The following is a 60,948-nucleotide window of genomic DNA, read 5'->3' as shown; positions in this document are numbered from 1 at the left end:
AGGACATGCTAAGTCCTTTCCGAAGCACTAAGATGGCAGCGCAAGGTTTTACAGTTACTTAAACAGAGCAGGTAGCCGAGGCCCAGCGGTCCCGCCCGCGAGAGAGGGAGGTCAGGACCCCGCGCCACTGCCCCAGGCTCCCCGGAGCTCCCCCAGCGACCCCGTGGCGGCCGGCGCGCTCCCGGGCTCGCCAAGATGGCGGTGCCCACGTGACCACGCGGTGACGCAGCACGCTGGCCCGCAGGCCCCGCCCCTCCCCACGCTCCGGCGCACTCCTCGCCCCCCCCCAGCCCCGGCCCCCGGCCTGTGCGGATCATGCCGCCTGCGACGCCCCTCGCGGCCGGAAAACGGTAGCCGCGACGGTTGGCTCTCGAGTTACGCTCTCCTCCCGCGCCCCGCCGACCCCTGGGACCCGCGCCACCTCGCCGCGGTGCGCGGCTGGCAAGTGAGGAGTGAAGTCGGCGCCGCCTGGGACGGGGGAGTGGAGCTTCCCGCCCCGGGCAGCGGCCAGGCGACTCCGCGGGTGAGCGGGGCGCAGCTGGGCGCGGGGCGGCCCGGGCGGGGACGCAATGGCGGCCACGCGCCGGCCGGGGGTCGCGCGCGGCTCGGCGGGCGGTGGGGGAGGGGCGCGGTGGGGGTGGGGCCGGCCGCGCGCTTCCGGTCGCGCGCGTCCGGAGCGCCCGGGCGTTAGGCTCCCCTCGCCGGGGCGCGTTGGGAGTGGAGTCGGGGCCCTCCGCGCTTCTTGGCTCGGCCTGCGCCGCATGGAGGCGGGAAGAAGAGCCGGGCGGCGGCCTCCGGCAGGCTGCAGGCGCCGCGGCCTTGGGCTCTCGCCTCCATGACTGGGAAAACCGAGGCAACCCGCCCAGTGGCGGGGCACGACGCTCCTCTCCTTCCGGGAGTCTCGCCGCTGGCCGCCTAAGTTGTAAAAGAGTCTCGGTAGCCGCCTTTTCTTTTTGAGACGGGATTTGTTGCGAAGAGTTCATGGTGCAGGACTTCCAGACGCGGTCGCCGGGCCCGGTTTATGATAGCGTTTTAATTTTTGCCTGAGACAGGGCTTACCAAACTGGCCTTAAATTTATATATATAGTCCAGGTTAACTTCGAACACGGCTTATGTTAGGATTTTTTGTTTGTTTTTGTTTTTACTTACATGAGTACACTGTAGCTGTCTTCAGACACACCAGAAGAGGGCGTCAGATCTCATTACAGATGGTTATGAGCCACAATGTGGTTGCTGGGAATTGAACTCAAGACCTCTGGAAGAGCAGTCAGTGCTCTTAACCACTGAGCCATCTCTCCAGCCCTTCAACCTCTTTTTCAGGGAAGGAAACTAAGACGCCTTTTCCTCACTCACCAGCTGAGAAGTCTGTACTTGATATTTACTGTTCACTCATGACAGTCTGCTGGGCACTGAGCACACTTTACTCCAAACAGGCACTGCCTTTAGAGAGCTTAAAGCTGGGAGAAACAGGCAGGCTAGTAAACATAGCTGTTAAGTAATACAGAGATAATGTGCCAGGCAAGACAAATGTATTAAAATAGGACCTGATCCAGGCATAGTGGCACATGCCTTTAACCCCAGCTCAGGCGGCAGAGGCTCTAAAGATCAAACCAACCTCCTATCCCTCACTCAGGAATGAACGAAAACCACAGGAGTTGGAACAGTAAGGAATGGCAGTAAGAGGTATCGCTGGGCTAGGAATGGTGGTGGACACAGCCTAGCTTCTGGGTTTTTGCATCCTAATGTGAGATCTGAAGTAAATACAGTTTCTTTAGGTCCCCCTTATCACCACAAAAACAAATCTCTTGATATTTCACGCAGAAAGTCGCTTTCTTTGTAGGATTTATTAAAACACCTTGCCTTGGGCTAGCGATGTAGCCTGCTCTGTAGAGGACCTGGGTGTGTTGGCAGGTTCTGCTTAATTGAGGCAAGCTGGGTGATGTCTGGAGAGTCAAGTTCAAGAAAGGTCACCCTCTGCTATGTATCAGGTTTTGAGGCCAACCTGGGCTATAGAAGACCCTGTCCTAGGAGGGCAGTGCCTTGCCTTGTGTGTGACAGCCATCCATAGCCTTCGGACTTCTCCGTTTCCAGCATCTTGTTGGTGATGCATTTGGACTGCATTTCATTGCCTTCCTGATTCTGCTCAACTGTGCATCATATTATGACAGCTGCTACTTGGAACTTAATTGTTTTTATAGAAAATGTACTCAGTCTATTTTGTTTAAAAGGGTGTCATTTTGAAAAGCAGACTTTAGGGCTGGAGAAATGGCTCAGTGGGTAAGAGTACTGACTGCTCTTCCAAAGGTCCTGAGTTCAAATCCCAGCAACCACATGGTGGCTCACAACCATTCTTGATGACATCTGATGCCCTCTTCTGGTGTATCTGAAGACAGCTACAGTGTACTTATTTATAATAATAATAAAATCTTTAAAAAAAGAAAAGCAGACTTCAGTCAAGCCTGGTGGGACATACCTATCGCCTTTGTCTTAGCACTCAGGAGGCAGAGGCAGCCTGGGCTTTAAAATCCTGTCTTAAAAAAACAAAAAACTCAGCCAGATTTAAAATTTTAGGAATGGGGAGACTGGCTGCTCTTCAGAAGACCTGGGTTCAATTCACAGCATTCTCATGGCAGCTCACAACTGCCTGTAACTAGCTCCTGAGTAACCCTATACCCTACACCCTTACACACACGCAGGCAAAACACCCATGCATATAAAATAAGTTGTTGTTTTTTTTTTTTTAATGTATTTGCAGTTGATAATTCAGTAAAACAGAACAGGTACAGTTTGTTGCTTATAGTGAGAAAAAGGTGTTTGTTTGTTTGATTGAATTTGGGGTGTGTGTGTTTGTTTCTGTGTAGCCCTGGCTGTCCTGGAACTCACTCTGTAGACCAGGCTGTCCTGGAACTCAGAAATCCACCTGCCTCTGCCTTCCAAGTGCTGGGATTAAAGGCGTGTGCCACCACGCCCAGCTAAAAAAGTATTTTATGTATATGGATGTTTTGCCTTCAGATGTGCCTGTGTGTTCCTCTGGAAGCCAGAGAGGCAGTAGATCCTCTGGAGTTGTATATGGTTTTGAGCCACTGTATATGTGCTGGGAAATCAAACCCAAGTCCTCTCAAAGAGCAGCCAGTGTTCTCAACCCACTAAGCCATCTCTCTAGTTTATGATTAAGAATTCTTAACTTGTCCAGCAGGGGTGGCACATGCTTTTAATCACAGCACTACGGAGGCAAGAGGCAGGTGGATCGTTTGAGTTCAAAGCCAGCCTGGTCTACAGAGTGAATTCCAGGAACAGCCAGGGCTATGCAGAGAAACCCTGTTTCCAAAAACAAAACAAATCTCAACTTTTTGCTTCCTGACATGTTTTCAGTGTTGGAGAAAAAGGGCTAATGTCATTAGTCAGTGGGGAGAAAGCCAAAGTCACCTTGTTCTTATTAGAAAGCTTACTATGAAAACAGAAAAAAACCAGCATGTGCTGGTAAGGATGGGAGGGACTGCAGCTAGACTTCTTATGGTCTGCTAGGACAGTAAACCCGGCTGGATGCCATTAAAATCAGTACCTTAGATGCACAACAGAATAACCGATGATTTAGCAGCTCTCTAGGCTACACATACAAAGAAAATGGAAAGCAAGCTCTTTTTTTCTTTGTTTTTTCAAGACAGGGTCTTGAATGTAGGCCAGCCCTAGCTATCCTGGAACTTCTGTAAACCAGGCTACCTACAAACTTGTAAGACAGCAGTTCTCAACCTGAGAGTTGAAAGGCCCTTTCACAGGGGTCCAGAATTAGATAGCCTGCATGGTCAGATATTTACAATTTATAACAGCAAAAGTATTATGAAGTAACAAAAAAAATAGTTTTATGGTTGGGGTCACATGAGGTATGTGTTAAAGGGCTGCAGCATTAGGAAGGTTGAGAACCACACTCACCTAGAGATGTACCTTTGCCACTAGGCCTGGCAAAAGCAGGTCTTTAAGAGATAATTGTTATCCATGTTTATGGCTCAACTATTCACTGCAGCCGGGAGACTGAAGCAACCCAACTATTTGTCAGTAGATGGAGGTAAACAATGGAAGTACATTCCAGGGAGTGTTGTTCAGACTTCAAACCATGGAAACCCTGACAGGAGCTATGGTTGAATTGGGCTCTTGTGCCAAATGAAGTTAGACAGCCACAGAAGGACTCACTCACCTTGTGGGAGTGTCTAGTCACAGGAGTTAGTAGTAGAAACAGGAGTTGCTGGGGCTCCTGGAGGAAAAAGACAGTTACTATTGGACGTAGAAAAGTCTGGAGGTTGGTTGTTCAGCTGTGAATGTAGTCACCACAACAGAACTCTACTTTGAAAAATGGTAAGATAAGCCAGGCATGGTGACTCATTTCTTTAATTCCAGCACCGGGGAGGAAGAAGCTGGTGGACCTCTGTTCAAGGACAGCTGATCTACACAGTGGGTTCAAGAGACCCAAGGACAGATAGATCCTGTCTCCAAACATTCCAAAGTAAGGGGAGCTCTGTAGTAGCAATCATGTTCTGTAGCAACTGGCACCTTTTATTTTGTTATTTGTTGGTTTGTTTTTGTTTTCTTTAGTTTGGTTTTGGAGACAGGGTTTCTCTGTGTAGCCCTGGCTATCCTGGAACTCACTCTGTAGACCAGGCTGACCTGGAACTCAGAAATCCGCCTGCCTCTGCCTCCCAAGTGCTAGGATTAAAGTTGTGCATCACCACTGCCTGGCTACAACTGGCTTTTTCTAACTGGCTTTTTTTCCTTTCAGTTGATTATGGAAGATTCCCACAAGAGTAACACGTCAGAGACTGCATCTCAGCCTGGTTCAACCGTTGCGGGGCCTCACGTTTCTCAGATAGTACATCAGGTAAGCAGGAGCTCGCAGAGCACTGAGCTGGCCGTGGTGTTCACAGATTAGTTTGCAGCTTCGTTGACAGGTGGGCATGTTGAGACTGAAAATGTAAACTTAGGAGTCATGAATATAAATTTTAATAGAAACTAAAATTATGGGGCAACTTCTGACTTCTGCCTAATGCGTAGAAAGCTGAAAAGACTCTTGCTCCTAAAACCAAAAGAAAAAAAAAAAGCCAGGCAGTGGTGGCTCACGCCTTTAATCCCAGCACTCGGGAGGCAGAGGCAGGTGGATTTCTGAGTTCGAGGCCAGCCTGGTCTATAGAGTGAGTTCCAGGACAGCTAGAGCTATACAGAGAAACCCTGTCGGCAAAAAAACAAAACAAAACAAGAATCTTGCTCCTACCTCAAACTAGAATAAGTTCAATACCCTACAGGTCACTGACCTCTGAGACTCACAGAAATTCAGTGTGAGTGTGACTCACCTGTGGATGTCATACCAGGAAGAAAGAACAAGTTAGCTGCATTGCCAGGCTAGCCTCAAACTCACTGTGTAGTGATGGGTGGCCTTAATTAAACTCCTGATCTTTCTACCTTTGAGGCACCTGCTGGGATTGCAGGTGTATGTTATTGTACATAGCTATCAAGTTAAAGTTACTTATTCATCTATCTTTTGGGGTGTGGGTATGCAGATGCCATGACACATACAACTTGGGATAGATAGCACAAATGAACAGTAGATGGCGTTAGGGCTTATCAGACTTGATTAATAAAGTTAATGAAAGAATCGGTGAACATGAAGGTAGGCTAGTGGAAAATGGAAAACAGAAGAGGGAGAAGGACAAAAGCAGAGCCATGCATCGGGGAACTCTGGGGCAGTGTCTGTTTTGAGTAAGTCGTCTTGGTGTAGAGGAGATTCCTGGGGTGTGGGTTCAGAGAGGGATGAGACTGACAGTTGTTGGCTTGCTTGTCTTCTAAGTCCAGGAAGGCTGTGATGTGCCATATGGAAAAAATACATGTGTCAGATAACAGAAATGAGCTATCATGCTATTTACTACTGACAATGCGTTAACTATCTATCAAAGAGGTATCTTGAATCTTAGAACCAGGTAGTGTAGTGTACTGGCCAGTGAATATACTTGGAATTCAGCGAAGTTTCCTAGAAGTAGTGGTTCATTTTATGTGATAGATAATATTATAGCCACTACAGACAAGAATAGTCTGTTATTTATGTGTATGTGTGCATAACTTTGTGTGTAGGGGTGCCCGTGAGGTCCAGAGGACATTGGATCTGTAGTTACAGGTCTTTGGGAGCCACCATATAGGTGCTAGACACAGAACATAATCCCCTGCAAGAAGAGCAAGCAGCTGTATTCATTTAATGTATATGAGTGCATTGTAGCTGTATACAGTGTACTACAGTGAAGGTTGTGAGCCTTCTTCATGTGGTTGCTGGGAGTCGGCCTCACTCCATCCTGCCCAAAGATTTATGTATTATTATACATAAGTACACTGTAGCTGTCTTCAGACACACCAGAAGAGGGCATCAGATCTCATTATGGATGGTTGCTGGAATTTGAACTCAGGACCTTTGGAAGAGCAGTCAGTGCTTTTAACTGCTGAGCCATCTCTCCAGCCCCACAGTGAGCACTTTTAATCTCTGACCCATCTATCTAGCTCTGAGACATTTGGTTTTTGATATTTAAGTTATTTATTTTGTGGTGGGTACACTGCCCCAGCACAGTTGTGGAGATGAGAGTGCAGCTTCTGGGAGTTGGTTCTCTTTCCGTCAAGTGGGTCCTAAGGATTGAACTCAGGCTTGGTGACACGTGGTTTTACCTGGGGGCTACCTCATCCTCAAGAAGTTCTGCTCACAAAAGGAGCTAAGAATGACTTGTCTGCGGTGGTTTGGGCTTATAGAGTTGCTCATCCCCCCCCCCTTCCCTTTTCCTCTCCCCTCCCCTCTGCTCCCCTTTACCAGTGATTGATCCAGGGCCCAGGGTTTTGGGCAGGCACCTGACCACTGAGCTGTAGCTTTAGCCCTGTAAGGTTTTGTTTTCATTTTGACAAAAGCATTGCTGTGTTACAGGGTGGCCTCAAACTGGCGACCATCCTGTCTCAGCCTTCAGATACTGAGATAGCAGCTAAGATTTTATGTATGTGTTTGTGTGTCTATGTGTGTTTATTTGCATTTGTATGTGTGTCTGTGTATGTTTGTGGGTGTGTGTACAGGCCTTGTATCCCTGGAGTTAGAGGTTGTAAGCCCAGCATGATCCTGCCGTGAGTGAGGCATTGTATCTCTTAGCAACCTTCTGTTTGCCCTTAATTGTCATTTGTTGAGCATTTTATCACAGCAACAGCACAAGTACCTAAGACAGGATCGTTTACGCCTTTAATCCCAGCACTCGGGAGGCAGAGGCAGGGGGATTTCTGAGTTCGAGGCCAGTCTGGTCTACAGAGTGAGTTCCAGGACAGCCAGGGCTATACAGAGAAACCCTGTCTCGAAAGAAAAAAAAAAAAAAAAAAAAAAAAAAAAGGATGGGCTGGTGAGATGGCTCAGTGGGTAAGAGCACCCGACTGCTCTTCTGAAGGTCCAGAGTTCAAATCCCAGCAACCACATGGTGGCTCACAACCATCCGCAACGAGATCTGGTGCCCTCTTCTGGAGTGTCTGACGACAGCTACAGTGTACTTACATATAATAATAAATAAATAAATCTTTAAAAAAAAAAAAAAAAAAAAAGGATGTGTGGTACGTATCCACCCAGGTTTACTTCATTTGTCTGCTTTTTTGTATCATCTTCGAAGCAGTTGTTTTAGGGATTTAGTATTAAGTTCAATAATTGAGATAAGTCTTACAGAAGTTACATTTCCATTCATTTTATGGTTTTTCTCCGCGGTTGTATTGTGATGGCTCATCTGGTTATTGATAGATCTACTCCACTTTTTTTTGTTTGTTTGTTTGTTTTTTGTTTTTTGAGACAGGGTTTCTCTGTGTAGCCTTGGCTGTCCTGGAACTCACTTTGTAGACCAGGCTGGCCTCGAACTCAGAAATCCACCTGCCTCTGCCTCCCAAGTACTGAGATTAAAGGCGTGCACCACTACTGCCCAGCCACAGATAGTATTCTTAACCTTTGAGCCATCTGTCTAGCTACACCACCCACCCACCCACCCCGCAACCTTGTAATAACATCTTTTGGAGAGCTTTGTGGTCTTACTCAGAAAACAAACCACAGTAATGTTACACTCACCCACTCTTTAAAGATAAAGAGAAATGTCTTTAAAATCAGTTGAAGCCGTCTATAGCACTAAAAACCATAGACAAAAAATGCTAAGGAAAGCCGGGCGTGGTGGCGCACGCCTTTAATCCCAGCACTCGGGAGGCAGAGGCAGGCGGATTTCTGAATTCGAGGCCAGCCTGGTCTACAAAGTGAGTGCCAGGACAGCCAGGGCTACACAGAGAAACCCTGTCTCGAAAAACCAAAAAAAAAAAAAAAAAATGCTAAGGAATAACAAATGCCTGGTGTGCAGTGATCTGTCAGGTTAAAGTTGTTAGTGAGAGAAAAGGTTAATGAAGTGAAGAAAACATAAAAGTCAGAGAGGGAAATGAAAGGAAGCAGGGTCCTGCAGAAGGGTGAGAGAAAGCTGTGCTAGGTAGAAAAAGTAAGGAGCTGACAGCACAGAGAGGAGGCTGTGGGAGACTGGAGGGCTGGCTCCATCCAGCTGCTCTTGCATGCAGGCAAAACACTTAGACATTTAAAATAAAGTAAAAATAATTTTTTAAACGTTTTTTAAAAATGAAAACTGTATATAAATAGATGACCATAAAAACATTTAAGCACTTAAAAATATTACTTGAGCTGGAGAGATGACTCAGTGGTTAAAAGCATTTGCTGCTCTTGCAGGGATCCAGATTTGGTTCTCAGCACTGATGCCTCCTTCTGACTTCTGGGGTAACAGTATGTACAAAGTGTACATACATAATCCAGCCAAACATACACAAAAACAAAATAATTGGAATTCAGAGTTTTTTTTAAGCTGGGCATGGTGGTTGAACACCTTCAATCCTGGCACTTGGGAGGCAGAGGCAGGTGGATCTCTGTAAGTTCAAGGCCAGCCTGTACTACAAAGCAGGTTCCTGGCCAGCCAAGCTAAGAAGTGAGACCCTGTCTCAAAATAAACAAACAGTACTAGACATAATAAATAGAGGAAAACCTGGAGTGGGGCGAGTAGACCGGTCCTCAGAGCAGCCCTCTGGGCACTCTGGCTCTACAGTGTGCTGGTAGGGACATGGACTGAAGTTAGCATCCTCTTGTCTTTTGTAGCTGTGTGCTGAGCTATCTTCACTCTATCAGGACTCTCCCCTGGTTACACTTAGTTTGGTGGCCTGTGTGCAAGGCAGGTTTTTCTATGCCTAAGACACTCCAGTTCCCACCTCTCTCTCTGGTGGCTGATTCTAAGTCAGTGCTGTTTCCGTTGGGGAGTGGAAGAAGCAACAGCATTGAAATTGCTTAGTCTTATAAGTTCAGATCCCAGTGCACATTAAACATGCAGCTAGGGCTGGAGAGATGGCTCAGTGGTTAAGAGCACCGACTGCTCTTCCAAAGGTCCTGAGTTCAAATCCCAGCAACCGTATGGTGGCTCACAACCATGCATAATGAGATCTGACGCCCTCTTCTGGTGCATCTGAAGACAGCTAGTGTACTTACATATAATAATAAATAAATCTTAAAAAACAACAACAACAAAAACCATGCAGCTAGAGGGTGGGGTCTGCTCATGTCAAGGACTCCACCTAACTCAGCTTCAGAATTCCCAGAGCTCCTTGTAAGACTCCGAGTGTAGATAGGTGGCTCCGGAGTTGGGCTGCCTGCTGGTCTGTGGCTTGTGGCTGTAAGCCTCAGAGTCTCTGACTAGTGAGTTTTCCTTGTTTTCAGGCCTCCAAAGTAGTAGTTTTTAAAACAGTAAGTTGTCTTTTAAGATGGCTCTTAGCCATTGTCCTCTTGAGCCATATGAGTAACAAAACAGACCTTCCTCTACAGTGCTCACTGGTCACACTGGAAGAGTCGAGTGACTATGGAACCACATGTCCCAACTGACTCGAGACTTTAAGAACTGTGGCTTCTATAGGTAGAACTGCCGTTTTCCTTCTGCCCATCTCCCACTTACTTTAGATGAGACTCCCTGCTCCCTGTTAGGAGCAGGGAGTCCTGTGCCCTCCTTTGTGCTGAGTTGGTCTAGTTCCTCTCGTTTGCTGCTACCCCACACTTCAGGTTTCTGATGTTTCCCAACCAGTCTCAGAGCCTGTTAGTTGTTCTGTCACATAGAGCAATATGATCTAACCCCTCTTTACATACAAGTCCTGTGGTTGTAGTTGTGTTATAAAGTACGTGTGCTCTTGGATTGGCAGGTGCAAGCTTCTAGCCTTGTCCCCAGCTTTCTTCTATAGTTGCTGTTGGAATAAGTGGCCTGTTACTAAATCCAGCGTTGTTTCTCCTTCGACTGCTCTTCCTGTTGAGTGTTTACTGTACATCACTAGCTGGAAGTCACTTTGTGCAGACTGACCTTGAAAGCTGTCCAGGCTAGCCCGAAGTTTCTGGTCCCCTCACAGGAGCCTCTTAAGATCTGAGATTGTTGGGATGTGGCGCTGATGCCCTGCTCCATCTGCTTTTATCATCATCTTCCTTTTTAGCTGTTTTGCCACTTTTGTTATTTTTAATTTTGGAGTTCTTTCATTTCGTAGGTGGGTCATTAGGCCTCTTGAGCATATGGATTGGTGTTTGTCCAATCCGTGCTGCTGCCCGCCCAGCTCTGCAGCCTGAGTTCTTACAGGCTTCCACTAAATAAAGCTTGATTTTTGTCTTATCAGAGGAAAAAACATTTCAGGATTAGTTAATATAATGCAGTATAATTTACTAAAAAAAGATTCTTAAGGGCCAGCAAGATGGTTTAGCTAGTAAAAGCACTTGCTGCCAAGCCTGACCTAGGTTAGTTTTAAAAATAAACAAAAAATGTTTAATGGGTTTTTTAAAGCTCAGTGATGATGGTCTGAGACAAGAACAAGAATCTGGAGATGTGGGTGCGGCTGCCGAGAGTCCTGCTCGTTGTCCTTACAGTACTCAGTAGTGGCCTGAATGTGAGAGGAGAGTTAGCGTTAGAGGGCTGCTAAGAAATGTAGGGGTGATTATGTAAGGACCCCAAGGGCCACCTGGCAGGATTACAAGAAGGCAGAAGTCCAGACAGAAAGTTAGGATGAACCCACTCTAACAGAGTTTCCCACTTGAGGTATGTACATTCAGCTTACAGCTGGCCCACTGCTGTCTTAATATTCTTACTAAAGTATGTATCAGTGAGTGGGCAGTGGTGCCCCACACCTTTAATCCCAGTGCTCAGATGGCAGAGGCAGGTGGATCTCTTTGAGTTTGAGGACAGCTACACAGAGATACCCTGTCTTGGGGGTGAAAATCTGAGAAAGAACTGTCTTTATGTTGGCAACCTTCACAACAGATGTTAACTACACTGGGTCCCTGATGCTCTGTTGGTAGGAGGCTTCAGCAGGCACCTGAGTCGCAGCTGTTCTTCCTCATGTCCCACAGTCCTCACTTTCCTACTTCACAGTCTTCCCTCTCACTGTGACCTCCACACCTCTTGTATTTTGTGCTTGTCCTTATGTTCTTTAGCTCTAAAACTTCTTCCTTATCTTTCAGTTCTCCGATCCTTTATCATTTGCTGATGTCTAAATAGTGATTATTTAGATTTCAAATCTATATATTAAGTTTCACTTTTCTGACTTCTAGAGACATTCCATTATCCAGCATCCTAGAATGCTGTTGTTTTTGTGTATATGGGTGTTTCCCCTGCGTGTGTCACTGCCCCATGTGTGTGCCTGCTTGCCCCCTCGCTCTGATTCCAGCTTTCCTGTTACCTGTAGTTCTGTGTAGGGCTGAGGCCTTGTGTGCTTTTCCCTGGCCACTGTGGCACGTCCATTGGTGTCCTCCTTGTTCAGTCGTGTTGGTGAGACTGTGGCTTCTGATATTACTAGGAGAAAATCTCAGTGAACACCTGATCGCCTGGCTCTTTTTTTTTTTTTTTTTTTTTTTTTTTTGGTTTTTTGAGACAAGGTTTCTCTGTGTAGCCCTGGCTGTCCTGGAACTCACTCTGTAGACCAGGCTGGCCTGGAACTCAGAAATCCGCCTGCCTCTGCCTCCCGAGTGCTGGGATTAAAGGCGTGCGCCAACACGCCCGGCAATAGCCTGGCTCTTAAATTTTCTCCACCTCCTCTTCTGCAATGCTCCCTAAACCTTAGGCGTGTGAGTGTTTGGGGCTGGGTTCCACAACTCTACAGTCTGGTAAGTTGTGGTTTTCTACAGTGGTCTCTGTCTATCAAGAAGCGAAGTTTCCTTGATGAGAGGTGGAGACTATACTTATCTGTGGGTGTGAGGACACATGTTTATAGATTGTTAGGGATTATGCTAGTTTAGTAGATTAGTGGTTGTAGACTTTCCTCCAGTAGCCATAACTTCCTAGCACTGAGTAGTTAACTAGGTTTTCAGTATCAGGCATGGTTTCCCTCTTCTTGAGTGGGTCTTAAGTCAAATTAGAGAGCTGTTGGTTACGATGTGTGCGACTACTGCGGCCTTGCCCTGGTCAGTGGTGTGGTTCACAGCCGTCCTTGCTGGGCAGGGCTGTCGGTTGCTTCCTCCTTTGCAAGCCTGCAGCCTGGGGCCTTCTGGTATAAAAGCTAAGCGTCAGGGATGGGCTTTCATGGCAGATGCAGTTTAGGGCCTCTTTTTATTTATTTTTATTTTTTTATTTTTTTCGAGACAGGGTTTCTCTGTGTAGCCCTGGCTGTCCTGGAACTCACTCTGTAGACCAGGTTGGCCTCGAACTCAGAATCCGCCTGCCTCTGCCTCCCAAGTGCTGGGATTAAAGGCGTGCGCCACCACTTCCCGGGTTTAGGGCCTCATTTTTAAAGTGCATGGTGTCTTCAGCTGTAGAGACTGGCGGGGGTCGGGGATAGGTGGGGGTAACCAAGGACAGCAGGCTGTATGTTTTTGGAGACTTGGACAGCTATGGCCAACAGCTCGAAAGAGGTCTTGTTTGTTTGTTTGGTTGGTTAGTTTGTCTTGGTGTTTTGTTTAGTTTTTCAGGACAAGGTTCTCTGTGTGTAGTCCTGGCTGTCCTGGAACTGGCTTTGTAGACCAGGCTGGCCTCGAACTCAGACATCTGCTTCTCAAGTGCTGGGATTAAAGGTATATATCATGTCTGGTATTGCTGTTTTGTTTGTTACATGTTTCTTTTTTTTTTTTTAAAGATTTATTAAATCAATATTTATTTATTTATTATATGTAAGTACACTGTAGCTGTCTTCAGACATTCCAGAAGAGGGAGTCAGATCTCGTTACGGATGGTTGTGAGCCACCATGTGGTTGCTGGGATTTGAACTCCGGACCTTTGGAAGAGCAGTCGGGTGCTCTTACCCACTGAGCCATCTCACCAGCCCTGTTACATGGTTTTTAGACCATGTCATCCCTAAATGTCTTTTAGGTCCCGGCCCGGGTTACACTTAAATTTGCTACTTAGGTAGATGGGAGATTTATGCAATAATAAACACACTGCCTGAATTCATTCTTTTTCTTTCTTTCCTTTGTTGCTGTTTTGTTTTTTTTGTTTTTTTTTTTTGTTTTTTGAGACAAGGTTTTTCTGTGTACCTAGAATTATTATTTAACATCACCCATTTTGTTCTTTTTAAATAAGTTGTTACCTGGAGTCAGCTTGCCCATTTGGCAGAAGTATGCTTTTCTCAAGAAGAGAACCGGGAAATTTATGTTAGCCAGGACTTCAGATTGGTTATGATCTATGTTGCTTTCGTTTGAGCTGCCCATTAGAGGCAAGTTCTTTGGGCTGGGCCTAATACTTGGTCAGTCCTGATGAACAAACATGTATACCCTAGATCATAGACTCTGTGTCTCTCGGGGCTTGGTTGGCATACTTACTGCTCATCTTTGCGGTATTTTGGAGACAGTGCGCTACTTGGCTCAGTTCTACTCCACATGTTTTAACATCTCTTAGAAAGTCCTTTCCGGCACCAGCTCTCTTGTACATCAAGTTAAGTGTTTGGAATCGGTGTCTGATGGTGGAAGTCTCCCTTCTGGGTCTCACTCTGCTGCCCAGTCTTCTGCTTTTCATTCTAGGTGCTTTATTGCTTACTGGCCATTATTTTTTAAAACAACTATTGGGAATTGTTTAGTTCCAGGGAGATAACTGTATTTCTCAAAGCTGCTCACTATACAGATAGGCTTAGAAAGAGTCTAGAACAAGAGTTGTCATTCATTGATTGCTCAAAACTGGGAGTCAAGTCTGTCTCCTTGGCTCTGCTTTGACCTCTCATAGTCCTCACATGCTTTCTCCATGACTGAAAACAAGATGCTTTTATTCTGCATCTCTCCTTCCCCACTAACCCCCAGTATGTTCTTTGAAACTTTTTTTAAAGGTTTCCTTTTCAGACAATTTTTTAGCAGGTGTCAGTGTCATACAGTGAAACATGTGTATATGTAAGTTTTTTAACCTGTGTGTGTTTGCGATTAGCTCTGGAGGTCTTAACTTTCTAACCTGTCTAACCTGAGCCAAGCTCGGTCTTCTGTAAGTCACCCCTGCATGCAGACAATTTCAGAGAGGTCACCCTGAGAATTGGGGAGCTTATACTCTACCGCTGTAGTGTGGCACTGAGGAACTAGAAGTTAGGCTACAGTCCAAGTGAACAAGTGGAAAAGGTGCACTGTAGAATTCCTGATCCACTACAGTGGATCTTCTAATGAGAAGACATTGTATGTGGGCAGACAGTTTATGCTTTAAAAGGTTGAGAAATAAAAAGGGTTTGTAGGAAGGACGTCACTGTGCAGCTCAGGCTGCCCTTGGACCAGAAATCGTGTGCAATTTTGCTAGGTTTGGGGATTACAGGCCTATGCCGTCATGCCTGGCCAGAAAAGAAATATAAGGGAAAGACCTCTTTATCTCAGTGGTACTTGCATGAAAGAACCCTGAGCCTTAGCAGCATAGGAAGGTAGGTACCTCCCTTCCGAAGCAGGGCTATCTCTGAAGTTCAGACTGTTCCTACCTCCCTCTTACCAGTAGAGAGCTCTCTTCTCTGCTTTCCCGGTTTTACCTTCTGGATGCAAGGATGGCAGGTGAGCTGCTGTGTCAGGGTGTTGCAGCCTCTCTTCTTTCTGAGCACACAGTGACTGCCAGTGCTGTCAGAGGAGTGTTTTTGTTCTATGTGTTTTGAACCAGAGGCTGGCTGTGTAGCTGAGGTGAGTAGAAGCTCTTTCTGCTGAGTGACACAAGGCTGAGGGAAGCTGTGTTCTGTGTGAGACTGGTGGTACCTGCATATATATTTTAAGATTTCTTCTCCTGCTGGGCAGTGGTGGCGCACACCTCTAATCCCAACATTTGGGAAGCAGAGGCAGACAAATTTCTGAGTTCGAGGCCAGCCTGGTGTACAGCGTGAGCTCCAGGACGGCTAGGGCTACACAGAGAAACCCTGTCTCAAAAAAAAAAAAAAAAAAAAAAAATTCTCCTTTTGTTTGTGTCATTAAGGAGAAATATTTAGTGTCTTAACTTTAGAAATTATTTTCTTACAAGTGAGAGAACCTGAAGAAAACCTAGAGAGGGACAGACTGTGGCTGAAGGTCGGAGTAGAAACAGAACATAAGGACTGGCTCAGTAGCCTTTAATCCCAGCACTCCTGAAGCAGAAGCAGGTAGATCTCTGTAGTTCGAGGCCAAGCTGGTCTATGTAGTGAGTTCCAAGACAGCCAGGCTACATAGTGAGACCCTGTGGTGGGAGGTAGTAGGGAGGGACTGGAACATCCTTCGATACCAGAGTCGTGAATGTGACAGTCACCTGGGTGTCACTAGCTGGCCATCAGTTGTCGATCTGCTGAGAGAAAGGAAGGTGACTCATAAGGTTCTCTGTGAACTCAGGAGACACTGGGCGTTGTTTTCTTTTTGAGACAGGGTTTCTGGCCTCAAAATGATGGTCTCCCAGCTTTCTGAGTTCTGGGGTCACAGGAATAAGCTGACATAGGCTAGAATCACTCATTGAAGGGGACGATTAAAGGTGAGACAAGCCCCACGCAAGTGTGCTGCCTGCGAAATAGTCTGAGGGAAGCTGTAGACAGCAGACAAGGCCCAAAGCAAAGTCAGGTGTCATAATCCAGTTTTAGGGAAATGGTAAGGATTTTAGATCATTTTAAGAGTTAAAAATAGGGGCTGGAGAGACGGCTCAGCAGTTAAGAGCACTGGGTGTTCTTCCAGAGAACCTGAGTTCAATTCCCAGCACCCACATGGCAGCTCACAACTGTCTAACTCCTATTCCAGGGGATCTAGCACCCCACACAGACATGCATGCAGACAAAACATCGATGCACATGAAATTAAAAAAACAAATTAAAAATAGTCTCGGAGGTTATGGTGGCTCACACACACCTTTAATCCAGCACTCTGGAGGCAGAGGCAGGCGGAGCTCTGTGAGTTCCAGGCAAGTGTGTGGCCTACATAGCAGGTTCCTGGACAGCCAGTACTACACAGAGACATCCTGTCCAACTTAAAGCTTGGTTTTAAAAATTGAAGAATAGTTAATACTTACTTGTGTGTACCAAGTAAAGTGCCATACATACATTGGTTCATTGTGAGGTGAGACAGTGCCGACTCCTATGTGAGTACATTGTCGCTGTCTTCAGACACAGCAGAAGAGGACATTGGATCTCATCACAGGTGGTTGTGAGCCACCATGTGGTTGCTGGGAATTGAACTCAGTACCTTCGGAATAGCAGTGCTATTAACCGCTGAGCCATCTCTCCAGCCCAACTCCTACATTCTTAAATTTGTATGTTTGTGCTGACCCCTATCTGTCACCTCCATCACCTAACTTATGTCCTTGAGGCAGCCTCTGATACAGCGATTTGCCCCTCCCACTACCACCGCCTTCACTACTTTCCTAAGGCAGCTTGCTGGCTTGGCTCTTGTCTTCTGTTTCTTTTTTTTTTTTTAAAGAATTATTTATTATTATATTTAAGTACACTGTTGCTATCTTCAGATGCACCAGAAGAGGGTGTCAGATCTCATGCGGGGTGGTTGTGAGCCACCATGTGGTTGCTGGGGTTTGAACTCAGAACCTCTGGGAGAGCAGTCAGTGCTCTTACCCGCTGAGCCATCTCGCCAGCCCGGCTCTTGTCTTCTGATCTCTTCTTACCAGTATATTAATGTGAAAGTATTAGTGGCTTTAAGGCCTCGCCTGTGTAGTTTTCCTGTTTTAATTAAGTGTTGTTTGTGAGTACCCCGTGTGTATGCAAGTGCCTAGGGAAGGCAGGGAGCGGCAGGCATCCTCTCCCTCTGCAGCTGCACAGTATGGCTGCTAGGGATGGAGCTCTGGGCCTTGGAAGAACAGTTCAAACCCATAATTTCTGAGCTCATGTAGCACAGAGCTTTTCTCTAGGCTTATGTATTCGGCAGTAGGTATCTAATAGGCTTTTCAGACTCAGCCTGTGTAAATACGGTGCTGAAATCAGAACTGTCATTTTCTCTTCTAACTAGTAGAATATCATTGAAAGGTTTACTTATGTATTTTATGTATATGACTGCTCCGTCTACATCATCTGCAGGTCAGAAGAGGGATCCCATTACATACAAATGGTTGTGAGCTACCAAGTGGTTGTTGAGAATTGAACTCTGAACCTCTAGAAGAGTAGCCAGTGCTCGTAACTGCTGAGCCTCTCTCCAGCCTCCAAGTAACACCATTTTACTTGACAAATGAGCTTTATTGTCTGCACTGCTCTGCTGTAGTGTATATGCTTTTGTTTTCTGAGAAAGAGTTTTTCTGCCCTAGAATTGACTTTGTAGACCAGGATGGCTTCAAACTCAGATCTGCCTGCCTCTTTGTCCACAGTGCTGGGATTAACGGTGTGCCAGCACACCCGGTTTGTTTGTTTGTTTGTTTATGTCTCTTTAGATGCTCTCCTTTCCTTTTCATTTTGAACCTCAGAAGTAACATTACAAGAGAGCAGGTGACAGAAGACAGATCATTCCTTTAAAAGTGAAAACTGGATTCTTCGGTGTATTAAAATGAGTTCTGATTTTTAGGTGTCATCGCTATCAGAAAGTGAGGAGTCTCAGGACTCATCTGACAGCATAGGCTCCTCACAGAAAGCTCACGGGATCCTGGCCCGGCGCCCATCCTACAGGTCAGTACTCTGTTTTCAGTGTGTTCACAGAGTTCTGAGAAAATGTAAGGCAGTCGTAGGCAGTTAGGGGAGGAGGCAGGTCTTAGAGAGGTTGCAACCAGATTAAGCTGAAGAGTTTAGACTTTAGTTCTGATGTTGCTGAGACAGGATCTTTCTGTGAAACCCCTGTTGTCCTAGAACTCACAGAGATCTGCCTGCCTCTCTTCCCTGAGTGCTGGGATTGAAAGCCTGAGTCACCATGCCCTGCTCGTATAGAAATGTAAACGCAGAACTCTAGGCCCTTGTTTCCTTCTGTATGCACTAGAAGCCTCTGATCATTATGTACGTGTGTTTGCCTGCATGAGTTTGTGTGTGTCATGTGTGTTCCAGGGGCTAGAAGAAGGTCTTAGATCCCCTGCAACTGGAGTTACAGGTGGTTGTAAGCTTCTGTGTGTGTGTGTGTGTGTGTGTGTGTGTGTGTGTGTGTGTATGCTGAGAACCTGAGTTACCTGCTGCAACAATAGCCATTGAGCTATCTTTGAGCCCCATGGCATTCCATTTTATTCAAAGGCATGGCCATGTGTTATTTTCTGTGATGCCATGTCCTGGTAGGTAGGGTAGGGTAACGGTCCCTTAGTAAATACCAGTCATGACTTGCTCAGTGAGTGGGGATCTGTAAGTAGTACAGTTGATTGATAAAAAGCCTTTGGAATGGTCTGATTGCCTATGGATAGGAGAAAGGGTGTGTGCAGTGAGTGAACTCGTGACAGTTTGATGGTAGAATTGACCAATCCTGGGGCCGAGTGTGGGAAGAAGGCTCGGAATGGTGACTCGGGATGTGTGCGAGCAGTGTACCAAGGCCTCGGACACTCGGTGTCAGGGGGCTCTGTAGAAGATCTACCAAAGAACTGCTAGGTGTGAATCAACCTGGGCAGGGCAGAGGCTGATGCAGAAGAGCTGTTTCACCTGAACGGCACACTCCGAGGTGAGCGCAGGAAGGAGGACAGCTCTGCCTGGTCCAGGAACTCTGGGTCATCAGATGGAGGGAGAGGAAGTCTCTAGTGAGAATTGTGGTTTCTTTAAAAAACAGAAATAAGAATGTGCTTTTGTTTTAATCTCAGGTATGGGATGTGGGGCTCCTGCCGATTGCCCATAGCAGCTGCCTATGATTTGCTGGCTGCAGATAGTTTCTTCAATTGTGTGACATTTGGAATTCTGGGAACTTTTCAGAGGGTATATAAATGCTAGGGCCCCAGAGGTGGAGGCTTGTTGGTTGGTGGTTGCTGTCATTCCTGGTTGCAGTTTGTTGAGTAGTTCATGTGTGAAGATAAAACAAGAAGAAATGAGATATTCTGGTGGCAAAGATTGAACTTGCCCCAGGAACCAATGGATGCCTCTCATCAGGAAGTTGTCTGATGATGTTACCTTTCCTGTCTTTTTCTCTCTATCCTATCAGTGTTAGGAGGTTGAGAGGGTGGAAGAGAGAAGAACCCACAAAGTTGTTGTGGGAAATATAAAAAGACCAGTGAGTTCCTGGCTGGTGGGCAATATGGCTGCAGCAGGATATTCTCATCTCAAATACTCTCTGACTCAGCTCCAAAATCTCTCCACCCAGCTCACTAAGTTCCCACTGGCGGGTCGCTACCACACCAGCTCCATGCGTCAAATCTCCCATGGCCTTTGTGGTGCACATCTGGCAAACCCACTCTTAGCCTCTGTACTTTTCTCTCTCGAACCTAGTCGACCCGCCTGGTGAAGGAAACTGCCACACAGACTTAGTTCAGAAACAATGGTAACTCAGTCTCTGGGCGCAACAACTAGAATCCTAATCTTGCAAGCCATATTAAATCTAAACCCTCCTGTGGCGAATCCTGGCAGATCCACCGTTGAAACCAGGAGACACTAAGCAACTACATCTTGTCCTTACGATATTCCTGTCCAAATGACCCAAATGACTTTTCTTTCCTACGTCCAACCCGGAAATCCTCCTACTCACCCAGTGATTGTTTCCTTTATTCATTAGGGAATGGTTCTCAAGGAGTCACCTGAATATGTGACTCATTCTTCAGTCCAGACAGCCCCAGCTAGGAAAGTGGAATTAACATAAAAATCCAACAGCACAAAGTAGCAAAAACCTCAGTCACAGAAGTCTCAATTAAAGACGATCTGGAACTAGGTACTTGGAATTTTGATTGAATCAACAGTGGACAAGTGTGTTGTTACCTTTGTGTAATTTTGAAAGGGTTTATTTTTTATAGTTTTAATTGTGTGCGTGTGTTAGAGGCTGGAAGAGGGCTTACATGCCCTGGAGCTGGTGGTTATGAGTTGCCCGACGAGGGCACTGAAAAACAAACGCAGGTCCTCTGCAAAAGTGATCTTAACCCCTGGGCCATCCCTAGGCTGCAATAACTGCTATCTTCAATGCCATTTTAAATAGGAAAGATTGATTTGGTTCCGTTTGACTGGTTTGGCTCCATTGGTTTTGTGCCTGTGTAAGTCTATGGTCATCGGGAACGTGTTGTAGGATGAGACCCTCATAGTACACAATGCAGCAAAGGGGCTGCATCCTAGCCTCTGCCTACGGGCCTTTCTCAGTTCCTTCATTCTCTGCTCTGGGCTCCAAAGCACAAGTTTACAATGGAACCTGATGTAATTAACACATGGTGCTTCAGAGGATATCACCCTTTTAACAAATCAACAATTGTGTGTGGGGAACCCTAAAGAATTCAACTGAAAACTATAAAAGCTAAAAGAAATAATGTATTAGCAGACAGCAACAGATGTGATAAAAGCATCCTGAAGAACCAGATCAGGAAATTAGCAGGGACTCTATGTCTGATTTAAATCAGGGAAGATACAGAGACCCTACCACTGGAACAGAAGACTGGGAGGACTTTGAAAATGAACAAACCTAGAAAGATAGGTAGGTCCTTTACAACAGATTAGATGTGATTGAAGAATGGGGGAGTCAGAGAATCCAAGTAAACTACCCAGGATGAGCACAAAGGTAAATAGGAGGAAGGAGAGGACGGGAGGCGTGCGTCTATGCGTCAACATGAGCTACATCTGTCCACTGGCCAGCGCAGTAGGCGGCTGTTGCTGAGCTAGCTGTGCTCCCAGCCCAGATAAGTGTTAGCTTTTAAAAAGCTCCCAAAAGAGAGAAAGTATTTAGAAAGGAATGACTGTTAAGCTAGCAACAGATGTTTTGAACAGTACCATTAGACATTAATGGACTGAAATCTACCTTTCAGCCTAGAATTCTGTACTTAGGAATGTACCCCAGTTGTGGTTTGAATATGCTTGGCCCTGGGAGCTACACTATTAGCATGTGTGGCCTTGATGGAGGAAGTCTGTCACTGTGGGGTGTGCTTTGAGACCTTCCTCTTAGCTTCCTGGAAGTCAGTCTTGCAGCTACCTTCGGAACACGGGCTCTTAGCCCCTCTAGAGCCATAATAATGGATTAAATTTCTGAACCTGTAAAGCCAACCCCAATTTAATGTTGTTCTTACAAGAGTTGCCTTGGTCATGGTGTCTTCACAGCAGTGAAGCCCTAACTAGGACACCAGTGGTTAATTTCATTACTAAGACTTGCCTAGCATGTGCAAGACCTGGGATTTGGTGTCCCTGTGCTTCCCCAAAAGATGAGTGTTTACTTGTTACGCTTGGCTTCTTACAATAATAATAATGACTCATTTGGTGGCTTGATAACAAAATAGGGAACTGGGACATATGTCAACGTAGAGCATCTGTCTGTATGTACCAAGGCCCTGGGTTTGATCCCCAGTGCCACAGAAGGGAAAGAAATAAGAGAACCTAACACGGGGAATGACAGCACACAGTGTAGGACAGGAGTTCATCTGAAGTAGTATGTTGCACCCTTACCATCTATTGATTCCTGGTATGACGCGAGCGCATAGATAGTCTATGTTCTGATGTTTATACTCTGAGTGTTTGTTTGTTTTTTTAAAGATTTATTTATTTATTATATGTAAGTACACTGTAGCTGTCCTCAGACACTCCAGAAGAGGGCGCCAGATCTCGTTACAGATGGTTGTGAGCCACCGTGTGGTTGCTGGGATTTGAACTCTGGACCTCTGGAAGAGCAGTCGGGTGCTCTTACCCACTGAGCCATCTCACCAGCCCATCCTCTGAGTGTTTAATGGTTTGACATTGAGAATGGAATGAGCACTGCATTCTGGGGTATGGCATGCATGTGACTGTCCGAGGACACCTACGGGCTTTTAACATTGTTGCGACTACTATAGACTATGAGGATTTTGAAAGTTGGACTAAATGCATTTTGCATTATGCTATGTTTAAGTATGGCCCCCATAGACTCATGTTTTTGAACAAGTCTATGGGGACCAGGGAGTGGAATGTGATGGTTTGTATATCCTTGAACCAGGGAGTGGCACCATCTAGAGGTGTGGCCTTGTTGGAATAGGTGTGACCTGGTTGGAATGGGTGTGTCACTGTGGGTGTGGGTATAAGATCCTCACCCTAGTTGCCTGGAAGTCAGTCTTCCACTAGCAGCCTTTGGATGAAGACATAGAACTCTCAGCTCCTCCTGCGCCATACCTGCCTGGATACTGCCATGCTCCCACCTTGATGATAATGGACTGAACCTCTGAGCCTGTAAGCCAGCCCCAAGTAAATGTTGTTTTTTATAAGACTAGCCTTGGTCATGGTGTCTGTTCACAGCAGTAAAACTCTAAGACAAAAGTTCTCCATTGACCATGTAGATTCCTGGTTTAGACTCCAGTTGTCAGGCTTGGCAACCTGGGCCATCCAGCCACCCTGGCCTTGAACCCTGAGAAGTATGGCTTCTCTTCCCCAATGGCTATAGAATTGGAAGTTGGAGTGAAAGACCCTTGAGAACAGCCATCTTTCCTGCCGAGGAAGGACACTTTATAGCTGTCCAAGGGCCTTGCACCTCCCTTCCTGGTGCTCCCTTCCTGGCTCGCTTCAGTGTGTGACTGACATAAATGTAGCCTAAAGAATATTATAATGAGAAGTGCTAAACAAAAGGACTCCCTAACCCCCAAGGCTTAACTTTAGGGCTTGGGGCTCTGTAGATACCTGTACTACTTATTTTTGGTTTTTTGAAACAGGGTTTCACTGTGTATCTCTGATTGGCATAGAACCTCACAGATCTGCCTGTCTCTGCCTCTGGGATTAAAGGTGTGCACCACCAAGCGCAGGTTGATTATTGTAAACATCTAAAACATTCACAGATACTTACTGAACTCTGTGTCCCAACGTTATGTATGTTTGTGGTCTCTCTTTCTATACAAAAACAAGCAAAAAAAGTAAGTTAAGTGCAGGTTGTGTGCGCCTTTAATGTCAGAGAGAGGGATCCATGAGTGGCCTGTTCTGAGCGGAGTGCAGTTGATGCACAGTGGGTCTCCCTTTCTGAGCATTGCTGCACAGAGCATCATGGTTGGGAGTCTGTCCACTTCCTCTTCTGAGTTGAGATTTTTGCTGGTTTGGATTGTGCTGGTCTTGTGCACACAGTCGTCAGTCTGTTCATGTGAGCATCGGTCCTGCTGTGTCTGAAGACAGTTTCCATGGAGTTACACTTCCTCCTCCTCCTCCTCTTCCATGGGTCTCTGAGCTTTGAGGAGAGGGGTTTGATGATGTCCCATTTAGGGCTGAGTGCTTAAGTCTTACAAAGTCACTGCATACTGTCTCGAAGCTGTGGGTCTCTGAGAACCCCCGCCTCATGTGATAAGCAGCTTCTACAGTGAAGGTTGAGGGATGCACTGATCTGAGTCTAGCCTACTGTGCCCATGGAGGCCCTGGAGAGATTGGTTCTGCAGATGTCACAAAGGAATGGAGATGGGCTGGAAGGAAAAGCTGAAAGGGGCAGCTGGCAGCTAGCCTGACATTTTTTAGTCCAGTGAGACAGTAGGTGAAGACCACAGTGTGGTGAAGAAAGAACGCCCATAATCCCATACTGTGTAAACTGAGGCAGAGGGTTGCTGGAACAAGAGTGGTTATTTGGGTCACAACACCTGGTAGTGCCCAGCCTTTCTCTTTGGAATGGTATGAAGTCTCATGAGAGCCACAGATCTCTTAGGGCCAGTCCTCTTTCTGGGTGATCTCCTTCCTGCGCCTTGTTCACCTGAGCAGTTCTCCAGGAATCCCTGCAGCCAGGCTGTCTTTATATCAGGCTCTTGTTTCCAAGACAATATGGGGTGTAGAGTATAGGAAGGTTTCCTTACAGTCTCTCCTGTTGGAGTTTTTAACAGGCAGCTGGGTTTTTTTGTTTTGTTTTTGGTTTTTGACAAACACTGGATTCTCTAAGGGACTTTACTCTTAGACAAGAGGGTTCCATGTCCTTGTAAGTAGATCTGGGCTAAGACTGGTTTAGTACAGTTGTACATTTCTGCCATCACGTCTATGTCTGTCCCAGCCCCCACGGATCAGATGAGCAGAGGACAGCACAGTTGTCAGTTTGATCTCTCTTCATTTCCCCATGAACCTGCCTGACTCCCACTTCTCTCAGTGGCTGGTCCTTGCGGTGTCAATGCTTCAGCAACAGTTGAGGCACAATTGTTTCCAGGTTGTGAATGCTTTTCTGGCTGCAGCCACGAGTATAAAGATGAGTTAAAATCTGTCTCATCCAACAGCCTTAGATTAAACGCTATAATTCCTGACTCAGGAATCACTTGAGGGTGATTCACACTGGAAGGAGTCTGAGATTTAAAGCATTCTTAGCAACAGCTCTTAGGAAAACTGCATTGTGATGACTCAGCTTTCTTGTGACTCTGGGCCCTGGTTCAGCAGCACACTGACTTTAAAGACCACACTCTTGGGGAGGATTCAGCAGCAGTGAGAAAGCTTGCTAGGATGATTTAGGGCTGGCTTCTTTCTGCCTTGGTTAGTCTCTTGTCTGTCTGTTGACAGGGTCCTTTACTATCTGGTCCAGGCTAAGTAACTCTCCTGCCTCAGCCTGAGGCCAAACTGAGACTAAGGGCATGCACCACCACACTCGGTAGATTATTTCACATTTAATCTGATGAGCAGGTGTGGTGGTTCATTCCTGTAATGCTAGCACTGGGAGGGAGGCTGGCAAGGTAGGAGGATCACAGTTTGGGGCTGCACAGTCAGAGAGAGAGAGTGTTGGAGTGCCTAATGGCTTCCTTTGTGAAGGCATTGTTATTAACAGTGTTAACACAGTTGTATTTATTACAGGAAAATTTTGAAAGACCTCTCTTCTGAAGATACACGGGGCAGAAAAGGGGAAGGAGAAAATCCCAGCATTTCCGCCATCACGTCTATGTCTGTTCCAGCCCCCATCTATCAGACGAGCAGCGGACAGTACAGTATGTATAGGATTTGTTCCCACATGATAGACACACAAGACTAACTTTTTTTTTTTTTTTTGGTTTTTCGAGACAGGGTTTCTCTGTAGCCCTGGCTGTCCTGGAACTCACTCTGTAGATCAGGCTGGCCTCGAACTCAGAAATCCGCCTGTCTCTGCCTCCCAAGTGCTGGGATTAAAGGCATGTGCCACCACACCTGGCTGAACAGATTTTAATGGAATACATATAACAATCTTTTATGATATTAGACTTTCATCATCTTTGTTTAACTGTTGCTGCCCTTAAGTTCATGTTGGTGGGAATGAGTAAGTAGCTTCAGTTCACAGTTCCCTGCTCAGCTTAGGGGCGCTGCCCTGTGAACTCCCCCAGTTTTCCTGGCTGTTCTTCTAAAATACAATAAGGTTCACTTTGGGAGTTTGGGTAAATGTGGTATATAACACTCACCACACTCACATAGTTGATGTGTAGCTCGGTGGTAAAGCACTGAGCTCTGTACGCAAGGTTGAGGTTCAGTTCCTAGCACCTTGGTGAGAAAACTCAAGGAAGTCAGATTGGCACCTTTCATGAAATGGCTGCCCCACCTGACCACTGGGCCACACAGCTTCCCAAGTGACCGCCTTGGGTCCATCCTGAAAGCTAGCTGCTGTTAATACCTTTATTTCTTTTCTCTGCTGTAGCTAAAGTTACTGATTTAAGTGTCAACTAAATGGGAATGGTGTAATCTCAGAACGGGGGTGTGGGGTGTGGAGGGGAGGTAGCAGATTTAGCAGTCCAGGATCAGCATTGATTATGGATTGGTTATGGAGCAGGTCTAGGGTCAACCTGGAATACGTTCCTGTTTCAAACCAAACTAGAACCTAAAAGAATGAGTCAAGTAGACTCTTGCTCCAATCCCTGCTGTGGCTTTCTGTTACACCGAGGGTAATATCCAGGCCTACGGTTTTTGTCCCAGCCTCCAGTCTGGCCACATGTGCTTTCTTGCTGTCCTTCCATCCCATAAAGCTTGTTTTCATTCTCAGGATCTTTGAAGTTGTTATTCTTGGTCTGGCTGGCTTTTCCTCATACAGTCACATGGCTAACATCCTTAGTCCTCTTTAAGTGGGACAGCTCTTTGCCTTTCTGTGTGGCACGTGTATGTCCATGTGTATGTGGGTGCATGCACACATGGATGCCAGAAGTCAGGTTACTCCACTTTCCATCCCTACCCTTCTCTGCTCCAGGCTCTCCCTAGACCTGACCCAGGCCACAGCCCAGCAATCCTGTCCACAGCACCTCAGAATTAAAGCTACAGTGTGCATAGGACGCCTGACTTATTACCTGAGCTCTAGACTCTTGGATGCTCTGCTCCTGACTGCAGCGAGCAGCCCACAAGCCATTTCTCCAGCCATGGGATAAGTAATTCCCCATGCTTTAGATTTCATTACCTGCCTAGAGTTCTCTGGCCATGTAAGAAACAGCAAACAGTGGTTGCAGAGGTGACTGGAGTTTGATGCTGGCTTACCTAAAGCTGAATGCGCTTCCTCTTCACACACAGGCTTCACCTCCCAACACACAGATGATTAAAGGCAGCAGGAAAGGAAAAGCCTACTGAGACACTGAGGCAGATATTCCAAGCAGTAAGTGGAGATAAGGACCCCACAGACTAGTGTGTAGGACTGCAGAGCCTGGGAGGACCTGTAGGGGGACGGCAGTGTTTTCAGGGTTCAGGACTGGAGCCATCAAGCTGGGGCCGCTGCCGAGGGGGTGACATGGTTCTGGTGAGGAGACAAAACTGAGTTTTACTTCAGCTTTGTAAAGCAGTATGCATGAAGCTGTGGCTACTGTATTGAACAGTGCGGCTTTAGAACAAGTGGGACTAGATCAATACACACGATCACCTAGAAGAAGGCCGGTTACAAAAAGAAAAAAGTACATTGCTGCTTATATCCACTATCCTAGCACACACTGGTGGCTATGAGTATTCCATACACACACTGGGTATATAGTACTATCAGTTCAATACACATGGTGGCTCTGTGTTACTGTCAGTCCTGTGAGAAGCCTAGGAAGAGACTGCACCAGAGACAGTGGGAACTTAAAGGTACCAAGAATAGCCGGGCGTAACCCTAACCCAAACCCTAACCCAGCACTCGGGAGGCAGAGGCAGGCGGATTTCTGAGTTCGAGGCCAGCCTGGTCTACAAAGTGAGTGCCAGGACAGCCAGGGCTACACAGAGAAACCCTGTCTCGAAAAAAACCAAAAAAAAAAATACCAAGAATAGTTACCTCCATCCTGCAGTAAGTAAATTAGGACAGGAATGAGACTTTCTGCTTACATATTTTTGAGAGCGAAAATATCTGTATCACACATATAATTTCAAAAGAAACCTGCTAAAATATTGGGTGTTCTGAGGTCAGTACTGTAGAAGGTTGGTTGTGGTTCTTCTCCCACACCCATGCTCCCAGAAATAAAGACTCAGACCCAAAAGACATCTACAAATATCTTGGCCATATAACTAGGCTCTTTCTGACTAGATCATAATGTACTATAACTCACTCAAATCTACATTTGGCCACATTGCTGGTTACCTGGCTCAGGTAGCATATGTCTGTCTTGTCACATTTTCCCAGGCAGATCTTCCACACCTGGCTCTATCCCAGAATTCTTTCTGCCTCATGGATATCTCACCTTCTATTCTACCCTTTCCTATAGGCCAGTTTTTCTTTTAATTGAAAGGTGATGCGCCAGGCATGGTGGCACACGCTTTTAATCCCAGCACTCGGGAGGCAGAGGCAGGTGGATTTCTGAGTTCGAGGCCAGCCTGGTCTACAGAGTGAGTTCCAGGACAGCCAGGACTATACAGAGAAACCCTGTCTCGAAAAACCAAAAAAAAAAAAAAGAAAAGAATGATGATGCATCCATACAGTACACAGGCTCTTGTCTTTGCAGAGTACTAAGTGTGTGAGTTTACACATGGGAAAAGCCGTCCTCAGTGCTAATCCCTCAGTACACAGACAGCTTTGTTTTGGCTTCTTGGTAGCCAGGGTATGAAAGGGGAAACACAGTGTTGATGAAACAAGGCACAGTCATGAGGCACTGGCTTCTGATGGAGATTTTATAGGTTGTCCATTTGGTCCTACCTCAGGCGTGTCATTTAAAAGAGCACAAACATAGGTGTAAGTGTCTGACATCTGGTACTGGGTTGTGGTCCACGAGTGGCTTTCTGATGACTTTATTTTTACTAGGTGGTAAATGAATACATCTTTTTGTTTGGTTTTGATTTTTTTTCAAAACGGTTTCTCTGTGTACCCCTAGTTGTTCTGGAATTTTGTAGGCCAGGCTGGCTCACCTGCCTGTGCCTCCCAAGTGCTGGGATTAAAGGCGTGTGGTGCCACGCCCAGCTTATATAGAGTCTTAGGCTACATGAGATACTGTATACCCAGTACTCAAAAAAATCCTGAGCCCTGGGGGCTGGTGAGATGGCTCAGTGGGTAAGAGCACCTGACTGCTCTTCCGAAGGTCTAGAGTTCAAATCCCAGCATCCACATGGTGGCTCACAACCATCCGTAACGAGATCTGGCGCCCTCTTCTGGAGCGTCTGAAGTCAGCTACAGTGTACTTACATATAATAAATAAATAAATCTTTAAAAAAAAAAAAAAAATCCTGAGCCCTTAGATATTTCATTATTGCCCAAGATTTCTGTGGCAACATCAGCAATTATCATAAAGTGCCCATAGATTCCAAAATGTGTACTTTTTATAATTTATTATATATAAATCTCGGGTAGTATGTCTAAACTATAAAATTTTGTAAAGACATTGCTATTTTATTCCAGTTTTTGTTTGCTTGCTTACTTTTCTAGTTTACCCAGTCAGTAATTCAGCCTGCATTCAAACCTATTTTTTAAATGTTCTTTTGTTTGTTTTATGTCCTACTTTGAATGAGTGAATTATATAGCCTTATGACTACTTCCTCTCTTTGGTTAAAGTTGCCATTGCCCCAAACGGAGCCTTACAGTTGGCCAGTCCAAGCACGGATGGAGTGCAGGCACTGCAGACATTAACCATGACAAATTCAAGCAGCACTCAGCAGGGGACGATCCTCCAGTATGCACAGACCTCTGATGGACAGCAGATCCTCGTCCCGAGCAACCAGGTGGTTGTACAGAGTAAGTGTGCTTCGGTATCTACGATGGGCCCAAGGCCTTTCAAGGCACTTCATGAATAACTTCACTTTTGGCTCTACAGCTGCATCAGGAGATATGCAGACCTACCAGATCCGTACCACACCGTCTGCCACGTCACTCCCGCAGACCGTGGTGATGACTTCTCCTGTGACTCTTACATCTCAGACAACAAAGACAGATGACCCCCAACTAAGAAGAGAAATACGACTGATGAAAAACAGGTAAGTAGGAGAGCATATTCTACAGTAGGTAATATTCCAGTCACATACACCTCATTAGATAATAGGAAGGGCCGGGCGTGGTGGCGCACACCTTTAATCCCAGCACTTGGGAGGCAGAGGCCAGCAAATTTCTTAGTTGGAGGCCAGCCTGGTCTACAGATTGAGTTCCAGGACAGCCAGGGTTACACAGAGAAACCCTGTCTCAAAAAAAAAAAAAAAAAAAAAAAGAACCAATAAATAAATAATAATAATAGGAAGGAGGAGGTTTGCATCAGCTTTGGTTTTCTGTGTGGTGGGCTATGTCCAGTGGAATGTATGAGTATTGTTGATCCCAGTAGGCACATGGGTATTAGTCATCCCAGTGATGTCATTGTTCAGTCTTTGCATTAAATGGCTTATGATGTAGAGTTCTTCTGTTTTACTACATCCTTTGATATTATTGCATTGCCGAGTGACTGGAGAGATGATATCGCTCAGTGATTAAGAGCTTAAGAGTTCTTGCAGAGGACCCAGATTCAATTCCCAGCACCCACATGACAGCTGACAACTCCTGCAACTGCATGTATAGGGGATCTTACATCTAATGTGGCCCCCTGGACAATGCATGCATATGGTATATATTCATGAAGGCATATATACATATGTAAGGGCTCTTTATACATAAGCATAAATGAATTATTTTAAAAATTGAAACAGCATTGTCTTCTTGTTGGGTTCACAGTGAAATGGCAGCAATTACAGGCCTGCCCTAGAGATTGTGCTATGTGACTTGCAGAACCATGGCCCAGCAAGTCCTGCAGAGCGTCCATGTGTTGGTTCACACCTCCTCACCAGTGGATCTCAAGAAACTGTTTTGTTTACTTAAGCATATGAAGTGACTTGTCTGCAGGGTTTTAAAATTTAGCAAAAGATGGCATTAGGGGCTGGAGAGATAATTTAACGGTTAAAAGCACACACCTGTAGGGTTTTGGGATTTTGAGCCATGGTCTCACTATTTAGCTGTAGCTGTCCTTGAACTCATAAAGATTTGCTTGCCTCTGCCTCCCTAGGACTGGGAGTTAAGGTATGTGCCACCAGCCTAGCTGCACGCTGTTGGGTTAGCGGACCCCCAGAAACTTACAAAATTACAAGAGTGCTTGCCCGACGTGTACGCAGCCCTTGGTTGCTCCTCAGTGCCACATTAAGTCCAGGGTGCTGGCCCAGGCAGGAGGTGGAGGTGAGAAGTTGAAGGTGTGTTGAAGCCAGCCTGGGTCTCCATGAAATAAAGCAACAGAGAGGGAGTTACTAGAAAGAGACTTTGTCACAATATGACCTCAGCTACAAATGTGTTTAAAGGTCGGTGAAATATATAAGGAGTCCTTTAAAATGAATGGATGAACCTTTAGGAAAGAAGCTAAAAATCTAACCTAGGTTAAGGATGAATTCCAACTCATAGATCCGCCTGCCTCTGCCTCCTTAGAGCTGGGATTCAAGGTGTGCCACCCAGTCCCGCTGAAATTCTTATCTTAACCTAGTTTTTGATATGCTGAAATAAAAAGGAACAGTCTGGAGCAGCCTATACTAGGAACTGCATCAGGTTGATTTCATGAGGCCACTACACTTGAAGTGTAGTGTAGTCTAGTAAAAAAAAAGAGGTCGTTTAAAATTAGTTTTCTTTTTTTTTTTTTTTTAGATTTATTTATTTTTATTATATGTAAGTACACTGTAGCTGTCTTCAGACACTCCAAAAGAGGGCGCCAGATCTCGTTAGGGATGGTTGTGAGCCACCATGTGGTTGCTGGGATTTGAACCTCGGACCTTCGGAAGAACAGTCGGGTGCTCTTACCCACTGAGCCATCTCACCAGCCCCCAAAATTAGTTTTCTTACTGGACAATGTCTTGCAAGTGTTTCACTACCCCTGGATGAAAGCACTTGACATAGCTCTGACAAATAGCAAGGTCTAAACCTACAGAAGACCTGCAGAGTTCGCCCTCTGAAGTTTCTTGAGGAAACGTAGTTGTTAGCTGGCTTTATTTAAACAGTAAGATGAAGGCTTCACAATCCAGAGCATAGATGTAGAAAACTATTCTTGTAAGGGCATGGTTACCTGCTTTGTATCCTGAAGCCCAGCCATGGTGTCACGTGCCTGTGACCTCAAGCTTCGGGAGTGGAAGCATGAATTACTGTTTGAGGCTAGCCTGAGTTCCACCATAACTAATCCCACTCAGAAGAACAAGAAAAAAGAAAAGCTTTAAACCAGTGTGCTAGTGCATGCCTGTGATGTTTGAAGCCAGGTTGGTTCACATAGTGAGTTACAGTGCAGCTGAACTCTGTCAAACCCAGTGCAACATACAGCAGGGCTCTGTCAAAAACGTATTTTATGTATAAGATGAAATTTAAAACCTTAATGTAAAAACACATAATTTTATAACCTTGATATAGGGAAAGATTTCCTTTTTTTTTTTTTTTTTTTAAAGATTTATTTATTTATTATATGTAAGTACACTGTAGCTGTCTTCAGACACACCAGAAGAGGGAGTCAGATCTTGTTACAGATGGTTGTGAGCCACCATGTGGTTGCTGGGATTTGAACTAAGGACCTTTGTAAGAGCAGTCGGGTGCTCTTACCCACTGAGCCATCTCACCAGCCCAAGATTTCCTTTTTAAAGATATATATATAGATTTGAATATGAGATACACTGTAGCTGTCTTCAGACACACCAGACAGGTGGTTGTGAGCCACCATGTGGTTGGTTGCTGGGGATTGAACTCAGGACCTCTGGAAGAGCAGTCGGTGCTCTTACCCTCTGAGCCATCTCTCCAGCCCCAGGAAGGATTTCCTAAACAAGATAACATTCAGTGAAATTAATGTTTGGGGTTTTGTTTTGCTACATTGTGAGATGGTCTTACTGTATAGTTCTGACTATCCTGGAAATCACTTTTTAGAAAATTTGAAAGTTATGTATAAGCCATAGAAATATCAGATGTCAAATTAGTGGATTACTAAAATATAAAGAAAGGTAAGGGATTGCAATTATAGTGAACAGAGAGGTCTTAAAAAATTAATAAAAAGACGACATCTTTGAGCACAACCAAGGGCCCAGGTAGGCATCTAGAGAGCAGTTCCTAAGGCTGCATCCCTGCACCACATGCATGCCAGGAACACAGAGCTGCATCTTGTGTGTGTTCCCAGCAGTGAGGCTTCCTAAGCAGTCAAGAGCTGCTGTGTTGAGTTGCTCACTGTGTGTGACACATGTTAGACACCCCTCCCACTTCCCATGTCAGCATGGTGGTACAGACAGAATCTGTTGACCATGAGGAGTGCTTTCAATTCATATAAAGAGAGCTGTGGTAGATAGAGAGGCATATGCAGTATGCCTAGGTTTACTTCTATAATGGAGTACTAGAGGGAAGGAAACTAGAGGTAAACAAGAAATTAGCTAGATTTTGTGCATGCATTTGGAAAACCTAACCTGAGCCATTAGACAAAGTTATTAAGGATTAGGGATAGTGAAGCTCTGTGTTTTCATGCAATTCTGAGATGCTCTGGGCCAGTTGATTTTAAATGAGCATGTCCAGTAGCCCTGCAGCAAATACATATGAAAAAGGCATGTATAACATGTTTGCTGGAAGCCACTTATAAGTTGGGGGATAGGGTATGAGTATACGGGTTAATGAGAACGCCAAAGCACCAGGAGGTGAGTGCTTCTAGGCGTCTCAGCCTGTCAAGCAGACTTCACTGGAGTGCATGGCAAAGAACTTGTCTAGAAAGCACTAATCGGAAGCTGACTGGACGGATGGATGACCACAGCAGTGGCTGCCTGCAGAAGGCTGGCCAGCAGAGCAGAGGCCTCTCAGGGTGCCAGGAGTGGTTCTCAGGAGGGCTCATGCAAGTGTGTGTTTCTAGAGCTGATAGATCTCCACACTCCAGATCTATGCATTGACCAGGAACAGTAGCTCACACATAGAATCCTGGCAAGGCTGAGGGAAGGGCCAGCCTTGTCTAAAGGAAATTGTCCTTCTAAATTATGTGTGGGTGTGTGCAAGTGCCCAGGAAAGCCAGAAATGTCTGATAATGTCTGAAATTGTAGTTACACCTAACATGGGTGCTGGGAACTGAACTTGGGTCCTTTGCAAGAGCAGCAGGTGTCCTTAACCCCTGAGCCCCATTACTCTTTTCCAGCCCCTTAGGTGATAGCTTAATTTATCAAATGGGGGTTGGAGGTAGTAGCATGTGATTATAAACCCAGCATCGAGAAAGAGGATGAGGCAGGAGGATTGCAGATTTGAGGCCAACTTGAACTATACAATAAGATGATGTCCACTAAACAGTCAGGAATAGTGGGGGAAATTTTCCACTTGAAGGGTGCGGCATTTTCCTGATGTGTTCTGTCCATTGTGTTTAGAGAAGCTGCCCGAGAGTGCCGCCGGAAGAAGAAGGAGTACGTGAAGTGCCTGGAGAACCGTGTTGCTGTTCTGGAAAATCAAAATAAAACTCTAATAGAGGAGCTAAAGACTTTGAAGGACCTTTATTCTCATAAAAGTGTTTGATTCTTTAAAGAGAAAGTATTTTTTGTGGACTTAAAGCTTAAAAATTAGGTGGATTTCTTTTTAGTGGAGTTCTATAAATTCAAAGGTCAAAGAAGCTACTTTGTACTAGGTTTTCACAAACAGACATGATGGAGGGAGAACGGAGATGACCTTCAGGAAGCTGCTGTCTCAGTTGGAAGCTCCGAAAAGAGTGCTCAAGGAATGGACTTTCAGCAGTTTAAATAGAAATAATGGTCAGCAACAAAAATGGCAGGTGACATTAGTGAAGCAGTCCGTTCCTGCTACGTCTGTATTTCTCTGTTCCCTAAAACTTGCCTTTGTGTGTGTGCGAGTGTGTGTGTGTGTGTGCGTGCGTGTGTGTCATTTCTGCCAATAAATTTACAAATGTAAAAGCATAAAGCGTTACTAAGTATGTAAATTATGTGGTCTGATTGTGTCGTAATGTCAGGTGTGTTAAATGAGTTTTTAGCAGTTAGTTTGGTTGGACTCGATTGGTTTGGAGATCTCCTAAATGGCGTAGAGATGCATCAGCCTATGGTGGAGATGGTTTGTGACTTTGCTTTATCAGAATGGAAAGAGAGCTGTCTGCAAGTTTGACAGTTTAATAGTTTGGTTTTTGCTTCCTCTGATAAGGGCAAGTACATAATAGATTGGTTTTGTTTTTTGTTTTTTGATTCTCTAATCCTGTGTGCAGTTGAAGATCATTCTCTTGTGCTTTAACAGAATGAAGTGTTTACAAAGGCCCTCAAATGTTTTAAATAACCTGAATATGCACACCAAAGCTTTCCTGAGGGATTTTATAATCATCTTACCGTAAGGTTTGTCAGGTTCTAAAACAGTTACTGAGGCAATCTTACATTGAGACTATTGTGTAATGTAGCCCATGGTACCTTTATAAAAGAAGTGACTGCCGATATATTTTTATAGTGAATCTTTATAAATTCTAATGTTGAGTTTTTAATGATTATTTTAAATGTTTATATAGTTTGTTTAGCAAAAAAAATTTGTATCTCAAAGTATCATTTTTATATTATGAGAAGAGTAAAGTTTTCAAATTGGCTGATAATTGAATTGTATGTTTTATATAACGTTTTATCTAAAGTTTCAGCTGTGGTCAGTACACCAGCATTTAACCTCTGTATTCTAATCTGTGTACACTTGGAAACTGCAGAACTGTTGTGTGCCTACAGAGTATGTTTCATATTGTCAGTGAAATTAAAAAACATTTGATAAGATCAAGTTTTCCAAATGCAAAACAATGTTTGATATACGACTACCAAGCCCACCAGCAGCCACTGTGTGAGATACTCACTGAGGGATTTTTAGCCTTAAAGAGCAGCCAGATTCTAAGCCTGGGGTCTCAGTGTGCTCAGGGAAGTTGCTGTTCTGTGGAGCCCTGGGACCTCACATCAGTGGTCAGTCACCTTGTCAGTCTGCAGTGACCTCCCAAGGAGGGTTCATTAGTTTGAGCACAAAGGCTATTCCTTACTTTCATTTAATTGGTTGCCCATCAGCCTAAGTAATTAGGGTGTTCCACATTCCCCCGTCCTTTGTAAGCCGGTGTAGCAACATGTAAGGCTTCTCAGGTCAGTTCCATTTTGTTCTTTCTGTGTTGAGCCTCAGACTTTGCACATGCCAGACCAGCACTCTACAGTGAAGCAGCTTCCCAGGCCAGCACTCTACAGTGAAGCAGCTTCCTAGGCCAGTAAATGATTTTGTGTTGATTTTTAAGCAAAGGAAGAATAGGTAGGTATTCCTTGCTCATGAAATGGTAGATAGATGCATTCTGACTTAGAATTGTCAGTGAGTTGCAGTGATGGTGGTTCACATTCCCAGGAAAAGATGCTGTAAAAGTGCCACAAAGTTAGCACCAGTGAGTAATGCCTGAGGGCTAAGGAGCCACGAGTCAGGACGCAGAGCAGATCTAAACAATACGCTATAAAGTAAGACTTGGTCTCACTAACGCACATGCAAGGCACTCTGTCAATCAGGCTAAAGAGTCCAGGGCATAAACAGCTGGGATTGAAGCAGTGGTTAACCCACTGTAGCGTGTGATGCACACCTGGAATCTCGGTTGAGACCAAGAGCCTGAAACAGGAGGACCAAGAATTTAAGACCAGGCTGGGTGTGGTGACACACACTTTTTAATTTTATGTGCATTGGTGTTTTGCCTGTGCATCTGTCTGTCTGAGGATGTCAGAATCCCCTAGGACCAAAGTTACAGACAAGTTGTGAGCTGCCATGTGGGTGCTGGAAGTTGATCTGGGTCCTCTGGAAGAGTAGCCAGTGCTCTTAACAGCTGAGCCATCTCTCTAGCAAGATGGCTTACACCTTTAATCTCAGCAACCAGCCTCTGAGTTCAAGGCCAGGCTGGTCTACAGAGTACATTCTAGGATAGCCAGGGCTACATAGAGAAGAAACCCTATCTGAAAAAGTTTGAGCCTGTTACTTGAGGCCACACATCTCAAATGAGTTTAACCACTCAGTAACCCATTAACCCCATGAGTTCCATCTCCAGAGCTAAAGGAGAAGGCTGACTCCCAAAAGTTGTCCTCTGGCCACTTGGGCCATTTGGCATGCACCTGCATTCACACACATCCACAGACACTATTAAATTTATTTTAAAAAATAACAGCAATCCTACCTTCACCCTGGTACATGTCTTTAGTAAACTCCAGTGAGGCACTTCTTTTATAGCTCCATCAAGAAGATTCTTCATGGGGCTGGAGAGGTGGCTCAGCGGTTAAGAACACTGACTGCTCTTCCAGAGGTCCTGAGTTCAGTTCCCAGCACCCACATGGTGGCTCACAACCATCTGTAGTGAGATCCGATGCCCTCTTTGGGGCTGTAAGTATAGCTACAGTGTATTCACATATAATACATAAAATCTTTTTTAAAAATTAAAAGGATTCCTCATATTTGATAAAGGTGTGAGTACAAGTTCATGTAGATACAGAAAAACATGATACTCTACCTGAAGCTACACAGTAAATAACAGAAGTGATGTTAAATTCTAGGTTGAGTCAAACCCAAAATGGTGTTCTTGGTCATTCCAAATGTGTCGTCTCACCAATGGTTTGGAGCTAGAAAGGCTTTGGAGAAAAAAAGCAAGGTTCTGGTCCTTGTCTGAAAATGGTTTAAAAACCTAGTAGGTAAGATTTTTTTAAAAGTTCTATTTAAGTGTGTCCACTAGGTGGCAACTCTCCTTTAAAATCACACTCTACAAACCTAAACACTAGTATGCAGAAGATAACACAGACCATGGGGTGGCTCAGCTGGTAAAGGCACTCGTGCCAGGCCTGACAACGCAAATATGGTCACACAGTGGAAGGATGAAATGGACTCCCAGAAGTTCTCTGACTCTTACATGTGCATTGTGTCATGCATGTATACACAAGAACATATGAAAATGTCATAAAGCAGGAAAAGTGTATACTGTCCAGGACAGGTGAGATGAAGGGGAGAGCGCACACAGGAGCCCCCCAGACCCTTTCTTAGGATTTCCTCCCCACAGGGAGGCAGCTGCTTGAGTTTACTGTGCCTATGCAGTGTGTGTATGTTCACTACATATATTCATAGAGATGGTGTAATTCCACTCCTGGGGCTAAGACATGAGTTCCAGGCCAGCCTGGGCTCAACAGCAAGTTCATGTTTGAAAAACACACTAAGGCTGAGGAGGTAGCTCAGCTGGCCAGTGCTTGCCAGGCAAGCATAATGCTCACGTTCAATTCCCGGCACCACGTAAACGAAGCTTAGTGGCTCTAGTGTATAATCCTAACACTGTCAAGGCAGGAGATTAGGAGTTTGAGGCTAGCCATTGGAAGCCATGTGCTAAAAAAAAAAAAAAAAAAAAAAAATTGGGGCGAGATGGCTCATCAGTTAGTACATCTGTTATTGATGGGGACACAAGTTTGACACTTAGCATCCACATTCTGTTCACAACTGCTTAGAACTCCAGGGAACCTCACATCGCTGGCCCTCAGTGGATACCTGTACTCAGGTGCATATGTACACAATTAAAAATAATCCCAGGACTCGGGAGGCAGGGGCAGGTGGCTCTCTATGAGTTCCAGGCCAGCCTGCTCTACAAAGTAAGTTATGGGACAGTCAAGGGGTGTAACAGAAACTCTCTCCAAAAAACACACTACCTTGTTCCCCTCTCCTCCCTCCCTGTCTTCAGCGGTGCTAGGGATTGAACCTGGAGTATCAAGAAGGCAAGCCAGGCCTGATGATGCACGCCTTTCATCCCAGCACTTAGAAGGCAGAGGCAGGATGATCTACATAGTGAGTTCAAGGACAGCCATGTAGAGACCTTGTCTCAAACAGAACAAGAACTGGGGCAAGCACTCTACCCACAAGCCCACTGCCAGTACTGAGAACCTTGACTTAAACAGGAAGCTCACACAGTCCCCTGAGGACTAGCCCAGCTCTCTCTCGAATTCCTTTCCCACGTGGTTTCTATGGCTGTGGCTGATGCACAGGGCTGGGGATGCATCTGTTATGGTCTGTGAGTTCTTTGAAACCCTCTTGGCACAGTTAAGGGGTTAGCAGCTTCCTCTTCCAGCAAGACAGATTAGTCTATGCTGCTAGGGAGGAGATTTGAATAGGCAAGGACCATTATTCCCCTTGCTGTTGGCAGCCTGAGGCCTAGGATGCTGCTGGTACCCAAAGGCTTTGTCCTGGTGAGCTTCAACTGGCATCTGGGTACAACCTAGAGTCACATGAGAGGAAAGCTTCCATTGAAGAATTGTGTAAATCAGAATGGCTGGTGGGCGAGTCGGGGGGGGGGGAGGGATTGTCTTGATTGAAAACTGAGGACCCAGCCCACTCTGAGCAGAACAATTTCAAGGGAAGTAGTCCTGAACTGTATAAAAAAATCTGGCCTGTGAGCATGGCTTCTGCTGAACTTCTCTGACTGTGAATGGAGTCCCTCAGACGAAGGTAATGCTGATGGCATAGCAAGCAGGCCTGCCTTGAGTTCTCCCTTCGATAGTCTTGGGATTTGGAATTGCAAGAGGAAATAAACCCTTTCTCCCGCTTTGTTGCTTTTAGTCAGGGCATCTGCCACAGCAACAGAAATGAGATGAGGATTGGCTTAGAGCTCTGGACCCTGAGGACTAAGGGCTTATGGCTTTTTTTTTTTTTTTTAGATTTATTTATTTACTGTATATAAGTACATTGTAGCCGTCTTTGGACACTCCAGAAGAGGGCATCAGATCTCATTACAGATGGTTGTGAGTCACCATGTGGTTGCTGGGATTTGAACTCGGGGGAACTTTGGAAGAGCAGTCAGTGCTCTTACCCGCTGAGCCATCTCTCCAGCCCGCAATGTCTTGACCTCTACAATTACATGGGCCAATTCCCATCCTGGCCTCTTGCCCCGCTTCCCCTCCCCTGCTTCTTTTTGGCTGGAGATCCCTGACTTCAGGCCTTACTCTGTGGAAAACAATAGCTCTCAAGCTGTGCCTTGCTCTGAGTGACTCCACTTTATAAAACAATGTTTGGCAGAATGGCTCCACATCTTGTTTGCATATATAAACAAATTGCATCTCTCCAGCGCAAACCATGGCACTGGCTGACAAGCAAGGTGTTGCCACCTACAAACTCAGCAAATTGAGGCAGGAACTAACAGATACGAAAGCAGATCAAAACCACAGCAGAAAAGCGAGGGCTGGGAACTCATCAGACACAGGAGACCACAGAGCAGGCAGACGGAGGCCCTCAGATGGATCCTATAAGAGAAGAGCAATTTGGCCGGGCGTGGTGGTGCACGCCTTTAATCCCAGCACTCGGGAGGCAGAGGCAGGCGGATTTCTGAGTTCGAGGCCAGCCTGGTCTACAAAGTGAGTTCCAGGACAGCCAAGGCTACACAGAGAAACCCTGCCTCGAAAAAAAAACCAAAAAAAAAAAAAAAAAAGAGAAGAGCAATTCCCACTGGACAGGGCTACAGCTACTGACAGTCCTCAAGAATCTGCAAGCTTAGCCATAAGGGCCAACTCCTAACTGTCCCTGTGGCTTCAGCTTCTCTCTCTCTCTCCCTCTCTCTGTCACACACACACACGAGAGAGAGAGAGAGAGAGAGAGAGAGAGAGAGAGAGAGAGAGAGAGAGAGAGAGAGAGAGAGAGTTTGTGCGTGCACACGCTCTCTTGACACAGCCCTCTCAGATACTTATGTCCTGACTCAGCTCTGTGCTCCCTCCAATAGAACAGATACAAAATACCTCCTTTTTTTTTTTTTTAACTTGGTCCACTCAGAAAATGAATACAGTTCAAAAACACAGAAAAGTGAATGATATGTTGTTCTGTCCAATAGAAGTCTATGAAGAGAACCGTATTTATATTCAGCTAATGTAAATCAAGACTAGATTCTATTGCTTCACCTCTTAGCACAGGCTGGCCTGCAGTATGTAGCAAGGCCAACTGTCTCAGGGTTTGCATTGTGGAGGTAAAACACTGTCACCCAAAGCAACTGAGGAAAGGCTTTACCTCAGCTGATTTGCAGACTCTCCGGTCACAATGTATCACTGAGGGCAGTCAGGACAGGAACTAATGCAGACAGCATGGAAGGGCCCTGCTTCCTGGCTTTGCTCAGCCAGTTTTCTTACAGAATCCAGAACCACCTGCCCAGGATGGGCCACCTACCACACTGAACTGGGCCCTCTGCTTCCAACCATTATCAAGAAAAGGTTCCAGCTGTTTGCCACTCAACAATGTGGTGGATTCTGTATTGGAGTCACGGATGAGCAGTAGGCATGTGGCACGCCTTTCCTAGAAGCCGAGGTCCTCTTCCCTGGTTACTTTTAGTTTTTCTTACAGCTGAAAAGTTGTACGTGCTAATGACTGAGCCTGTGTATGTGGGAAGGAGGGGGTGGGTCCCAAGCACCAGCAGGATAGATGCTGGCTTTGGTGAAGCGGCCATGCTAGATGGGGAGTCTATAACTCTTTGAAGTATGAAGTGTTTGGGGAAGAGAGGGCAGGAGTGAAAGCCAGCCATGGTGGCTCAGGCCTTTAATCCCAGCATTCCAGAGGCAGACACAAGTGGATCTCTGAGTACAGGGCTAGCCTGGTCAACAGAGAGAGACCCAGAAAAGCCAGTGCTACATAGTAAGACACTGTCTCAAAAAAACAAAACCAAAGACAGAAACTGCACGGTTTGAAGCCAAGTTAGCCAGTTCTGTTTAGGCCAACTCCTGGTTCCACAGGATCATTGAATAAAACTCCATCAGTCCCCTGCTCTCTTGAATTTATTACATAATTGGGGTCTTATTTCTCAAAAACTCACCTAGCTCTTCTTCTATAAGATTTATTTTTAGCGTTTTTAATTATGTGTGTTAACTCATTATTTTTATTATTTTAAATCTGATTTTAAAAAGGTCTGGTTTGGTTAAAAGGATGACAAGATTAGCAGGCAGCATAAAACACTAAATCCCTGTCCTGTCTGGGATGGAAGGCTGGCTCAGCAGTGAGTGTGCACTGCTCTTGCAGCAGACCTCATTTGGTTCCCATCACTCCTGTCAGGCAGCTCACAACTTAAAAATCATTAGAAAACAACATAAGGATACTTTCTTGTATCAACCTAATTACATATAAATCTTTTCTCATAAGATTTTCTTTTCTGTGCCTCTTGCAACTTTCCAGAGTTAACCTTTACTCTGAGCCAAGCATGAGTGGCTTTGGCTGGGGAAATTGAGTTCAGGTTGACCTGAATGACATGAATTGTTGCAATCATAGAACAAAATCAAGTTATAAACTGATCACTAACTGAATAACTTGGTAGGACCAGCAGGCAGGTGCCTTGCAGTGAAGAGGGACAACCTGCCACAGTCTACATGTAGTGACACCATTGAGGACATCTAGTAGGTCTCCTGAAAGTACATTCCAGAGGCCAGGGGCCAGGGGTCTTTTTTCTTTGTTTGTTGGTGTTTAGCTGTTTTATTTTGTTTCTTCTTTCTCAGATCCGCTCACTCTGGCCCAAAGATTTATATATTTGTTATATGTGAGTACACTGTAGCTGTCTTCAGACACACACCAGAAGAGGGCATCAGATCCCATTACAGATGGCTGTGAACCACCATGTGGTTGCTGGGAATTGAACTCAGAACTTTTGGAAGAGCAGTCAGTGCTCTTAACTGTGAGCCCTCTCTCCAGCCCCCCAGACCAGATGTTATTTGCTTTATGTTTAATTTTTTAAACTTACCTTATCTATCTATCCATCTATTTATTTATTTAAAAACTGCAGCCGGTCAGGCAGTAACAAGAACAGGTTCAATCACAGTTCCATTTAGGCTCACATTTTGTGCACATTTGTGCTGGACAGTTTTCTGTCAACTTGACACAGGCTACAGTCATCTGAGAAGAGGGAGCCTCAAATGAGAAAATGCCTCTAAAACATCAAGCTGTAGGCAAGCCTGCAGGGCATTTTCTTAATCAGTGATTGATGGGGGAGGGCCCAGCCCACTGAGGGTGGTGACACTCGTAGGCTGGTGATCCTGGGTTCTATATTAATAAAGCAGGCTGAGCAAGCCACAAGGAACAAGCTGGTGAGCAATGCCCCTGTGATAGCCTGTGTATCAGCTCCTGCCTCCAGGTTCCTGCCTTGTGTTGAGATGCCAAAGCTTTTAAGTTCAGACTCCATTTTAGAGAACCTGACCTAAATTTGAACTCAGGTAAACTGACAGGCTGGTACTTAGCATTAGTTTCCAAGTTGCCCCTCAATAAAACCTGAGCCTAGCTCCAGTCTCTAGGCTAATCCCCAACAAAAGCAAAGTTTCCAGGTTACATCCTCAACAAGATCAGTGTCTCGAGGTTATTCCCGCAACAAACCTGCACCCCCAGGTTACAAGCCCACCCCTTGCCTAACAATGCAGAGGGGAGCAGAAGTTAAGTTTATAATATGACTCCCAACACCAGCCAATTATGTTAAAGGCCAGAGTAGCTTTCCAATTAGATGCTTGCACACGTATTCTCTGCTTGCTGCTTACTATAAAGCCTTGCCCCAGTAGACATTCGGGGCTCCACCACTACCAAAACTATTCTGCGTGACATGGGGGGTGGGGTGGGGAGCTAGCTCAAATAGAATAAAGACCCTGCTGTGACTTACATCAGATTGGTTCCTGACTGGTTTTGGGGGGATCACTAACACTTCCCTGGCACAACAGTGTGAGTTCCCGTCCGGACTTCCTTCCATGACAGACTGATGAGTTGTAAGTAAAATAAGCCTGTAACCTCTCCCTTAACCTGAAGCTGGCTGACCCAGACCTCGACTTTGCTGCCTCTAAGGAGATTACCTAAGGTGGAGCCTGCCTCCCTAGATCACTCTATAGTTCAGCCACTGTAGCTGCTACCTGCTGGGAGGCCGCCTAGCTATTCCGGAGACTACACCCTATCCTGCACATGGTCACCTGCAGCTGGGCTCCAAGGATGAATTGGCGGTAATGGGCCTCCCCCTCCTTTATACAGCGTGTCCGCCATTAAACATTTGAACCTTGAGCAGGCTAGCATGTCTTGGTTCCATTATTTCTCGACCCGCCTAGGTTCCCTCTTTTCTTTCAGCTCCAGGCTACCTCCCAGGCTCGAATCCAGACATGAGAGCCGCAGGACGGCCCCAACAATTTGGTGAACCAACGCGGGACCTGAGAATTGCAGAAGACGCTGGAAGAAACACTGCTGTTATGGAGCTCCACAGATAGAAAAGAATTAGAAAATTCGTACCAGAACACGGAGAAGCAATGGGCAAAAGGTTGCTGAGGTGTGGTACCGTCTGAGCTGGAACAGCACTGACCCGCGCTGGATCCGCTCCGCTCAAGTTCAGCAGTGATCTCAGGATCTAGGAACGTAACAGGCAGTCGGCCGCAGCTTCCTGAAGCTGCTTTTTAGGCGAGAGAAATAAAAGGGTTTGGATTGAATAATCAGGCAGATTGGCTGCAGTTGAGAACTGCATCAGGTGGGAGGAAAATTGATTTTGAAATTCTCCCAGAAGCAGAGAGAAATCTTGGAGGACGCCCTGCCTTTTTCCCTCTAGCCCTCACAGCATAAGTTCTCTGTTCCCTTTGTGTTGTCTAACGTCTAATGTCTGGTGCACCTGTCTGTTCACGTGTTCAATTCATCTGTGTTCATGTCTAGTCGTCTGAATGACTGAATGTGCTGTGTTTCATGTTGGAAAATAAAGATGGCTAAAACTTTAATCTGCCGGTTTAGCAAGAGAGAGGCCACACGCTTTAGCCAGGATCAGGCACAAAGAAGGGCCCCTGCTGGAAAAACTGTTTTTTAAGAAAGGGAGTCTGCAGCCTCATGGTTTTGGGGCGAAAAAGCTGATAGACGGTTTTTTCCTAAGAAAGTTCTCTGAAATCGTGATTATTGCGTTTAGCTAATGACAAAGTGCTTTTTATTTTATAATTATAGCTAGAAAAATTAAAACTCTCTGATTGGTCTAAGTGTAGTCACTTCATTTGTTTTTTTTTTTTTTTTTTTTTTTTTTTTTTTTTTTTTTTTACTGGTAATGTGTTCTGCATGTTCACAAGAGTATCATCAGCTAATAAGTTATTGGTTAGGATTAAATAATTGTTACATTGGTAACAGAAGGTTAGCCTTAAATTGGCAACTCAGGAGTCTTTCAAACACGTGGCATAAAGCAGGCCAAAACACTAGGCCTCTAAGGATACTTCTAACTGAGATAATATTTAATGTGATTTTTATCCTAGAAAGTAGAATTAAGATAAGATTTAAAGCAATGTCTCTTTAATGAAGCATTAAAGCTTGCACTGTCATGCATTCATAGGTATAAATTGGCAGCCAAATCTCACAATGTGGTAGTGAAGTTTTAATGTTGATTCTAAGGTGATAAATTGTTTTGAAATTGGGTTTTGCTTTCCCAAGTTAGTTTGTAGTTATAGTCGAATATTGCAAAGAAACTTAAAAGTTCTGAAATCTGTCCTCAGGGCAGAGGAACTAAACTCAGAGCAGCTTCTGCGAGGTTTGTGGAACTTTCTTTTGTCTTGCAAAGGGTGCCTAAGGAAGCTTGGGGGAGGAAGAGGAGATCCTTAACCAGGATTTTATCAGCTCAGTCAGCCATGTCAGCTGCAATACAGCAGGAGACAGAACCTAGCACTGAGCAAGCTGCCCTAGAGGTCCCTCTTCCTTCAGGGATTCTCAGAGCACTGCGCTAGCCAACTGAGAGGTTCCTGTCCTTCAGGGCTCTCCATTAGGGTAAAGCTGTGTCCTTGAATTTACCCTAGGGAAGAACTTTGGGATCAGCCAGTATGAAACAGGGCTGGAACTTATTACAGAGATTTCTGCTGGGTATAGTGTTACATGCCTTTAATCCAAACACTTGGGAAACAAAGACAGGTGACTTACATCTGTGGCCTGACAAGTTCCAGACCAGCCTGGGCTACATAGTGAGACCCTGTCTCAATAAAATAAAATAAAATAAAATTAGATTTCTAACATAAATTTAAGCATGAGAGGGCTGGAGAGATGGTTGGGTGATTAAGAGCACTTGCTGCTCTTAATCCAGGGAGTCTGGCACCCTCTTATGGCTTCTATGGCACTGCACGAACCAGGTGCACATACAGCAAGCACACCACTATGTATACACACATTAAAAATAATTTTTAAAAAACTTAAGCACAGCCGGGCAGTGGTGGCGCACGCCTTTAATCCCAGCACTTGGGAGGCAGAGGCAGGCAGATTTCTGAGTTTGTGGCCAGCCTGGTCTACAGAGTGAGTTCCAGGACAGCCAGGGCTACACAGAGAAACGCTGTCTCAAAAAACCAAAACCAAAACCAAAACCAAAAAAACCTTAAGCACAGGAGTTGGTAGAAAGGCAGAGGGAAAGAGTAGGACACAGAGAGGTTGCGATGTGGGCTTCTCAAAGATCACATGTAAATGTCTTAGCAGTGGTTAATTATCTGAACAATTGTGGTAAGTGTTTTATCTCAAAGGGTTGCCATGAAGTTCCTCCCCACTTTAATACGTGAAACTATAGGGTGGCTCCAAAGGTATTTTGGTTAGGATTCTAATCTGATAAAACAGAACTATGGCCCAGTCCTCAACGTGGCTCTGGGGGAGAAGTACTTGTCACCAAGCTTGACCGAGTTTAATCCCCAGGGCCCATATGATGAAAGCCAGCCAATTCCTGATAGCTATTGTCTGCTCTCCACACACACTCTGAGGTGTGCATATGTTCACCCAGGCACACTCACAAAATAAAATGCATTTCTTTTTCCTTTTTTCTTTCTTTCTTTCAAGCATGGGAGTGGAGAGAGGGCTCAGGAGTTAAAAGCACTGGCTGTTCTTCTAGAAGAGCTAGGTTCAGTACCCAGCACCCACATGGTGGCTCATAATCATCTCTAAGTCCAGGTCTACGTACATACACAAAAGCAAACATTCAAATACAATCAAAATAAAACTGAAAAGAAAAATAAGCTATGGGTCAGAAGAGCTGCACAAGAGGGTTAAGACATGGCTTTCCGTGTAAATGAAGTCTGTTTCGAGATTTCTAGAAACTCCAAGGTTTACAGTGAAAGGAGACTATAAACCCCATTTGCTCCATTTTGTGGACCAGGCCTTATTAAAAAAAAAAAAAAAAAAAGGCCATAAGGCACCAGCTTCAGGAATAAGTCCCAGAAACTAGGTCATATGAACAGATCATAAAATCCAGAATAAAATAAAATAGTTCGTGCCGGGCGTGGTGGCACACACCTTTAATCCCAGCACTCGGGAGGCAGAGGCAGGCGGATTTCTGAGTTCGAGGCCAGCCTGGTCTACAAAGTGAGTTCCAGGACAGCCAGAGCTACACAGAGAAACCCTGTCTCGAAAAACCAAAAAAAAAAAAAAAAAAAAAAAAAAAAAAAAAATAGTTCTAGGAACAGATTATAAAATCCAGAATAAAACTTTAGATTACCTAATTCTTCTAGAAAGTTCCTCTGGTTCCCTATAAGAGGGCCTGCGTGCCTTTGTCTGGCGTCAACATTTCAAAGAATGGTGGGGCCCTGCATGCTGGTTGCTTCTGCAGAATAAGCACTCTTCGTTTTTGCATACGATCTGAGTTTGGGGTCTTCCTTCAGCGATTTTTTGGACCCTTACAACAGCTAGGAAACAAAAAATGGCCACAGATGCTCAGGCCGTTTTTAACATTTTTGTTTGAAAGAGTCCCACATAAAGGGGATACCATTTATATGTAGGCAACCTTCACATCAAAGGTTTTTTTTTTTTTTAATCTCTCTATATCTATTTATTTGCTTGTTTGTTTTTAGAGCCGGGGGTTTCTCTGTGTAGCCCAGGCTGGCCTCAAACTCAGAGATGCCCCTGCCTCAGCCTCCTGAGTGCTGGGATTAAAGGCTTGCATGATTTTCTGTATTAAATATCTATTTATGATTGTGGGCATCCGTGGGTGAGTGTACGACGTAGGTGAGCATGCGTGGCGAGCCACGGCGCCTGTGCCCATGTGAGGACATCTTCTGCAGCAGGCGCCCTCCCTCCTTCCAGGCCCGGTGGGCAAACTTGTGAGGCCAGGGCTCCCACCTGACGCCATTGAGACCTCCCTCTCACGCCCGACTTCCTACCCTGAGGTGCTCACAGCCCTGCGTGTGGGGAGGCCTTCTCTCCCACCGGAGCCTGCGACATCCCGGAAGTCCTCTGCTGGGCGACTTCCGGCTGAGCGAAGGCGGGAAGCAGCGGAGGACCAGCAGGCACCGCGCGGGCCTTGCTGCCGCCGCCATCTTGGAGCCTGCAGCCGCCATGGCGTCAAGGGCGCTGAGCGCCGCGCTGCTGTGCCTGGGCGGCGCCCTCGCGTACTCTGAGCTGCACTTGCTGTCCCTCAGGGAGGGCCCCGGCCCGGCGCCAGGACAGGCCACTGTGCCTGGGCCGCCGGAAGCGGAGCAGCCGGTCACGAAGGGCAGTATCTGGTCATGCGCGGCCCTACAGCCCCAGCACACGGGGACCTTGCCCGCTGTCCCCACCTCAGTCACTCAGCTGTTCCTAGACCATTGGTAGCCATGTCAGTGATACCTCAAAAATGCTCCGCACTTATTTTCTAGACAGACTTATTGACGTTCATGGCTCAAAGGGCTGTTAGGCGACCTTCTCAGAATGCAGTGGAGAATAATAATAATTCAGCGGGTTAAATGGCAAGAATGATGGCTACAGCTTGCAGTTCTGGATTTAGCAATTGTAACTTTTGTTTGTTTTATGCCAGAGATTGGTGATTTATATACATTCTTCCTACACACCCTTATTATTGAGCTATATCCCAGACACATGTGGTCGCGGGAATGCACACAAGCTTTTGAGATCAGGTCTCACTATACAGTCCAGGCTGGCTTGGAATTTGTGATGTTGCTTGCTGTCTGATCCTCTTGAATGCTGGGATTTCACGTATTTATTACTAGTGAGTGGTGTTAGCACACACCTTTGATCCCAGGGCTCTGCAGCCAGAGGAAGGCAATCAAGGCCAGCCTTGTCTACAAAGTTCTGAGACAGCCAGAGAGCTACACAGAAACTCTTGTCTCGAAAACAGAAACAAAGAAACCTAGTGTATACTAGCATGCTGGCTAGATTTTAGACTTTTTTAAGTTTATTTATTTCATGTATGTGAGTACACTGTAGCTGTCTTCAGACACACCAGAAGAGGGCATCATGATGATCCCATTACAGATGGTTATGAGCCACCATGTGATTGCTGGGAATTGAACTCAGGACCTCTGGAGGAGCAGTCAGTGCTCTCACCTGCTGAGTCATCTCTCCAGCCCAGATCTTAGACGCTTAATCACTATTTCACAAAGGAAAGAACATAGGACTTAGCTAGTGAAACTTTTATATTCTTGGGCCATAGAGTTATTAATAAATTATGTTGATTTTGTGTCTTAGTAATCAAATATGGCATGTTTAAATTTCTTCGCCATTCAAAATTTCAGCTTGCCTCATCAATGTCTACATAAGAATGGAAAGGATTGTGCTAATGTATTCAGGCTAGGAAGTAACACAAAACATAGATGTTGATTCCAAATAATGTATTGCTTTGTTTTTAGATTGTGGAATAGCACCACTTAGAGGTGCAGTGGAAGGGTCTCGGATTATAGGAGGTACTCAAGCTGACACTGGTGCGTGGCCATGGCAGGTTAGCCTGCAGGTTCAAGATGGCGATATTCTTATGCATGTATGTGGTGGCGCCCTAGTGAGAGACAGGTGGGTCCTCACAGCTGCTCACTGCACAAAAGAGGCTAGGTATGTATTCATAATACAACTCTCATTTTCTTCTCTCAAGAATAGTTTGAAATGGTCCTGACTTTAGGAGATATATATATATATATATATTCTACATATATATGCATATATATTCATATTCTCTTTGTATATGTAAAAACATCCGTTGTTCATGGGTTGTGTTAAGGCAGTTCGGGGTTAATCTTTACTATTTGAGGTCTGTCAGAGACTCTTTGGCTTCATTTGCTTAGAGTCATACAATCCCACTTTCTTTTTTTTGTTGTTGTTTTTTTTTTTTTTGGTTTTTTCGGTTTTTTCGAGACAGGGTTTCTCTGTGTAGCTCTGGCTGTCCTGGAACTCACTCTGTAGACCAGGCTGGCCTCGAACTCAGAAATCCACCTGCCTCTGCCTCCCGAGTGCTGGGATTAAAGGCGTGCGCCACCAACGCCCGGCTCACAATCCCACTTTCTTTTTTTTCTTTTTTTAATTTTTTTTAAAGATTTATTTATTTATTCTATGTAAGTACACTGTAGCTGTCTTCAGACACTCCAGAAGAGGGAGTCAGATCTCATTACGGATGGTTGTGAGCCACCATGTGGTTGCTGGGATTTGAACTCAGGACCTTCAGAAGAGCAGTCGGGTGCTTTTACCTGCTGAGCCATCTCACCAGCCCACAATCCCACTTTCATGTGATTTCTGTGACCAAAACATCATTTCCAAAGCTGCCTCTGTGGCACATGGATGGAGAATTCTCAGTTTCCATCCTAGTGGTTATACAGTATAGGGCAATTATGACAGACTTTCCTAAAGTGTCTCTTTGCTTTTTCTAAAACAGTTTTTTTTTTAAAGATTTATTTATTTATTCTATGTAAGTACACTGTAGCTGTCCTCAGACACTCCAGAAGAGGGCATCAGCTTTTGTTATGGATGGTTGTGAGCCACCATGTGGTTGCTGGGATTTGAACTCGGGACCTTCAGAAGAGCAGTCGGCGCTCTTAACCACTAAGCCATCTCGCCAGCCCCCAAACAGTTTCTTTTTTATGCATGTGAGTGGTATGTATGTATGTTTGTATGTCCACCGTGTGCATCCCTGGTGCCCAGGGAAGCCAGAGAGGGCATCTGGAATTATAGATGGCTGTGAGCATCACAAGGATGCTGGAGGAGAGCCCAAGTCCTCTGCAAGAGCAGTAATGCTCTTGACACCAGCCAGCTCTCCAGCTCAGAATCATCTCTTCTAAGATGCTCGTGAGCTGGGGTAGGGGGGGATGGCAGGATGGCACTTTATTCTATATATGACTCTTTGCTAATTAACTTTCTCATCAACTTTTATGATGGATTATCAGATCGGCTCAGCCTTGCTTTTCACTTTATTTGAAAGCAACATTGTGCAGTTTGTTAATGAACCATCCTTTGGTCAAGGGTCCATCCCTGTCCCACTGAACTCCAAAGGGTTTGGATCATGTATATTAATTAAATCAGGGCACCTTGATGACAAAGTGGGTAGATCTTGTACAAGCATATAAGTATTTTCCTCTAAGCACCAATGTACACTTCTAGCAAAAGGCAGAGGATTTTTGCTATTCTGTGGTCCTGGGAGCTGAACCCAAGGCTTCACCCGTGCCAGGTAAGTATGGAGCTACTATTTTCAGCCATGCATATAACACTGAAAAGAGTGTGTGTGGAGGGATGGAGCTGACGCCCATTATCATTTCTCATTTATCTGTTTATTTTCTTTTATAACTGTGGTATAATTTCATGCCTCTGTGGGATTATCTAGATTAGGTTAGTTGAATTGGGATCCACCCTGAGGGAGGTGACTTTTCTTTCTTAGACTGAGTGAAAAGGAGAATGGAGCTAAGCGCTGGCTGGCCATCTGCCTCCCTCTGCTCCCTTCCTGACAAGCGTGTCTAGCCTCCTGAAGCTCCTGCCTCCTTGCTTTCTCTGCCGTGATGAACTACGACTGGGAACCAGAATAAAGCCTTCTCCCTTCCATTGGTTTTATTGGGGTAGTTTATCCCATCAGCGAGACAACTAGTAAAACTTTGTCTCAAAAACCAAATCAAACTGATACAAAAAAATACCAAGCCCAAAAACCGAACAACCAAACAACAACAACAACAACAAAAAACAAATCCTGTCTCATGTTAGAGTCCTATATTCACCTGTCTTCTTTTTAGTTTAATTTTTAAAAATTCTAGTGCTAAGATCCATATGTTTTATTCTAGTGTATTTCCAAAAATGAGGGGCCTGAGAGATGGCTCTGTGGTTAAAAGCGCTGGCTACTCTAACCGAGGACCAGCTTTGGATCGGCAGCTTACAGTTCCCTGAGACGCCTGCTTCAGGGCATCTCATGTCCTCGTCTGGCATTCTTGGGCATCAGGCACACACATGGTGCACAGATATAGCTGCAGACAGAACACAGACAGTTTATTTTTAAATCTTAAATTATAAAAGGAGAGGACTTATTTTCTCACATGCTAATCACATAGCTTCAAGTTTTAAACTTACATCTTTTAACAATCTTTATCAGTGTGTATTAATTAAGCATGGCATGACATTTTTATACATGTATGTAATGCATTCACTCGTGCACCCCTCTGGCTCTCTCCCATCCATGCCTCATGGGTGCTGAGCCTGCACTGTGCAGGGTTAATCTTCTCCTCCCATTATTTCAAAGCAGATTCCAGATCTATCATGTTTCCTGTCATAAAGACAACGCCTCTTATTGAAAAGAACTTTAAGTTTTTAATCCATTTGGGGTTTACTTTGGTGGTTTGTGTTATTTCAGGGATTTAACCTTTTCTTTCCAAATAGGTAGTTGTCTCAAAACCACGAATGGAGTAACTTAGCCCTCCATTCACTAGTAGTTCATGCTATCCTAGTCAGCCATGAAGTTCTCATGTGCTGGAGTCCGGTCTGAGTATCCTGCCCCATTCAGTTCTCTCCACACTGCTGCGTCATGAAGTTTGGGCTCTTATTTTTATACTCTACGTCACATGGAAATACGCTTACAACTTTGTTGTCAGGCTGATATCTAGGGGAAATGAAGGAAAATTATTTAAGTGGACCTCTGGGTAAGAAGAATATTTGCTTTCTTTCAGAGATCCTCTGAAGTGGAGAGCGGTGATGGGGACCAATGACCTCACTCGGAGCCCCTACCACAGCAGGAATATACGAATAACAGCCATCATCATCCCACCAGATTTCATTATGGAAACGTTCGTAAATGATATCGCACTGTTCCGTTTAAAGAGAGCTGTGAGGTATAATGACTATATTCAGCCCATTTGTCTACCTTTTGGTGTTTTCCAAAAACTGGACCAAAACACAGCGTGTTTTATAAGTGGCTGGGGAAGAACCAAAGAAGAAGGTAATTATAGTCTGAATCCAACTGGCATGCCTTCCTGGTTGCTGGTAGAGGGAGGGAGTCATTTACACATAAAGGTCCTTGTGTGCATCGAGCTACTAATTGATTAGTTGACTGTTGAAGGATCAGATCCAGGGCTGTGCACACACTAGGCGAGCAGTCGACCAATAGGTTTTATCCCTGACCTGTTTTATACTTTTTCTTTACTTTTACCTCTTTATTGACCCCAGAGCTAAACAACTGATTCTTATAAATCAGTTATTTTGTTATGACAAAGAACATTTTTACTTTGTATTTTCTTCCTTTTGGAGAGAGAAATTTCCTTGCACAAGCAGAAGTAGGAACCCTGGTTATACACACCAACGTACTTGAACAAATTTCACACCTGAGACTGACAATCTGGTGTCCATACAGGTCACAGCCTCCATGAGAGAATTCACACTTAAACCAGAAAGGATTCTGTCTACTTTTCTTTTCATCTATTGCCCTGTGCAGGGTCAGGCAGGATGACTGCCTGTGGTTCCTCCCTCCCACACAGGCACTAACTATGAATCCATACACCTGGCAGGGAGAATAGAAAATCCCTGGCTTTGGTAGCAGCAGCTTCTGGGCAAGTGACTCAGGTGCCTGCTCCCTCAGCATCCCTGTTGCAAATGCTGCCCCCACTGCCCCCACCGCCGCCTCCATTCTGTTTGACCATTCTTCCAGCTGGTCTAGGTGTGTGACACAGCACAGAGGCTATGGATGCCAAAAGCTGAGAGTCTAGAAACAGTGCCATACGTGTATAATCCCAGAGTGGGCCAAGAGGATCAGGAGTTCCAGGTCATCCTCAGCTATGTGTGGAATGAGCTCAAGGCCAGCCTAGGCTACCTGAAATCCTGTCTCGACTACTACCTCCCTACCCCCACTCCCCCCACACTACATCCATGCCCCTCAAAACAGAAGCAGTTAGGACTCTCTGTGATTCTGAAGCCCGGTTATTTAATACTGCACTGACCTGGTTCTTGAGGGGATCAGTTGGAAACATACTAGAGCAAGAACTAAGACTTGTTTTCCAGCCACACATGGTGGCGCACGCCTTTAATCCCAGCACTCGGGAGGCAGAGGCAGGCAGATTTCTGAGTTCGAGACCAGCGTGGTCTACAGAGTGAGTTCCAGGACAGCCAGGGCTATACAGAGAAACCCTGTCTTGAAAAACCAAACCAAACCAAACCAAACCAAACCAAACCAAACCAAACCAAACCAAAGACTTGTTTTCCATTGCATGTGGACCCAGCAAGTAGTTATGGATTTCTTTTCTAAGACAGGGTCTCCTGTAGCCTAGCCTAGCTATGTTGTCAAAGATGGCTGAGGCTAGGCATGTTGGTATACACCTTAAATCTCAGCACCTGGGAGACAGAGGCAGCTGGGTCTCAGGAGTTCAAAGAAACCACCCAAATGACATGGCTGTGAACCTGGGCAGATGTGGACCACACATCCTTTTTTTTTTTTTTTTTTTTTTTTTTTGGTTTTTCGAGACAGGGTTTCTCTGTGTAGCCCTGGCTGTCCTGGAACTCATTTTGTAGACCAGGCTGGCCTTGAACTAAGAAATCCGCCTGCCTCTGTGTCCTGAATGCGAGTGCTGGGATTAAAGGCGTGTGCCACCACCGCCCAGCCACACATCCAGTTTTTATTTGTGATTATTTAGACAGTAATGGGAGAATGTTAGGAAACACTTTGTAAATTGCTGTTTTTCTTGAGCACTTTTTAAAAATGTTTCCACTGGTTGATTGATTGATTGATTGTATAAGTGGTCTGCTGCATGTATACCCACACACCAGAAGAGAGGAACAGATGTCCTTTTCGGGCGTCTTGCCCTTATAGGGGATCCTAAGCCACAATGTGATTGCTGGGAATTGAACTCAGGACCTCTGGAAGAGCAGTCAGTGCTTTTAACCACTAAGCCATCTCTCCAGCCCTTTTCTTGAGCACTTCTGAATGAAGATAAGGAAAATAGCATCATATAGGAAAAGAGTATCACCATAGGATCTAAATCCCAGCCTTGCCATGTTCTAACTCCAAAAGCATGGATAATTGGCCAGCTCTTGAATCCCAGCACTTGAGAGGCAGAAGCACGTAGATCTGTGTGAGTTCAAGGCCAGCCTGGTCTACATAAGTGCCAGGCCAGCCAGGCTTCATAGAGAGACTGTCTCAAAATCAAACTAAGTAGCTAGTTAACTAACCAAAAGGGAGCATGGCCATCTTAATGAGTTGTTGACAGTTATTATAAAGTAACAATATAAGGACAATTACCATTTATTGTTCATGACTAGGTGTAACCCTGGTGCAGTGTGAGTCTCAAAGGACCAAGATACAGAGCAGTAGAGCAGGACACCCAATGTCCCACCCTGAGCACTGTGCACGGATGGGGGTGTGCGCTGTCCCTGTCCACACTCTGTGTGTGTGTGTGTGTGTGTAAATGTGATATATAAGTCTGCCAAAATTTAAAATGTGTGTGTGCCCTTGGATGATTCAGGGGTTAAGAGCACTTGCTGGTCTTGCAGAGGACCTGGTTCAGTTCCTAGAACACACACTGTGGCTCACAACCATCTGTAACTTGAGTTCTAGGGTCACATTGCTCTCTTCTGAACTCCACAGGCACCAAGCACACATGCATGCATGCATACATACATACATACATGCAGGCAAAACATCCATACACATAAAATACACCTTTAAAATGCATTCTCTTTAAAAGACACATCTCAGAAAATGGAGAGATGAGCTCTTGACTAGGAGAAAAGCATTTGCTCCGGAGACCCTGTGAGAGCCGTGAGCAACCTCAACAGCTGAGTGGGTTGTAAATCAACCTACCTCGCCGAAGCAGAACGCAGATGCCAACAGTAAGTCTAGGCAAGGATGTGGAGAAACCTGAATGAATAGAGTTTAGTAAAATGGCCATGAATAAGACAAACAGATACAGATCTGTTTGATTCTATGTACTAGCAAAAATTAGGGGATATAATTTTAAAAGCCAGGGGCTAGAATAGGATACTGACACATAACATTAGCCTACCTGAAATAAATGGGTCAGAAAATGCAGTACAGTCTACAGTCCCGTTTATATAATGAAAGGCCTCAGATGGGCAAACCATAGACAGAATGTACATAAGAAGCTCTGAACAGTCAGGGGCATTGGGGGAAACACCTTGATTCAATGATACAGAGAGAGCAGTCAATGGAACCGTTCACTCTGTCTTCAGGAAGGAAACTGGTTGACCCTCATTAAATGTGTATGCTCTAGTTTTTCAGAGGTCTTAATTTTTAAAAAGAAGGTCTCATGTAGCCCAGGCTGTCCTTAAACTCACTATGTAGGAGAGGATGACCTTAAATTTATGATCTACATCTCCTTCCTGTGTCCTGGGATCATAGACATGTATCACTTACCCATGGTTCATACAGCGTAGGGCCAAAACCCAGGGCTTTGTGCATGGTCAGTCGGCCAGAGCTCCACACAGCACTGGTCCCATTTTTATTTTCTGAGTCTGAGTCTCACTCTGTGGCCTAGGCTATCCTTGAACCAATAGCAATCCTCCTGCTTCAGCCTCCAGCATACTAAAATACATGTGTAGGTCAGCAGATGTGGACTACGTACCAAGGTTTTATTTTTATTTTTATTTTTTGGTTTTTTGAGACAGGGTTTCTCTGTATAGCCCTGGCTGTCCTGGAGCTCACTTTGTAGACCAGGCTGGCCTCGAACTCAGAAATCCGCCTGCCTCTGCCTCCCGAGTGCTGGGACTAAAGGCGTGCGCCACCACGCCCGGCTTCGTACCAAGGTTTTAAAGCACTGTAAAGTTGCCTGCAGTTAAGCTGTAACTTAAAGGGCTTTGTTGTTCTGCTGCTGACAGGCAATGGCACAACCATTTTACAAGAGGCGAAAGTACACTTCATCTCTCGGGAGATTTGTAACTCTGACCAGGGCTACGGTGGAATGGTTCCCAACACTTCATTCTGTGCAGGTCACGAAAATGGGACCTTTGACTCATGCAGGGTAAGACCAAAGACTTAGATGTTTTCTAAAGCTAGGAGAACCCAAAGGCCTTTGCTCTGGTAATGTTAATTATCAGGCCTAATCCAAAACTCTGTTTTTTCCTATGTCAACAATCCAGACTTTGGGTTGGATTTCCTGGCTCTTTATCCCTATCAGAATCAAATCCAGGCAATCCTTCCTCCCCTCCCTCTTCCCTTTCCCTCCTCCTCCCTCCCCCCTCAACCCCCCCCCCCCGTGTGTGTGTGTGTGTGCGTGTGTGTGTGTGGTTTTTGAGGCAGGGTTTCTCTGTGTAGCCCTGGTTGCCCTGAACTTGCTCTGTAGACCAGTCTGGCTTTCAATTCAGAGATCTTCCTGCCTCTGCCTCCCAAGTGCTGGGATTAAAGGTTTGAGCCACTACTGCCTAGCTTATAATTTTATTTTATTTTTCTGGGTGACTTGCCTAGATTTGTGTGTGTGTGTGTGTGTGTGTGGTGCCTGAGGAGGCCAGAAGAGGGTGTCAAATCCCCTGGAACTGGAGTTACAGATGGTTGTGAACAAGCTGCCTTGTGGGTGCTGGGAACTGAACCCTGGTCTTCTGGAAGGACATCCAGTGCTCTTAACTCCTGAGCCACCTCTCCAGTCTCCTTTGTCTCACCTTTTTTTGTCACCCAGAGCCATAATGCAGTGTGTAACACAGTGGAGGTTTTAAAGTTGAGCCATCACCTCAAGTTTACTTTCAGTACATTTTTTGGTCACCACTAAAAGAAATCTAAGAGTAGGGTGTCAGGGCTGGAGACATGGCTCCTTTAGTGCTAGCCATGCAAGCATGGGGATGTGAGCACAGATACAGCAGGACAGGAATAGCAGAGCAAGGCCCACACCTCTAATCCCAAGGCCAATGTAGGAGATGGGAAGCAGAGAGATGGGAATCCCAGCAGCCTGCAGGCCTTGTAGGCAGCAGTAAAACAAGAGAGAGACCCTGCCTCGGGACAGAAGCCTGACAGCTGAGGCTGTCCCCTGACTGCTACTCATTTGCCATGACATTTATGACATGTGAAGATACTGGACATCATCCTGTGGCCTCCATAGGATATGTGCACACACACACCCAAAGGGAGATCATGCCTCACTCTCTCACCCCTCTCTACACTTAGGCAGATACTAACCTGCCGGACTCCCCATCCTCAGCATTTCTGGAAATATCAACATGGGGTCTTTCATGACTGCCTCATTCATTCTGTCTGGGGTTGCCCAGACTGGAGAGTGCAGTAGTCCTGAGCGGTCACTAAAGGAGGAGGGATTATTCTGTCTCACAACTGGGGGGACAGAGACTGCCTGTCATGTGCCCGCCCTCCCTCCGGAAACAGAGGCCACTGCTGCTTACAGCAAACTCACCTTCTCCTTTGTGTACAGTTGAGGCAGCAAGCACTCTCATCCCAGATTCTGAATACCCAGCTCTACACATGTGCTTTACATGTGTGCTTTATGCCCCCCAACCCCACCCCTGTTCCATCTACTGTGTTTTGTTGCTGCTGCTGCTGCTGTTGTGACCGGCCATTGTTGCTTTGTGCTGGGGAGCAATGCCAGGGCCTTGTGCATGTTAGCAATGTTTTGCCACTGACCTCATTTGTTATTTGCTTGTTGCTTGAGACAAGGTCTCACTGTGTAGTCCATGCTGGCCCGAACTCAGAGCTCTGCTGCATCTGCCTCCAAGTGCTGGGGTTCAAGGCATGAACCCTACACCCAGCTATTTGTTTTTGTACAGAGTATTATTTGGACCTTAAGTTTCCAGTTTTTATGAAATCCAATTTCCTTCTGGCCTTATCTCGTATGACTCTTTCTCTCTCCATGTGGGAAACTGGAACTTTCAGTTCTAAGTGTACACTGTTCCACCAAGCATCGCACCATGCCATGTCAGCCCCCTCATGTTGACTCTGTATGCCTGTTGCTGCTTCCAAGCTCACTGCCCTGCACTGCACATAGGTGCTCTGCACTCCACACAAGTGCCCTAACTTCTCTTCCTGTGCGTATGTCTCCTGTGGTCTCTTCCTTAAAAATCTTTATGCCTGAAACAGTTTAACATTTGGCTTAAATGAATTGCATCCCTGAGAAAACAAAACCATCAAAAACAATTACTTCAATAACCATTGAGTGCCTGCCCAGTGACACTCAGAACCGGTCCTTAACCTCCAGACATGGAAAGAATGACGTGGGCCTCCTTGTGGCTCTGAGGGCAGGAGCAGCACTCATGAGCAGCACTTTTGGGTCCTGTAGAAACCGTGGGAAGCTGGTTACTTAGAACACTGTTGACAGCCTCCCCTACCTCACACCTGCCTGCATCAGCCAATCTCAACACCTGAGGACAAGGCGAGGGAGCAAAGGGTGGGCACATAGACTGAAGCACTTTCACATCTGAACAGAGCCTTTTCCACACGATGCTAAAGCAAAGGAAACACGCTAATGGTCAGTTGTTTTATTTTTTTTTTTTTTCTATTCCTACATTATGTTTCTCCTGAGAACTGTGTTGTGAGATCCAAACAATTTCATTTATAGTATATTCCAGTTTGCAGCCATGCAGATGAATTGATCCCCCAGCTGTATCTGAGCAGATGACACACCTGTATAAGTTGGAATATTAGGCTGAAAATATTGTCCTGATTTCCCAAATGTTATATTAACATGTTAAGGGGGCATCTTAGTAATGTGTGTGGCCTGGAGCCATCCCAGCAAAACACCAGGTCCCTGTGCCCCTTCCCCGTGCTTCATCCTGATTGTAAGTGTAGAGAGATAACCTGTGCTGTCCTTGGAGGCATACCTGCCGAGAAGGGATATTCACAGAGCAGGTGTCCGCTTGGCCCGGTTGTCTCGGCTCTGTGATTGCATAAGAAAGAACCAGAGTCTGTTGGGGCCTCTGGCAGGGTGACAGCGGGGGACCAGTAATGTGCTACCTACCGGAACACAGCAGATACTTCGTCATGGGAATCACCAGTTATGGCCACGGCTGTGGGCGGAGACATTTCCCCGGCATCTACAGCAACCCGAACTTCTTCCAGGAGTGGATGACACATTATTTATCACAGGGAAACATCAACCGCCTGTTTAATATGGACATAGTACTTGGCCAGGTCCTCACAGCCCTAGGTTCTGTCCTCCTACTAGGAGTAACATAAGGAACCTTTGGGGCAGAGGGTCACCCCGCCCCTGCTGCGTCTACAACAGAACATGTGTGCATGGCTCACTTTAGTGCGTCCATGTCAACACTGGGTTGTTTTTGTTTTTGTTTTTTTAACAAAAAGGATTGTGACAAGTACATAGTTGTGACTTTTGGCACCAAACCCCATGTTTTCTCACTAGACTCTGATTCATAATGCCATATTTGGAATACTTTGCTAGGGTTTGTATAAAATATTCATTTACTATGTACTTTATGTGTATAAAGGCCAATAAACAGTTTATAATTTAATTGAAAACGTTTTTTAATGATTTGTTTACTTTTATTTTATGTGATTTGGTGGTTTTCCTGCGTGTGTCTGTGTGAGGGCGTTGGATCTCCTGAAGCTGGAGTTACAGATGGTCGTGAGCTCCCACGAAGGTGCTGGGAATTGAACCCGGGTCCTCTGGGAGAGCACCCAGTGCTCTCAACTGCTGAGCCAGCTCTCCAGCCTCAAGTGATTTTGTTTTTGTTTTTGTTTTTTGCTAAACTAATTAAAAGATGTTTTATGTTGGATTTTTATTTTACTTCCTTATTAATTTAGATGTGGCAGCAGAAGGGTCATAGTCGCTTGGCTCCACTGTTTCTGAGCCTGGGCTGAGACCCTAATACGATGCTAGAAAGAGGAGGTAAGCAAAGCCACTCCCTCATGTTGGGCCAGGATAGAGATGGGGCTGAAGCAATGTGTTCATGAAATATACACATCTGAAAATCATTCTCATATGTATGATTCTGAGATGAGGGTTCACTATGTAGTCTCAAGTTTAAGATTCTCCTGCCTCAGCCTTCTGAGTGCAAGTAGCCCAGATATGAGCTACTGTTTGTGGTTACATATTTAT

The 60,948-nt window shown here is 45.4% G+C and overlaps 2 protein-coding genes across 7 annotated transcripts; both read left to right on the top strand.

Moving 5' to 3' along the window:
• The first annotated feature begins 291 nt into the window (after window positions 1-291).
• Atf1 (activating transcription factor 1) lies at window positions 292-35,557 on the top strand. 6 transcript variants are annotated; one of them, XM_085831828.1, is made up of 8 exons: window positions 394-523; window positions 4,393-4,498; window positions 4,772-4,870; window positions 17,993-18,093; window positions 25,270-25,400; window positions 29,369-29,548; window positions 29,628-29,787; window positions 34,174-35,557. In XM_085831828.1, exons 3-8 carry the CDS (start codon window positions 4,778-4,780, stop codon window positions 34,316-34,318), a joined length of 810 nt encoding a protein of 269 aa, XP_085687954.1. In that variant the 5' UTR covers window positions 394-523; window positions 4,393-4,498; window positions 4,772-4,777; the 3' UTR covers window positions 34,319-35,557. The 6 variants fall into 6 exon arrangements, with proteins under 6 accessions (XP_021039224.1, XP_085687954.1, XP_021039226.1 ...); XM_021183561.3 differs by lacking the exon at window positions 394-523 and adding an exon at window positions 779-936; XM_021183560.3 differs by lacking the exon at window positions 394-523 and adding an exon at window positions 1,004-1,683.
• A 12,445-nt stretch (window positions 35,558-48,002) lies between these two features.
• Tmprss12 (transmembrane serine protease 12) lies at window positions 48,003-60,332 on the top strand. The gene is made up of 5 exons (XM_085831604.1): window positions 48,003-48,218; window positions 49,348-49,543; window positions 52,624-52,892; window positions 56,777-56,919; window positions 59,817-60,332. The coding sequence occupies exons 1-5, from the start codon at window positions 48,059-48,061 to the stop codon at window positions 60,066-60,068; spliced, it is 1,020 nt and encodes a 339-aa protein (XP_085687730.1). The 5' UTR covers window positions 48,003-48,058; the 3' UTR covers window positions 60,069-60,332.
• Window positions 60,333-60,948: the final 616 nt, after the last annotated feature.

The sequence above is a fragment of the Mus caroli genome, unplaced genomic scaffold (genome assembly GCF_978045245.1).
Source record: "Mus caroli unplaced genomic scaffold, Mus_caroli_1 scaffold_16, whole genome shotgun sequence".
NCBI classification, from domain to species: Eukaryota; Metazoa; Chordata; class Mammalia; order Rodentia; family Muridae; genus Mus; species Mus caroli.
This window is presented reverse-complemented; position numbering and strand designations above follow the sequence as displayed.

Bases quoted from the DNA above. Each gene is read 5' to 3' on its own strand.
- Tmprss12 (XM_085831604.1), top strand. From the start codon at position 48,059: ATGGCGTCAAGGGCGCTGAGCGCCGCGCTGCTGTGCCTGGGCGGCGCC. The intron at 48,219-49,347 runs GTATCTGGTCAT...CTTTGTTTTTAG, and splicing joins GCAGCCGGTCACGAAGGGCA to ATTGTGGAATAGCACCACTT. The intron at 49,544-52,623 runs GTATGTATTCAT...GCTTTCTTTCAG, and splicing joins CACTGCACAAAAGAGGCTAG to AGATCCTCTGAAGTGGAGAG.
- Atf1 (XM_021183565.2), top strand. From the start codon at position 4,778: ATGGAAGATTCCCACAAGAGTAACACGTCAGAGACTGCATCTCAGCCT. The intron at 25,401-29,368 runs GTATGTATAGGA...CTTTGGTTAAAG, and splicing joins GACGAGCAGCGGACAGTACA to TTGCCATTGCCCCAAACGGA. The intron at 29,788-34,173 runs GTAAGTAGGAGA...CATTGTGTTTAG, and splicing joins ATACGACTGATGAAAAACAG to AGAAGCTGCCCGAGAGTGCC.